The following is a 72,089-nucleotide window of genomic DNA, read 5'->3' on the forward strand; positions in this document are numbered from 1 at the left end:
ACACATGCACACGCCCCCATTCCCGTTCATACCTGCACACGCCCCCATTCCCATTCACACCTGCGCACGCCCCCATTACCGTTCATACCTGCGCCCGCCCCCATTCCCGTTAACACCTGCACACGCCCCCATTCCAGTTCATACCTGCAGACACCCTGATTCCAGTTCACACCTGCACATGCCCCTATTCCTGTTCACACCTGCACACACACCCATTCCCGTTCATACCTGCATATGCCCCTATTCCCGTTCACAGTTGCACACATCCCCATTCCCATTCACACCTGCATATGCCCCCACTCCTGATCATACCTGCACATGCCCCAAATCCCGTTCACATCTGCACCCGCCCCCAGTCCCGTTCACACCTGCACTCGGCCCCATTCCCACCTGCACATGCCCCCATTCCCGTTCTCACCTGCACACACCCCCATTCCCATTCACACCTGCAGATGCCCCCATTCCCGTTCACACCTGCACACGCCCACATTCCCTTTCACATCTGCACACGCCACCATTCCCGTTCAGACCTGCACACGCCCCTATTCCCGTTCATACCTGCACACGCCACCATTCCTGTTCACACTTGCACATTCCCCCATTCCTGTTCACATCTGCACATGACCCCATTCCTGTTCACACCTGACACAAGCACCTATTCCCGTTCACACCTGCACATGCCCCCATTCCCGTTCACACCTGCACACACCCCCATTCCCGTTCACACCTGCACACGCCCCTATTCCCGTTCACACCTGCACACAGCCCCATTCCCGTTTACACCTGCACATGCCCCCATTCCTGTTCACACCTGCACATGGCCCCATTCCTGTTCACAACTGCAGATGCCCACTTTCCCGTTCACTCCTGCTCACGACCCCATTCCTGTTCAAACCTGCACACACCTCCACTCCCATTCATACCTGCACATGCCCCGATTCCCGTTCACACCTGCACATGCCCCCATTGCGATTCACACCGGTACATGCCCCCATTCCCGTTCACACCTGCAGAAGCCCCCATTCCTGTTCACACCTGAACACACACCCATTCCCGTTCATAATTGCATACGCCCCTATTCCTGTTCACACTTGTACACGCCCCCATTCCCATTCACACCTGCATGCGCCCCAAGTCCTGATCATACCTGCACATGCCCCCATTCCCAACTGTACACGCCCCCATTCCCGTTCTCACCTGCACACACTCCCATTCCCATTCGCACCTGCAGATGCCCCCATTCCCGTTCACATCTGCAGACGCCCACATTCACGTTCACACCTGCACATGTCCCCATTCCCGTTCACACCTGCACACAGCCCCATTCCCGTTCACACCTGCAAACGCCCCCATTCCCATTCACACCTGCACATGCCCCCATTCCCGTTCATACCTGCACATGCCCCCATTCCAGTTCATACCTGCAGACACCCTGATTCCAGTTCACACCTGCACACGCCCCTATTCCCGTTCACACCTGCACACGCCCTATTCCCGTTCATACATGCACACGCCACCATTCCCGTTCACACTTGCACATTCCCCCATTCCTGTTCACATCTGCACATGACCCCATTCCCATTCACACCTGCACACGACCCCATTCCCGTTCACACCTGCAAACGCCCCCATTCCCGTTCATACCCGCACACGCCCCCATTCCAGTTCATACCTGCAGACACCCTGATTCCAGTTCATACCTGCACACGCCACTATTCCCGTTCACACCTGCACACGCCCCCATTCCCGTTCAGACCTGCACACGGCACTATTCCCGTTCACAGCTGCACATGTCCACATTCCCGTTCATACCTGCACATGCCCCCATTCCAGTTCATACCTGCAGACCCCCTGATTCCAGTTCACACCTGCACACGCCCCTATTCCCGTTCACACCTGCACATGCCCCTATTCCCGTTCATACCTGCACACGCCACCATTCCCGTTCACACTTGCACATTCCCCCATTCCTGTTCACATCTGCACATGACCCCATTCCTGTTCACACCTGACACCAGCCCCTATTCCCGTTCACACCTGCACATGGCCCCATTCCCGTTCACACCTGCACACGCCCCCATTCCCGTTCACACCTGCACCCGCCCCCATTCCGGTTCACACCTGCACACGCCCCCATTCTCGTTCGCACCTGCAGATGCCCCCATTCCAGTTCACACCTGCACACGACCCCATTGAAATTCACACCTGCGGACGCCCATATTCCCATTCACACATGTAGGTGCCCATATTCGCATTCACACCTGCAGATGCCCCCTTTCCTGTTCACAGCTGCACACGACCCCATTCCAGTTCATACCTGCAGACACCCTGATTCCAGTTCACACCTGCACACGCTCCTATTCCCGTTCACTCCTGCACACGCCCCCATTCCCGTTCAGACCTGCACACGGCCCTATTCCCGTTCACAGCTGCACACGCCCCTATTCCCGTTCATACATGCACACGCCACCATTCCCGTTCACACTTGCACATTCCCCCATTCCTGTTAACATCTGTACATGTCCCCATTCCCGTTCACACCTGACACACGCCCCTATTCCCGTTCACACCTGCACATGCCCCCATTCCCGTTCACACCTGCACATGCCCCCATTCCCGTTCACACCTGCACACGCCCCTATTCCAGTTCACACCTGCACACGCACCCATTCCCATTCGCACCTGCAGATGCCCCCATTCCCGTTCACACCTGCACACGCCCCCATTCCAATTCACACCTGCGGACGCCCATATTCCCATTCACACCTACGGGTGCTCTTATTCCCGTTCACACCTGCAGACGCCCCCATTCCTGTTCACAGCTGCACACGACCCCATTCCCATTCACATTTGCACACGCCCCAATCCCCTTCACACTTGCACTCGCCCACATTTCTGTTCACACCTGCACACGCCCCCATTCCCATTCACACCTGCACATGCCTTTATTCCCATTCATACCTGCACACGCGCCCATTCCCGTTTACATTTGCACATGCCCCCATTCCCGTTCACACCTGCACACGCCCCCATTCCCATTCACACCTGCACACCCCCGATTCCCGTTCACACCTGCACACGCCCCAATTCCTGTTCACACCTGCACATGCCCCCATTCCCGTTCACACCTGCACACGCCCCCATTCCCGTTCAAACCTGCACACGCCGCTATTCCAATTCACACTTGCAGACGCCCCCACTCCCGTTCACACCTGCACACGCCACATTCCCATTCACACCTGTAGACGCCCCTGCTCTCGTTCATTCCTGCACATGCCCCGATTCCCGTTCACACTGGCACACATCCCTATTCCCGTTCACACCTGCACACGCCCCCATTCCCGTTCACTCCTGCAGACGCTTCCATTACCGTTCACACCTGTAGACGCCCCAACTCCCGTTCACACCTGCAGACGCCCCCATTCCCGTTCATATATGCACACGCTCCCATTTCCGTTCACACCTGCACACTCCCCCATTCCCGTTCATACCTGCTCCAGCCCCTATTCCCATTCACACCTGCAGACGCCCCCATTCCCGTTCATACATGCACACACCCCCATTCCCGTTCATACCTGCACACGCCCCCATTCCCATTCACACCTGCGCCGCTCCCATTACCGTTCATACCTGCGCGCGCCCCCATTCCCGTTAACACCTGCACACGCCCCCATTCCAGTTCATACCTGCAGACACCCTGATTCCAGTTCACACCTGCACATACCCCTATTCCTGTTCACACCTGCACCCACACCCATTTCCGTTCATACCTGCATATGCCCCTATTCCCGTTCACAGTTGCACACGTCCCCATTCCCATTCACACCTGCATACGCCCCCACTCCTGATCATACCTGCACATGCCCCAAATCCCGTTCAAATCTGCACCCGCCCCCAGTCCAGTTCACACCTGCAGTCGGCCCCATTCCCAACTGCACATGCCCCCATTCCCGTTCTCACCTGCACACACCCACATTCCCATTCACACCTGTAGATGCCCCCATTCCCGTTCACACCTGCACACGCTCCCATTCCCGTTCAGACCTGCACACGCCCCTATTCCCGTTCACACCTGCACACGCCCCTATTCCCGTTCATACCTGCACACGCCACCATTCCCGTTCACACTTGCACATTCCCCCATTCCTGTTCACATCTGCACATGACCCCATTCCTGTTCACACCTGACACAAGCCCCTATTCCCGTTCATACCTGCACATGCCCCCATTCCCGTTCACACCTGCACACGCCCCCATTCCCGTTCACACCTGCACACGCCCCTATTCCCGTTCACACCTGCACACGCCCCCATTCTCGTTCGCACCTGCAGATGCCCCCATTCCCGTTCGCACCTGCACACGACCCCATTCCAATTCACACCTGCGGACGCCCATATTCGCATTCACACCTGCAGACGCCCCCTTTCCTGTTCACAGCTGCACACGACCCCATTCCCATTCACATTTGCACACGCCCCAATCCCGTTCACACTTGCACACGCCCCCATTCCCGTTCACACCTACACACGCCCCCATTTCCTTTCACACCTGCACGCTCCCCCATTCCCGTTCATACCTGCTCCCGCCCCTATTCCCATTCACACCTGCACACTCCCCCATTCCCGTTCATACCTGCTCCTGCCGCTATTCCCATTCACACCTGCACACGCCACCATTCCAGTTCATACCTGCAGGTGCACACATTCTGTTCACACCTGCAGACGCCCCCATTCCCATTCACACCTGCAGATGCCCCCATTGCCGTTCACACCTGCACGTGCCCCCGTTCACCTTCACAACTGCACATTGCCCCATTCCCATTCACACCTGCAGACGCCCCCATTGCCGTTCACACCTGCAGACGCCCCCATTCCCGTTCACACCTGCACACGCCTCAATTCCCAGCTGCACACGCCCCCATTCATGTTCTCACCTGCACACACTGCCATTTCCATTCACACCTGCAGATGCCCCCATTCCCGTTCACACCTGCAGATGCCCCCACTCCTGTTCATACCTGCACGTGCCCCGAATCCCTTTCACACTTGCACACGCCCCCAATCCTGTTCACACATGCACACGCCCCCATTCCCGTTCACACTGCGCATGCCCCCATTCCCGTTCATACCTGCACACGCCCCCATTCCCATTCACAACTGCGCACGCCCCCATTACCGTTCATACCTGCGCGCGCCCCCATTCCCGTTAACACCTGCACACGCCCCCATTCCAGTTCATACCTGCAGACACCCTGATTCCAGTTCACACCTGCACACGCCCCTATTCCTGTTCACACCTGCACACACACCCATTCCCGTTCATACCTGCATATGCCCCTATTCCCGTTCACAGTTGCACACGTCCCCATTCCCATTCACACCTGCATACGCCCCCACTCCTGATCATACCTGCACACGCCCCAAATCCCGTTCACATCTGCACCCGCCCCCAGTCCCGTTCACACCTGCACTCGGCCCCATTCCCACCTGCACACGCCCCCATTCCCGTTCTCACCTGCACACACCCCCATTCCCATTCACACCTGCAGATGCCCCCATTCCCGTTCACACCTGCAGATGCCCCCATTCCTGTTCACACCTGCACACAGCCCCATTCCCGTTCACACCTGCACATGCCCCCATTCCTGTTCACACCTGCACATGGCCCCATTCCCGTTCACACCTGCAGACGCCCACTTTCCCGTTCACTCCTGCTCACGACCCCATTCCTGTTCAAACCTGCACACACCTCCACTCCCATTCATACCTGCACATGCCCCGATTGCCGTTCACACCTGCACATGCCCCCATTGCGATTCACACCAGCACATGCCCCCATTCCCGTTCACAACTTGCAGAAGCCCCCATTCCTGTTCACACCTGAACACACACCCATTCCCGTTCATAATTGCATACGCCCCTATTCCTGTTCACACTTGCACACGCCCCCATTCCCATTCACACCTGCATACGCTCCAAGTCCTGATCATACCTGCACATGCCCGCATTCCCAACTGCACACGCCCCCATTCCCGTTCTCACCTGCACACACTCCCATTCCCATTCGCACCTGCAGATGCCTCCATTCCCGTTCACATCTGCAGACGCCCACATTCACGTTCACACCTGCACATGTCCCCATTCCCGTTCACACCTGCACACAGCCCCATTCCCGTTCACACCTGCAAACGCCCCCATTCCCGTTCATACCTGCATATGCCCCTATTCCCGTCCACAGTGGCACACATCCCCATTCACACCTGCATACGCCCCCACTCCTGATCATACCTGCACATGCCCCAAATCCCGTTCACATCTGCACCCGCCCCCAGTCCCGTTCACACCTGCACTCGGCCCCATTCCCACCTGCACACGCCCCCATTCCCGTTCACTCCTGCAGACGCCTCCATTACCGTTCACACCTGTAGACGCCCCAACTCCCGTTCACACCTGCAGACGCCCCCATTCCCGTTCATACATGCACACGCTCCCATTTCCGTTCACACCTGCACACTCCCCCATTCCCGTTCATACCTGCTCCAGCCCCTATTCCCATTCACACCTGCAGACGCCCCCATTCCCGTTCATACATGCACACGCCCTCATTTCCGTTCACACCTGCACACGCCCCCATTCCCGTTCACACCTGCGCACGCCCCCATTCCCGTTCATACCTGCACACGCCCCCATTCCCATTCACACCTGCGCACGCCCCCATTACCTTTCATACCTGCGCGCGCCCCCATTCCCGTTAACACCTGCACACGCCCTCATTCCAGTTCATACCTGCAGACACCCTGATTCCAGTTCACACCTGCACATACCCCTGTTCCTGTTCACACCTGCACACACACCCATTCCCGTTCATACCTGCATATGCCCCTATTCCCGTCCAGAGTGGCACACGTCCCCATTCACACCTGCATACGCCCCCACTCCTGATCATACCTGCACATGCCCCAAATCCCGTTCACATCTGCACCCGCCCCCAGTCCCGTTCACACCTGCACTCGGCCCCATTCCCACCTGCACACGCCCCCATTCCCGTTCTCACCTGCACACACCCCCATTCCCATTCACACCTGTAGATGCCCCGATTCCCGTTCACACCTGCACACGCTCCCATTCCAGTTCACACCTGCACACGCCCACATTCCCTTTCACATCTGCACACGCCACCATTCCCGTTCAGACCTGCACACGCCCCTATTCCCGTTCACACCTGCACACGCCCCTATTCCCGTTCATACCTGCACACGCCACCATTCCCGTTCACACTTGCACATTCCCCCATTCCTGTTCACATCTGCACATGACCCCATTCCTGTTCACACCTGACACAAGCCCCTATTCCCGTTCACACCTGCACATGCCCCCATTCCCGTTCACACCTGCACACGCCCCCATTCCCGTTCACACCTGCACACGCCCCTATTCCAGTTCACACCTGCACACGCCCCCATTCCCGTTCGCTCCTGCAGATGCCCCCATTCCCGTTCACACCTGCACACTCCCCCATTCCCGTTCATACCTGCTCCCGCCCCTATTCCCATTCACACCTGCACTCGCCACCATTCCAGTTCATACCTGCAGGTGCACACATTCTGTTCACACCTGCAGACGCCCCCATTGCCGTTCACACCTGCAGACGCCCCCATTCCCGTTCACACCTGCACACGCCTCAATTCCCAGCTGCACATGCCCCCATTCCTGTTCTCACCTGCACACACCGCCATTTCCATTCACACCTGCAGATGCCCCCATTCCCGGTCACACCTGCAGATGCCCCCACTCCTGTTCATACCTGCACATGCTCCGAATCCCTTTCACACTTGCACACGCCCCCAATCCTGTGCACACATGCACACGCCCCCATTCCCGTTCACACTGCGCACGCCCCCATTCCCGTTCATACCTGCACACGCCCCCATTCCCATTCAAACCTGCGCACGCCCCCATTACCGTTCATACCTGCGCGCGGCCCCATTCCCGTTAACACCTGCACACGCCCCCATTCCCGTTCTCACCTGCACACACCCCCATTCCCATTCACACCTGCAGATGCCCCCATTCCCGTTCACACCTGCAGATGCCCCCATTCCTGTTCACACCTGCACACAGCCCCATTCCCGTTCACACCTGCACATGCCCCCATTCCTGTTCACACCTGCACATGGCCCCATTCCCGTTCACACCTGCAGACGCCCACTTTCCCGTTCACTCCTGCTCACGACCCCATTCCTGTTCAAACCTGCACACACCTCCACTCCCATTCATACCTGCACATGCCCCGATTCCCGTTCACACCTGCACATGCCCCCATTGCGATTCACACCAGCACATGCCCCCATTCCCGTTCACAACTTGCAGAAGCCCCCATTCCTGTTCACACCTGAACACACACCCATTCCCGTTCATAATTGCATACGCCCCTATTCCTGTTCACACTTGCACACGCCCCCATTCCCATTCACACCTGCATACGCCCCAAGTCCTGATCATATCTGCACATGCCCGCATTCCCAACTGCACACGCCCCCATTCCCGTTCTCACCTGCACACACTCCCATTCCCATTCACACCTGCAGATGCCCCCATTCCCGTTCACATCTGCAGACGCCCACATTCACATTCACACCTGCACATGTTCCCATTCCCGTTCACACCTGCACACAGCCCCATTCCCGTTCACACCTGCAAACGCCCCCATTCCCGTTCACACCTGCACATGCCCCCATTCCCGTTCATACCTGCATACGCCCCCATTCCAGTTCATACCTGCCGACACCCTGATTCCAGTTCACACCTGCACACGCCCCTATTCCCGTTCACACCTGCACACGCCCCCATTCCCGTTCAGACCTGCACACGGCCCCATTCCCGTTCACAGCTGCACATGCCCCCATTCCCGTTCATACCTGCACATGCCCCCATTCCAGTTCATACCTGCAGACCCCCTGATTCCAGTTCACACCTGCACACGCCCCCATTCCCGTTCACACCTGCACATGCCCCTATTCCCGTTCATACCTGCACACGCCACCATTCCCGTTCACACTTGCACATTCCCCCATTCCTGTTCACATCTGCACATGACCCCATTCCCGTTCACACCTGCACACGCCCGTATTCCCGTTCACACCTGCACACACCCCTATTCCCGTTCATACCTGCACACGCCACCATTCCCGTTCACACTTGCACATTCCCCCATTCCTGTTCACATCTGCACATGACCCCATTCCTGTTCACACCTGACACAAGCCCCTATTCCCGTTCACACCTGCACACGCCCCTATTCCCGTTCACACCTGCACACGCCCCCATTCCCGTTCGCACCTGCAGATGCCCCCATTCCCGTTCACACCTGCACACGACCCCATTCCAATTCACACCTGCGGACGCCCATATTCCCATTCACACCTGCAGGTGCCCATATTCGCATTCACACCTGCAGACGCCCCCTTTCCTGTTCACAGCTGCACACGACCCCATTCCCATTCACATTTGCACACGCCCCAATCCCGTTCACACTTTCACACGCCCCCATTCCCATTCACACCTACACACGCCCCTTTTTCCATTCACACCTGCACACTCCCCCATTCCCGTTCATACCTGCTCCCGCCCCTATTCCCATTCACACCTGCACACTCCCCCACTCCCGTTCATACCTGCTCCCGCCGCTATTCCCATTCACACCTACACACGCCACCATTCCAGTTCATACCTGCAGGTGCACACATTCCCGTTCACACCTGCAGACGCCCCAATTCCCGTTCACACCTGCAGATGCCCCCATTCCCATTCACACCTGCACACACGCCCATTCCCTTTCACACCTGCAGACGCCCCCATTCCCGTTCACACCTGCAGACGCCCCCATTCCCGCTCACACCTGCACACACACCCATTCCTGTTCATACTTGCATACGCCCCTATTCCCGCTCACACCTGCATATCCCCCAATTCCCTCCTGCAAACGCCCCCATTCCTGTTCTCACCTGCACACACCCCCATTTCCATTCACACCTGCAGATGCCCCCATTCCCGTTCACACCTGCAGACGCCCTCACTCCTGTTCATACCTGCACGTGCCCCGAATCCCTTTCACACTTGCACACGCCCCCATTCCCGTTCACACTGCGCACGACCCGATTCCCGTTTATACCTGCGCACGCCCCCATTCCCATTCATACCTGCGCACGCCCCCATTCCCATTCATACCTGCACACACCTCCACTCCCATTCATACCTGCACACGTCCCGATTCCCGTTCACACCTGCACACGCCCCCATTCCCGTTCACACCTGTAGATGCCCCCAATCCCATTCACACCTGCAGACGCCTCCATTCCAGTTCACACCTGCTCACGCCCACGCCCACGTTCCCTTTCACACCTGCACACGCCCCCATTCCTGTTCAGACCTGCAAACACCCCTATTCCCGTTCACACCTGCACACGCCCCGTTTCCCGTTCACACCTGCACATGCCCCCATTCCAGTTCACAGCTCCACACGCCCCCATTCCCATTCACACCTGCGCACGCCCCCAATACCGTTCATACCTGCGCGCGCCCCCATTCCCGTTAACACCTGCACACGCCCCCATTCCCGTTCACACCTGCACACGCCCCCATTCCCGTTCACACCTGTAGATGCCCCCATTCCCATTCACACCTGCAGACGCCTCCATTCCAGTTCACACCTGCTCACGCCCACGCCCACGTTCCCTTTCACACCTGCACACGCCCCCATTCCTGTTCAGACCTGCAAACACCCCTATTCCCGTTCACACCTGCACACGCCCCCTTTCCCGTTCACACCTGCACATGCCCCCATTCCAGTTCACAGCTCCACACGCCCCCATTCCCATTCACACCTGCGCACGCCCCCATTACCGTTCATACCTGCGCGCGCCCCCATTCCCGTTAACACCTGCACACGCCCCCATTCCCTTCACACCTGCACACGCCACCATTCCCGTTCACACTGCGCACGTCCCGATTCTCGTTTATACCTGCGCACGCCCCCTTTCCCATTCACTCCTTCACATGCCATTATTCCCTTTCACTCCTGCACACGCCCCCATTCCCATTCTCACCTGCACACAACCCCACTCCCATTCATACCTGCACATGCCCCGATTCCCGTTCACACCTGCACACGCCCACATTCCCTTTCACACCTGTAGACGCCCCCATTACCGTTCACACCTGCACACGCCCACATTCCCTTTCACACCTGCACACGCCCCCACTCACGTTCATACCTGCACATGCCACGATTTCACTTCACACCTGCACACGCCCCTATTCCCGTTCATAACTGCACACGCCACCATTCCCGTTCATACCTGCAGACGTCCCCATTCCTGTTCGCACCTGCACATGCCCCCATTCCCGTTCACACCTGACACACGCCCCTATTCCCGTTCCTACCTGCACATGCCCCCATTCCGGTTCACACCTGCACATGCCCCCATTCCCGTTCGCACCTGCAGATGCCCCCATTCCTGTTCACACCTGCACACGCCCTCATTCCCATTCACACATGCAGGTGCCCACATTGGCGTTCACACCTGCAGGCGCACCCATTCCTGTTCACAGCTGCACACGCCCCAATTCCATTCACACTTGCACACGCCCCCATTCCAGTTCATAACTGCACACGCCCCCATTCCAGTTAATACCTGCAGACACCCTGATTCCAGTTCACAACTGCACACGCCCCTATTCCCGTTCACACCTGCACAAGCCCCTATTCCCGTTCATACCTGCACACGCCACCATTCCCGTTCACACTTGCACATTCTCCCATTCCTGTTCACATCTGCACATGACCCCATTCCTGTTCACACCTGAAACACGCCCCTATTCCCGTTCACACCTGCACATGCCCCCATTCCCGTTCACACCTGCACACACCCCCATTCCCGTTCACACCTGCACACGCCCCCATTCCCATTCACACCTGCACACCCCCCATTCCCGTTCACACCTGCACACGCCCCAATTCCCATTCACACCTGCACATGCCCCCATTCCCGTTCACACCTGCACACGCCCCCATTTCCATTCAAGCCTGTGCACGCCCCTATTCCCATTCACACTTGCAGACGCCCCCACTCCTGTTCACACCTGCACACGCCACATTCCCATTCACACCTGCAGACGACCCCGCTTCCGTTCATTCCTGCACATGCCCCGATTCCCTTTCACACCGGCTCACACCCCCATTCCCGTTCACACCTGCTCACGCCCCCATTCCCGTTCACACCTGTAGACGCCCCAACTCCCGTTCACACCTGCACACTCCCCCATTCCTGTTCATATCTGCTCCCGCCCCTATTCCCATTCACACCTGCAGACGCCCACACTCCCGTTCATACCTGCACATGCCCCGATACCCGTTCACACCTGCACACGCCCCCATTCCCGTTCACACCTGCACACGCCCCCATTCCCGTTCACAACTGCACACGACCCCATTCCAGTTCATACCTGCAGGTGCACACATTTCCGTTCACACCTGCAGACGCCCCCTTTCCCGTTCACAGCTGCAAACGACCCCAATCCCGTTCACACTTGCACACGCCCCAATCCCGTTCACACTTGCACACTCCCCCACTCCTGTTCATACCTGCACATGCCCCAATTCCTGTTCACACCTGCACACACCCCCACTCCCGTTCACGCCTTCACACGCCACCATTCCCGTTCACACCTGCAGACGCCCCCATTCCCGTTCAGAACTGCAGACGCCCCCATTCACGTTCACAACTGCACATTGCCCCATTCCCATTCACACCTGCAGACACCTCCATTCCCGTTCATACCTCCACACGCCCCCATTCCAAATCACACCAGCACACCACCCATTCCCGTTCACACCTGCACACGCCTCAATTCCCGTTCAAACCTGCACATGCCCCTATTCCCATTCACACTTGCAGACGCCCCCACTCCCGTTCACACCTGCACACGCCACATTCCCATTCACACCTGCAGATGCCCCTGCTCTCGTTCATTCCTGCACATGCCCCGATTCCCGTTCACACCGGCACACATCCCCATTCCCGTTCACACCTGCAGACGCCCCCATTCCCGTTCACATCTGTAGACGCCCCAACTCCCGTTCACACCTGCAGACGCCCCCATTCACGTTCATACATGCAGACGCCCACATTTCCGTTCACACCTGCACACTCCCCCATTCCCGTTCATACCTGCTCCTGCCCCTATTCCCATTCACACCTGCACACGCCCCCATTCCCATTCACACATGCAGGTGCCCACATTGGCGTTCACACCTGCAAACGCACCCGTTCCTGTTCACAGCTGCACACGACCCCATTCCCATTCACATTTGCACACGCCCCAATTCCATTCACACTTGCACACGCCCCGATTCCCGTTCATACCTGCACATGCCCCCATTCCCGTTTACAGCTGCAGACGCCCCCATTCCAGTTCATACCTGCAGACACCCTGATTCCAGTTCACACCTGCACACGCCCCTATTCCCATTCACACCTGCACACGCCCCTATTTCCGTTCATACCTGCGCACGCCACCATTCCCGTTCACACTTGCACATTCCCCCATTCCTGTTCACATCTGCACATGACCCCATTCCTGTTCACACCTGACACACGCCCCTATTCCCATTCACACTTGCACATGCCCCCATTCCCGTTCACACCTGCACACGCCCCGATTCCCCATCACACCTGCACACGCCCCCATTCCCGTTCGCACCTGCAGATGCCCCCATTCCCGTTCACACCTGCACACGCCCCCATTCACGTTCACACTGCGCACAACCCCATTCCCGTTTATACCTGCTCACGCCCCCAATCCTGTTCACACATGCACACGCCCCCATTCACGTTCACACTGCGCACAACCCCATTCCCGTTTATACCTGCGCACGCCCCCATTCCCGTTCATACCTGCACATGCCCCCATTCCCGTTCACACCTGCAAACGCCGCCACTCCCTTTCACTCCTGCGCACGACACCATTCCCGTTCATAACTGCGCACGCCCCATTTCCCGTTCACACCTGCACACGCCCCCATTCCCGTTCATACTTGCGCGCGCCCCCATTCCCGTTAACACCTGCACCCGCCCCCATTCCCGTTCACACCTGCAAACGCCCCCACTCCCTTTCACACCTGCACACGCCCCCATTCCCGTTCACACTTGCAGACGCCCCCATTCCAGTTCACACCTGCACACGCCAACATTACATTTCACACCTGCACACGCCCCCATTCCAGTTCACACCTGCAAACACCCGTATTCCAGTTCACACCTGCACACGCCCCCTTTCCCGTTCACACCTGCACACGCCCCCATTCCCTTTCACTCCTGCACACGCCCCCATTCCCGTTCTCACCTGCTCACAACCCCACTCCCATTCATACCTGCACACGCACCGATTCCCATTCACACCTGCACACGCCCCCATTCCCGTTCACACCTGTAGACGCCGCCATTCCCATTCACACCTGCAAATGCTCCCATTCCCGTTCACATCTGCACACGCCCACATTCATTTTCACACCTGCAGACGCCCCCATTCCCGTTCAGACCTGCACACGGCCCAATTCCCTTCACACCTGCACACGCCCCCATTCCCGTTCCCACCTGCACACGCCCCCATTCCCGTTCGCACCTGCAGATGCCCCCATTCCTGTTCACACCTGCACACGCCCCCATTCCCATTCACACCTGCAGGTGCCCACATTGGCGTTCACACCTGCACACGCCCCCATTCCCGTTCCCACCTGCACACGCCCCCATTCCCGTTCGCACCTGCAGATGCCCCCATTCCTGTTCACACCTGCACACGCCCCCATTCCCATTCACACCTGCAGGTGCCCACATTGGCGTTCACACCTGCAGACGCACCCGTTCCTGTTCACAGCTGCACACGACCCCATTCCCATTCACATTTGCACACACCCCAATTCCATTCACACCTGCACACGCCCCCATTCCCGTTCAAACCTGCACACGCCCCTATTCCCTTTCACACTTGCAGACGCCCCCACTCCCGTTCGCACCTGCACACGCCACATTCCCATTCACACGTGCAGACGCACCCGCTCCCGTTCATTCCTACACATGCCCCGATTCCCGTTCACACCGGCACACATCCCCATTCCCGTTCACACCTGTAGACGCCCCAACTCCCGTTCACGCCTGCACTCTCCCCCATTCCCGTTCATATCTGCTCCCGCCCCTATTCCCATTTACACCTGCAGACGCCCACACTCCCGTTCATACCGGCACATGCCCCAATTCCAGTTCATACCTGCAGGTGCACACATTTCCGTTCACAGCTGCAGACGCCCCCATTCCCGTTCACAGCTGCAAACGCCCCCACTCCGTTTCACTCCTGCACACTCCCCCATTCCCGTTCTCACCTGCACACACCCCCACTACCATTCATACCTGCACACGCCCCGATTCCCATTCACAACTGCACACGCCCCCATTCCCGTTCAGACCTGCAAACACCCCTATTCCCGTTCACACCTGCACACGCCCCCTTTCCAGTTCACACCTGCACTTGCCCCCATTCCCATTCACACCTGCGCACGCCCCCATTACCGTTCATACCTGCGCACGCCCCCATTCCCGTTAACACCTGCACACGCCCCCATTCCCGTTCACACCTGCAAACGCCCCCACTCCCTTTCACACCTGCACACGCCACCATTCCCGTTCTCACCTGCACACAACCCCACTCCCATTCATACCTGCACACGCCCCCATTCCCGTTCACACCTGCACACGCCCCCATTCCCGTTCAGACCTGCACACGGCCCTATTCCCGTTCACAGATGCACATACCCCCATTCCCGTTCACACCTGCTCACAGACCCATTCCCATTCACACCTGCAGACGCCCCCACTCCCGTTCATACCTGCACATGCCCCGATTCGCGTTCACACCTGCACACGCCCCTATTCCCGTTCATAGCTGCACACGCCCCCATTCCAGTTCATAACTACAGACACCCTGATTCCAGTTCACACCTGCACACGCCCCCATTACTGTTCATACCTGCACATAACCCCATTCCCGTTCACATCTGCACACGCCCCCATTCCAGTTCATAACTACAGACACCCTGATTCCAGTTCACACCTGCACACGCCCCCATTACTGTTCATACCTACACACGCCCCCATTCCCTTTCACACCTGCACATGCCCCAATTCCCATGCGCACCTGCAGATGCCCCCATTCCTGTTCACAACTGCACACGCCCCCATTCCCATTCACACCTGCACAGGCCCACATTCCCTTTCACACCTGCACACTCCCCCATTCCCGTTCAGACCTGCACACGCCCCCACTCCCTTTCACACCTGCACACGCCCCCTTTCCCGTTCAGACCTGCAAACACCCCTATTCCCGTTCACACCTGCACACGTCCCCTTTCCCGTTCACAACTGCACACACCCCATTCTCATTCGCACCTGCGCACGCCCCCATTACCGTTCATACCTGCGCACGCCCCCATTCCCGTTAACACCTGCACCCGCCCCCATTCCCGTTAACACCTGCAAACGCCCCCACTCCCTTTCACTCCTGCACACGCCCCCACTCCCGTTCTCACCTGCACACAACCCCACTCCCATTCATACCTGCACACGCCCCGATTCCCGTTCACACCTGGACACGCCCCCATTCCCGTTCACACCTGTAGACGCCGCCATTCCCATTCACACCTGGACACGCTCCCATTCCCGTTCACACCTGCACAGGCCCACATTCCATTTCACACCTGCACACTCCCCCATTCCCGTTCAGACCTGCACACGGCCCTATTCCCGTTCACAGCTGCACATGCCCACATTCCCGTTCACACCTGCTCACAGACCCATTCCCATTCACACCTGCAGACGCCTCCACTCCCGTTCATACCTGCAGATGCCCCGAATCGCGTTCACACCTGCACACGCCCCCATTCCCGTTCATACCTGCACACGCCCCCATTCCAGTTCATAACTGCAGACACCCTGATTCCAGTTCACACCTGCACACGCCCCCATTCCTGTTCACACCTGCACACACCCCCATTCCCATTCACACCTGCGGACGCCCCCATTCCCATTCACATTTGCACACGTCCCAATTCTATTCACACTTGCACACGCCCCCATTCCCGTTCACACCTGCACATGCCCCCATTCCCGTTTACAGCTGCAGACGCCCCCATTCCCGTTCTTACCTGCACACGCCCCCATTCCAGTTCATACCTGCAGACACCCTGATTCCAGTTTACACCTGCTCACGCCCCTATTCCTGTTCACACCTGCACACGCCCCTATTCCCGTTCATACCTCTACACGCCACCATTCCCTTTCACACTTGCACATTCCCCCATTCCTGTTCACATCTGCACATGAACCCATTCTCGTTCACACCTGACACACGCCCCATTCCCATTCACACCTGCACATGCCCCCATTCCCGTTCACACCTGCACACGCCCCCATTACAGTTCACACCTGCACACGCCCCTATTCCAGTTCACACCTGCACACGCCCCCATTCAAGTTTATACCTGCAGATGCACATTTCCGTTCTCACCTGCATACGCCCCCATTCCCATTCACAGCTGCAATCGACCCCATTCCCATTCACACTTGCACACGCCCCCATTCCCGTTCACACCTGCACACGCCCCCATTACCGTTCATACCTGCACATAACCCCATTCCCGTTCACACCTGCAAACGCCGCCACGCCCTTTCACTACTGCGCACGTCACCATTTCCGTTCAGACCTGCACACGCCCCCATTCCCGTTCACACCTGCACAGGCCCCCATTCCCATTCACACCTGCGCACGCCCCCATTACCGTTCATACCTGCGCGTGCCCCCATTCCCCGTTAACACCTGCACCCGCCCCCATTCCCGTTCACACCTGCAAATGCCCCCACTCCGTTTCACTCCTGCACACGCACCCATTCCCATTCTCACCTGCACACACCCCCACTACCATTCATACCTGCACACGCCCCGATTCCTGTTCACATCTGCACATGCCCCCATTCCCGTTCACACCTGTAGACGCCCCCATTCCCGTTCACACCTGCAGACGCCCCCATTCCAGTTCACACCTGCACACGCCCACATTCCATTTCACACCTGCACACGCCCCCATTCCCGTTCAGACATGCAAACACCCCTATTCCCGTTCACACCTGCACACGCCCCCTTTCCCGTTCACACCTGCACATGCCCCCATTCCCGTTCACACCTGCACACGCCCCCACTCCCATTCACACCTGCGCACGCCCCCATTACCGTTCATACCTGCGCGCGCTCCCATTCCCGTTAACACCTGCACACACCCCCATTCCCGTTAACACCTGCACACACCCCCATTCCCGTTCACACCTGAAAACGCCCCCACTCCCTTTCACTCCTGCACACGCCCCCATTCCAGTTCTCACCTGCACACAACCCAACTCCCATTCATACCTGCACACGCCCCGATTCCCGTTCAAACCTGAACACGCCCCCATTCCTGTTCACACCTGTAGACGCCCCCATTCCCGTTCACACCTGCACACGCTCCCATTCCCGTTCACACCTGCACACGCCCACATTCCCTTTCGCACCTGCACACGCCCCCATTCCCATTCAGACCTGCACACGGCCCTATTCCCGTTCACAGCGGAACATACCCCCATTCCCGTTCACACCTGCTCACAGACCCATTCCCATTCACACCTGCAGACGCCCCCACTACCGTTCATACCTGCACATGTCCCGATTCGCGTTCACACCTGCACACGCCCCCATTCCCGTTCATACCTGCACACGCCCCCATTCCAGTTCATAACTACAGACACCTTGATTCCAGTTCACACCTGCACAAGCCCCCATTCCCGTTCAGACCTGCACACGCCCCTATTCCCGTTCACACCTGCACGCGCCCCTATTCCCGTTCACACCTGCACACGCTCCGATTCCCATTCACACCTGACGACATCCCCATTCCTGTTCACACCTGCACATGCACCCATTCCCATTCACACCTGCACACGCCCCCATTCCCGTTCCCACCTGCACAGACCCCTATTCCCGTGCGCACCTGCAGATGCCCCCATTCCTGTTCACAACTGCACACGCCCCCATTCCCATTCACACCTGTGGACGCCCCCATTCCCATTCACATTTGCACACGCCCCAATTTCATTCACACTTGCACACGCCCCCATTCCCGTTCACACCTGCTCATGCCCCCATTCCAGTTCATACCTGCAGAAACCCTGATTCCAGTTCACACCTGCACACGCCCCTATTCCCGTTCACACCTGCACAAGCCCCTATTTCCGTTCATACCTGCGCACGCCACCATTCCTGTTCACACTTGCACATTCCCCCATTCCTGTTCACATCTGCACATGACCCCATTCCCGTTCACACCTGCACATGCCCCCATTCCCGTTCACACCTGCACACGCCCCCATTCCCGTTCACGCCTGCACACGCCAGTATTCCAGTTCACACCTGCACAAGCCCCCATTCCAGTTCATACCTGCAGGTGCACACATTTCCGTTCACACCTGCAGACGCCCCCATTCCCGTTCACAGCTGCAATCGACCCCATTCCCATTCACACTTGCACACGCCCCAATCCCGTTCACACCTGCACACGCCCCCAATCTCGATGGCAACTGCAAACGCCCCCATTCCCGTTCACACCTGCACACGCCCCCATTACCGTTCATACCTGCACATAACCCTATTCCCGTGCACACCTGCAAACGCCACCACTCCTTTTCACTCCTGCGCATGAGCCCATTCCCGTTCATACCTGTGCACGCCCCCATTCCCGCTCATACCTGCACACGCCCCCTTTCCTGTTCACACCTGCACACGCCCCCATTCCCATTCACACCTGCGCACGCCCCCATTACCGTTCATACCTGCGCGCGCCCCCAGTCCCTTTAACACCTGCACCCGCCCCCATTCCCGTTCACACCTGCAAACGCCCCCACTTCGTTTCACTCCTGCACACGCCCCCATTCCCGTTCTCACCTGCACACACCCCCACTACCATTCATACCTGCACACGCCCCGATTCCCATTCACACCTGCACATGCCCCCATTCCCGTTCACACCTGCAGACGCCCCCATTCCAGTTCACACCTGCACACGCCCACATTCCATTTCACACCTGCACATGCCCACATTCCCGTTCACACCTGCACATGCCCCCATTCCCGTTCACACCTGCACACGCCCCCTTTCCCGTTCACACCTGCAAATGCCCCCATTCCCGTTCACACCTGCACACGCCCCCATTCCCATTCACACCTGCGCACGCCCCCATTACCGTTCATAGCTGTGCGTGCCCCCATTCCCGTTAACACCTGCACATGGCCCCATTCCTGTTCACACCTGCAAACGCCCCCACTCCCTTTCACTCCTGCACACGCCCCCATTCCCGTTCTCACCTGCACACAACCCCACTCCCATTCATACCTGCACACGCCCTGATTCCCGTTCACACCTGCCCACGCCCCCATTCCTGTTCACACCTGTAGATGCCCCCATTCCCGTTAACAACTGCACACGCTCCCATTCCCGTTCACACCTGTAGTCACCCGCATTCCCGTTCAAACCTGAACACGCCCACATTCCCTTTCACACCTGCACACGCCCCCATTCCCGTTCAGACCTGCAAACACCCCTATTCCCGTTCACACCTGCACACGCCCCCTTTCCCTTTCACACCTGCACATGACCCCATTCCCGTTCACACCTGCACACGCCCCCATTCCCATTCACACCTGCGCACGCCCCCATTACCGTTCATACCTGCGCGCACCCCCATTCCCGTTAACACCTGCACACGCCCCCATTCCCGTTCACACCTGCAAACGCCCCCATTCCGTTTCACTCCTGCACACGCCCCCATTCCCGTTCTCACCTGCACACAACCCAACTCCCATTCATACCTGCACACGCCCCGATTCCCGTTCACACCTGCACACGTCCCCATTCCCGTTCACACCTGTAGACGCCCCCATTCCCGTTCACACCTGCACACGCTCCCATTCCCGTTCACACCTGCAGACGCCCCCATTCCCTTTCACACCTGCACATGCCCCCATTCCCGTTCAGACCTGCACACGGCCCTATTCCCGTTCACAGCTGCACATACCCCCATTCCCGTTCACACCTGCTCACAGACACATTCCCATTCACACCTGCACACGCCCCCATTCCCGTTCATACCTGCACACGCCCCCATTCCAGTTCATAACTACAGACACCCTGATTCCAGTTCATACCTGCACACGCCCCCATTCCCGTTCACACCTGCACATGCCCCCATTCCCGTTCACACCTGCCCACATCCCATTCCCGTTCACACCAGTAGACACCCCCATTCCCGTTCACACCTGCACATGCCCCCATTCCCGTTCACACCTGCCCACACCCCATTCCCGTTCACACCAGTAGACACCCCCATTCCAGTTCACACCTGCACACGCCCACATTACCTTTCACAACTGCACAAGGCCCCATTCCCGTTCAGACCTGCACATGCCCCTATTCCCGTTCACACCTGCACATGCCCACATTACCTTTCACACCTGCACAAGCCCCCATTCCTGTTCAGACTTGCACACGCCCCCCTTCCCGTTCACACCTGCAGACGCCCCAACTCCCATTCAATCCTGCACACGCCCCCATTCCCGTTCTCACCTGCACACACCCCCACTCCCATTCATAGCTGCCCACGCCCCAATTCCCGTTCACACCTGCAGATGCCCCCATTCCCGTTCATACATGCACACGCACCCATTTCCGTTCACACCTGCACACTCCCCCATTCCCGTTCATACCTGCTCCCGCCCCTATTCCCATTCACACCTGCAGACGCCCACACTCCTGTTCATACCTGCACATGCCCCGATTCCCGTTCACACCTGCACACGCCCCCATTCCAGTTCATACCTGCATGTGCACACATTCCCGTTCACACCTGGAGACGCCCCCAATCTCGTTCGCACCTGCAAATGCCCCCATTCCCGTTCACAGCTGCAAACGACCCCATTCCCATTCACACTTGCACACGCCCCAATCCCGTTCACGCTTGCACACTCCCCCACTCCCGTTCATACCTGCACATGCCCTAATTCCTGTTCAGACCTGCACACACCCACACTCCCGTTCACACCTGCACACACCACCATTCCAGTTCACACCTGCGCAAGCCCCCATTCCCGTTCACACCTGCAGATGCCCCCATTCCAGTTCAGACCTGCAGACGCCCCCATTCACGTTCACAACTGCACATTGCCCCATTCCCATTCACACCTGCAGACGCCCCCATTCCCGTTCATACCTGCAGGTGCATACATTTCCGTTCACACCTGCACACGCCCCCATTCACATTCACACCTGCGCACGCCCCCATTACTGTTCATACCTGCGCGCGCCCCCATTCCCGTTAACAGCAGCACCCGCCCCCATTCCCGTTCACACCTGCAAATGCCCCCACTCTGTTTCACTCCTGCACACGCCCCTATTCCCGTTCTCACCTGCACACACCCCCACTACCATTCATACCTGCACACGCCCTGATTCCCGTTCACACCTGCACACGCCCCCATTCCAGTTCACACCTGCAGACGCCCCCATTCCCGTTCACACCTGCAGACGGCCCCATTCCAGTTCACACCTGCACACGCCCACATTCCCTTTCACGCCTGCACACGCCCCCATTCCCGTTCAGACCTGCAAACACCCCTATTCCCGTACACACCTGCACACGCCCCCTTTCCCGTTCACACCTGCACATGCCCACATTCCCATTCACACCTGCTCACGCCCCCATTACCGTTCATACCTGAACATGCCCACATTCCCGTTCACACCTGCACACGCCCCCATTCCCGTTCACACCTGCACACGCCCCCATTCCCGTTCACACCTGCACACTCCCCTATTCCAGTTCACACCTGCACACGCCCCCATTCCAGTTCATACCTGCAGGTGCACACTTTTCCGTTCACACCTGCAGATGCCCCCATTCCCGTTCACAGCTGCAATCGACCCCATTCCCATTCACACTTGCACACGCCCCAATCCCGTTCACACCTGCACACGCCCCCAATCTCGATGGCAACTGCAAACGCCCACATTCCCGTTCACACCTGCACACGCCCCAGTTACCGTTCAAACCTGCACATAACCCCATTCCCGATCACACCTGCAACTGCCGCCACTCCCTTTCACTCCTGCGCATGACCCCATTCCCGTTCATACCTGCGCACGCCCCCATTCCCGCTCATACCTGCACACGCCCCTTTCCCGTTCACACCTGCACACGCCCCTATTCCCGTTCACACCTGCACATGCCCCCATTTTGGTTAACACCTGCACATGCCCCCATTCCCATTCACACCTGCGCACGACTCCATTACTGTTCATACCTGCGCGCGCCCCCATTCCCGTTAACACCTGCACCCGCCCCCATTCCCGTTCTCACCTGCACACACCCCTACTACCATTCATACCTGCACACGCCCCGATTCCCTTTCACACCTGCACACGCCCCCATTCCTGTTCACACCTGCAGACGCCCCCATTCCTGTTCACACCTGCAAACACCCCTATTCCCGTTCACACCTGCACACGCCCCCTTTCCCGTTCACACCTGCACATGCCCCCATTCCCGTTCACACCTGCACACGCCCCCATTCCCATTCACACCTGCGCACGCCCCCATTACCGTTCATACCTGCGCGCACCCCCATTCCCGTTAACACCTGCACACGCCCCCATTCCCGTTCACACCTGCAAACGCCCCCATTCCGTATCACTCCTGCACACGCCCCCATTCCCGTTCTCACCTGCACACAACCCAACTCCCATTCATACCTGCACACGCCCCCATTCCCGTTCTCACCTGCACACAACCCAACTCCCATTCATACCTGCACACGCCCCGATTCCCGTTCACACCTGCACACGTCCCCATTCCCGTTCACACCTGTAGACGCCCCCATTCCCGTTCACACCTGCACACGCTCCCATTCCCGTTCACACCTGCAGACGCCCCCATTCCCTTTCACACCTGCACACGCCCCCATTCCCGTTCAGACCTGCACACGGCCCTATTCCCGTTCACAGCTGCACATACCCCCATTCCCGTTCACACCTGCTCACAGACACATTCCCATTCACACCTGCACACGCCCCCATTCCCGTTCATACCTGCACACGCCCCCATTCCAGTTCATAACTACAGACACCCTGATTCCAGTTCATACCTGCACACGCCCCCATTCCCGTTCACACCTGCACATGCCCCCATTCCCGTTCACACCTGCCCACACCCCATTCCCGTTCACACCAGTAGACACCCCCATTCCCGTTCACACCTGCACACGCCCCCATTCCAGTTCACACCTGCACACGCCCACATTACCTTTCACAACTGCACAAGGCCCCATTCCCGTTCAGACCTGCACATGCCCCTATTCCCGTTCACACCTGCACATGCCCACATTACCTTTCACACCTGCACAAGCCCCCATTCCTGTTCAGACTTGCACACGCCCCCCTTCCCGTTCACACCTGCAGACGCCCCAACTCCCATTCAATCCTGCACACGCCCCCATTCCCGTTCTCACCTGCACACACCCCCACTCCCATTCATAGCTGCCCATGCCCCAATTCCCGTTCACACCTGCACACGCCCCCATTCCCGTTCACACCTGCACACGCCCCCATTCCCGTTCACACCTGTAGAGCCCCCCATTCCCGTTCACACCTGCAAATGCCCCCATTCCCGTACACACCTGCACACGCCACATTCCCATTCACACCTGCAGACGCCTGGCTCCTGTTGATTCCTGCACATTCCGCGATTCCCGTTCACATCGGCTCACATCCCCATTTCCGTTCACACCTGCACACGCCCCCATTCCCGTTCACACCTGCACACGCCCCCATTCCCATTCACACCTGTAGACGCCCCAACTCCCGTTCACACCTGCAGATGCCCCCATTCCCGTTCATACATGCACACGCACCCATTTCCGTTCACACCTGCACACTCCCCCATTCCCGTTCATACCTGCTCCCGCCCCTATTCCCATTCACACCTGCAGACGCCCACACTCCTGTTCATACCTGCACATGCCCCGATTCCCGTTCACACCTGCACACGCCCCCATTCCAGTTCATACCTGCATGTGCACACATTCCCGTTCACACCTGGAGACGCCCCCAATCTCGTTCGCACCTGCAAATGCCCCCATTCCCGTTCACAGCTGCAAACGACCCCATTCCCATTCACACTTGCACACGCCCCAATCCCGTTCACGCTTGCACACTCCCCCACTCCCGTTCATACCTGCACATGCCCTAATTCCTGTTCAGACCTGCACACACCCACACTCCCGTTCACACCTGCACACACCACCATTCCAGTTCACACCTGCGCAAGCCCCCATTCCCGTTCACACCTGCAGATGCCCCCATTCCAGTTCAGACCTGCAGACGCCCCCATTCACGTTCACAACTGCACATTGCCCCATTCCCATTCACACCTGCAGACGCCCCCATTCCCGTTCACACCTACAGACGCCCCCATTGCCGTTCACACCTGCACACGCCCCCATTCCCGTTCACACCTGTTCAAAGACCCATTCCCATTCACACCTGCAGACGCCCCCATTCCCGTTCATACCTGCAAATGCCCCCATTCCTGTTCATATCTGCACACGCCCCCATTCCAGTTCTTAACTGCAGCCACACTGATTCCAGTTCACACCTGCACACGCCCGTTTAACCCATTCACACCTGCACACGCTACGATTCCCGTTCATACCTCCACACAAAACCATTCCCGTTCACACCTGCCCACACCCCATTCCCGTTCACACCAGTAGACACGCGCATTCCCGTTAAAACGTGCACACGCCCCCATTCCAGTTCACACCTGCACACGCCCACATTACCTTTCACACCTGCACAAGCCCCCATTCCCGTTCACACCTGCACACGGCCCTATTCCCGTTCACACCTGCACACGCTCCGATTCCCGTTCATACCTCCACACAAAACCATTCCCGTTCCCACCTGCAGAGGTCCCCATTCCTGTTCACACCTGCACATGCCCCCATTCCTGTTCACACCTGCACATGCCCCCATTCCCGTTCACACCTGACACACGCCCCTATTCCCGTTCACACGTGCACATGCACCCATTCCCGTTCGCACCTGCAGAAGCCCCCATTCCTGTTCACAACTGCACACGCCCCCATTCCCATGCACACCTGCGGACGCCCCCATTCCCATTCACATTTGCACACGCCCCAATTCCATTCACACTTGCACACGCCTCCATGCCCGTTCACACCTGCACATGCCCCCATTCCTGTTTACAGCTGCACGCGCCCGCATTCCCGTTCATACCTGCACACGCCCCCATTCCAGTTCATACCTGCAGACACCCTGATTCCAGTTCAGACCTGCACATGCCCCTATTCCCGTTCACACCTGCACACGCCCCTATTCCCGTTCATACCTGCACACGCCACCATTCCTGTTCACACTTGCACATTCCCCCATTCCTGTTCATATCTGCACATGACCCCATTCCCGTTCACACCTGAGACACGCCCCTATTCCCGTTCACACCTGCACATGCCCCCATTCCCATTCACACCTGCACACGCCCCCATTCCCGTTCACACCTGCACACGCCCCCATTCCTGTTCATACCTGCAGGTGCATACATTTCCGTTCACACCTGCACACGCCCCCATTCCCATTCACACCTGCGCATGCCCCCATTACTGTTCATACCTGCGCGCGCCCCCATTCCCGTTAACAGCAGCACCCGCCCCCATTCCCGTTCACACCTGCAAATGCCCCCACTCTGTTTCACTCCTGCACACGCCCCTATTCCCGTTCTCACCTGCACACACCCCCACTACCATTCATACCTGCACACGCCCTGATTCCCGTTCACACCTGCACACGCCCCCATTCCAGTTCACACCTGTAGACGCCCCCATTCCCGTTCACACCTGCAGACGGCCCCATTCCAGTTCACACCTGCACACGCCCACATTCCCTTTCACGCCTGTACACGCCCCCATTCCCGTTCAGACCTGCAAACACCCCTATTCCCGTACACACCTGCACACGCCCCCTTTCCCATTCACACCTGCACATGCCCCCATTCCCATTCACACCTGCTCACGCCCCCATTACCGTTCATACCTGCACATGCCCACATTCCCGTTCACACCTGCACACGTCCCCATTCCCGTTCACACCTGCACACGCCCCCATTCCCGTTCACACCTGCACACTCCCCTATTCCAGTTCACACCTGCACACGCCCCCATTCCAGTTCATACCTGCAGGTGCACACTTTTCCGTTCACACCTGCAGATGCCCCCATTCCCGTTCACAGCTGCAATAGACCCCATTCCCATTCACACTTGCACACGCCCCAATCCCGTTCACACCTGCACACGCCCCCAATCTCGATGGCAACTGCAAACGCCCACATTCCCGTTCACACCTGCACACGCCCCAGTTACCGTTCAAACCTGCACATAACCCCATTCCCGATCACACCTGCAACTGCCGCCACTCCCTTTCACACCTGCGCATGACCCCATTCCCGTTCATACCTGCGCACGCCCCCATTCCCGCTCATACCTGCACACGCCCCTTTCCCGTTCACACCTGCACACGCCCCTATTCCCGTTCACACCTGCACATGCCCCCATTCCCGTTCACACCTGCACATGCCCCCATTCCCATTCACACCTGCGCACGACTCCATTACCGTTCATACCTGCGCGCGCCCCCATTCCCGTTAACACGTGCACCCGCCCCCATTCCCGTTCACACCTGCAAACGCCCCCCAGTCCGTTTCACTCCTGCACACACCCCCATTCCCGTTCTCACCTGCACACACCCCTACTACCATTCATACCTGCACACGCCCCGATTCCCTTTCACACCTGCACACGCCCCCATTCCTGTTCACACCTGTAGACGCCCCCATTCCCGTTCACACCTGCAGACGGCCCCATTCCAGTTCACACCTGCACACGCCCACATTCCCTTTCACACCTGCACACGCCACCATTCCCGTTCAGACCTGCAAACACCCCTATTCCCGTTCACACCTGCACACGTCCCCACTACCATTCATACCTGCACACGCCCCGATCCACGTTCACACCTGCACACGCCCCCATTCCCATTCACACCTGTAGACGCCCCCATTCCCGTTCACACCTGCAGACGGCCCCATTCCAGTTCACACCTGCACACGCCCACATTCCATTTCACACCTGCACACGCCCCCATTCCCGTTCAGACCTGCAAACACCCCTATTCCCGTTCACACCTGCACACGCCCCCTTTCCCGTTCACACCTGTACATGCCCACATTCCCGTTCACATCTGCACACGCCTCCATTCCCATTCACACCTGCGCACGCCCCCATTACCGTTCATACCTGCGCGCACCACCATTCCCGTTAACACCTGCACACGCCCCCATTCCCGTTCACACCTGCGCACGCCGCTATTCCCGTTCATACCTGCACACGCCACCATTCCCGTTCACACTTGCACATTCCCCCATTCCTGTTCACAACTGCACATGACCCCATTCCCGTTCACACCTGAGACACGCCCCTATTCCCATTCACACCTACACATGCCCCCATTCCCGTTCACACCTGCACACGCCCCCATTCCCGTTCACACCTGCAGACGGCCCCATTCCAGTTCACACCTGCACACGCCCACATTCCCTTTCACGCCTGTACACGCCCCCATTCCCGTTCAGACCTGCAAACACCCCTATTCCCGTACACACCTGCACACGCCCCCTTTCCCATTCACACCTGCACACGCCCCCTTTCCCATTCACACCTGCACATGCCCACATTCCCATTCACACCTGCTCACGCCCCCATTACCGTTCATACCTGCACATGCCCACATTCCCGTTCACACCTGCACACGCCCCCATTCCCGTTCACACCTGCACACGCCCCCATTCCCGTTCACACCTGCACACTCCCCTATTCCAGTTCACACCTGCACACGCCCCCATTCCAGTTCATACCTGCAGGTGCACACTTTTCCGTTCACACCTGCAGATGCCCCCATTCCCGTTCACAGCTGCAATAGACCCCATTCCCATTCACACTTGCACACGCCCCAATCCCGTTCACACCTGCACACGCCCCCAATCTCGATGGCAACTGCAAACGCCCACATTCCCGTTCACACCTGCACACGCCCCAGTTACCGTTCAAACCTGCACATAACCCCATTCCCGATCACACCTGCAACTGCCGCCACTCCCTTTCACTCCTGCGCATGACCCCATTCCCGTTCATACCTGCACACGCCCCCTTTCCCGTTCACACCTGCACATGCCCACATTCCCGTTCACACCTGCACACGCCTCCATTCCCATTCACACCTGCGCACGCCCCCATTACCGTTCATACCTGCGCGCACCACCATTCCCGTTAACACCTGCACACGCCCCCATTCCCGTTCACACCTGCACACGCCGCTATTCCCGTTCATACCTGCACACGCCACCATTCCCGTTCACACTTGCACATTCCCCCATTCCTGTTCACGACTACACATGACCCCATTCCCGTTCACACCTGCACACGCCCCCATTCCAGTTCATACCTGCAGACACCCTGATTCCAGTTCACACCTGCACACGCCCCTATTCCCGTTCACACCTACACATGCCCCTATTCCCGTTCATACCTGCACACGCCAGCTTTCCCATTCACACTTGCACATTCCCCCATTCCTGTTCATATCTGCACATGACCCCATTCCCATTCACACCTGCACACGCCCTGATTCCCGTTCACACCTGCACACGCCCCCATTGCTGTTCATACCTGCAGGTGCATACATTTCCGTTCACACCTGCACACGCCCCCATTCCCATTCACACCTGCGCAGGCCCCCATGACCGTTCATACCTGCGCGCGCCTACATTCCCGTTAACAGCAGCACCCGCCCCCATTCCCGTTCACACCTGCAAATGCCCCCACTCCGTTTCACTCTTGCACACGCCCCCATTCCCGTTCCCACCTGCACATGCCCCCATTCCCGTTCGCACCTGCAGAAGCCCCCATTCCTGTTCACAACTGCACACGCCCCCATTCCCATGCACACCTGCGGACGCCCCCATTCCCATTCACATTTGCACACGCCCCAATTCCATTCACACTTGCACACGCCCCCATTCCCGTTCACACCTGCACACGCCCCCATTCCCATTCACACCTGCGCACGCCCCCATTACTGTTCATACCTGCGCGCGCCCCCATTCCCGTTAACAGCAGCACCCGCCCCCATTCCCGTTCACACCTGCAAATGCCCCCACTCTGTTTCACTCCTGCACACGCCCCTATTCCCGTTCTCACCTGCACACACCCCCACTACCATTCATACCTGCACACGCCCTGATTCCCGTTCACACCTGCACACGCCCCCATTCCAGTTCACACCTGTAGACGCCCCCATTCCCGTTCACACCTGCAGACGGCCCCATTCCAGTTCACACCTGCACACGCCCACATTCCCCTTCACGCCTGCACACGCCCCCATTCCCGTTCAGACCTGCAAACACCCCTGTTCCCGTACACACCTGCACACGCCCCCTTTCCCGTTCACACCTGCACATGCCCACATTCCCATTCACACCTGCTCACGCCCCCATTACCGTTCATACCTGCGCATGCCCACATTCCCGTTCACACCTGCACACGCCCCCATTCCCGTTCACACCTGCACACGCCCCCATTCCCGTTCACACCTGCACACTCCCCTATTCCAGTTCACACCTGCACACGCCCCCATTCCAGTTCATACCTGCAGGTGCACACTTTTCCGTTCACACCTGCAGATGCCCCCATTCCCGTTCACAGCTGCAATCGACCCCATTCCCATTCACACTTGCACACGCCCCAATCCCGTTCACACCTGCACACGCCCCCAATCTCGATGGCAACTGCAAACGCCCACATTCCCGTTCACACCTGCACACGCCCCAGTTACCGTTCAAACCTGCACATAACCCCATTCCCGATCACACCTGCAACTGCCGCCACTCCCTTTCACTCCTGCGCATGACCCCATTCCCGTTCATACCTGCGCACGCCCCCATTCCCGCTCATACCTGCACACGCCCCTTTCCCGTTCACACCTGCACACGCCCCTATTCCCGTTCACACCTGCACATGCCCCCATTCCCGTTCACACCTGCACATGCCCCCATTCCCATTCACACCTGCGCACGACTCCATTACCGTTCATACCTGCGCGCGCCCCCATTCCCGTTAACACCTGCACCCGCCCCCATTCCCGTTCACACCTGCAAACGCCCCCAGTCCGTTTCACTCCTGCACACGCCCCCATTCCCGTTCTCACCTGCACACACCCCTACTACCATTCATACCTGCACACGCCCCGATTCCCTTTCACACCTGCACATGCCCCCATTCCTGTTCACACCTGCAGACGCCCCCATTCCCGTTCACACCTGCAGACGGCCCCATTCCAGTTCACACCTGCACACGCCCACATTCCCTTTCACACCTGCACACGCCCCCATTCCCGTTCACACCTGCACATGCCCACATTCCCGTTCACACCTGCACACGCCTCCATTCCCATTCACACCTGCGCATGCCCCCATTACCGTTCATACCTGCGCGCACCACCATTCCCGTTAACACCTGCACACGCCCCCATTCCCGTTCACACCTGCACACGCCGCTATTCCCGTTCATACCTGCACACGCCACCATTCCCGTTCACACTTGCACATTCCCCCATTCCTGTTCACAACTGCACATGACCCCATTCCCGTTCACACCTGAGACACGCCCCTATTCCCGTTCACACCTACACATGCCCCCATTCCCGTTCACACCTGCACACGCCCCCATTCCCGTTCACACCTGCACACGCTCCTATTCCAGTTCACACCTGCACACGCCCCCATTCCAGTTCATACCTGCAGGTGCACACATTTCCGTTCACACCTGCAGATGCCCCCATTCCCGTTCACAGCTGCAATCGACCCCATTCCCATTCACACTTGCACACGCCCCAATCCCGTTCACACCTGCACACGCCCCCAATCTCGATTGCAACTGCAAACACCCACATTCCCGTTCACACCTGCACACGCCCCAGTTACCGTTCAAACCTGCACATAACCCCATTCCCGTTCACACCTGCAAATGCCGCCACTCCCTTTCACTCCTGCGCACGACCCCATTCCCGTTCATGCCTGCGCACGCCCCCATTCCCGCTCATGCCTGCACACGCCCCTTTCCTGTTCACAACTGCACACGCCCCCATTCCCGTTCACACCTGCACACGCCCCCATTCCCATTCACACCTGCGCACGCCCCCATTACCGTTCATACCTGCGCGTGCCCCCATTCCCGTTAACACCTGCACCCGCCCCCATTCCCGTTCACACCTGCAAACGCCCCCAGTCCGTTTCACTCCTGCACACGCCCCCATTCCCGTTCTCACCTGCAGACGGCCCCATTCCAGTTCACACCTGCACACGCCCCCATTCCCATTCACACCTGTAGACGCCCCCATTCCCGTTCACACCTGCAGACGGCCCCATTCCAGTTCACACCTGCAGACGCGCCCATTCCCTTTCACACCTGCACACGCCCCCATTCCCGTTCAGACCTGCAAACACCCCTATTCCCGTTCACACCTGCACACGCCCCCACTACCATTCATACCTGCACACGCCCCGATCCACGTACACACCTGCACACGCCCCCATTCCCATTCACACCTGTAGACGCCCCCATTCCCGTTCACACCTGCAGACGGCCCCATTCCAGTTCACACCTGCACACGCCCACATTCCATTTCACACCTGCACACGCCCCCATTCCCGTTCAGACCTGCAAACACCCCTATTCCCGTTCACACCTGCACACGCCCCCTTTCCCGTTCACACCTGCACATGCCCACATTCCCGTTCACACCTGCACACGCCTCCATTCCCATTCACACCTGCGCACGCCCCCATTACCGTTCATACCTGCGCGCACCACCATTCCCGTTAACACCTGCACACTCCCCCATTCCCGTTCACACCTGCACACGCCGCTATTCCCGTTCATACCTGCACACGCCACCATTCCCGTTCACACTTGCACATTCCCCCATTCCTGTTCACGACTGCACATGACCCCATTCCCGTTCACACCTGAGACACGCCCCTATTCCCGTTCACACCTACACATGGCCCCATTCCCGTTCACACCTGCACACGCCCCCATTCCCGTTCACACCTGCACACGCTCCTATTCCAGTTCACACCTGCACACGCCCCCATTCCAGTTCATACCTGCAGGTGCACACATTTCCGTTCACACCTGCAGATGCCCCCATTCCCGTTCACAGCTGCAATCGACCCCATTCCCATTCACACTTGCACACGCCCCAATCCCGTTCACACCTGCACACGCCTCCAATCTCGATTGCAACTGCAAACGCCCACATTCCCGTTCACACCTGCACACGGCCCAGTAACCGTTCAAACCTGCACATAACCCCATTCCCGTTCACACCTGCAAATGCCGCCACTCCCTTTCACTCCTGCGCACGACCCCATTCCCGTTCATGCCTGCGCACGCCCCCATTCCCGCTCATACCTGCACACACCCCCACTACCATTCGTACCTGCACACGCCCCGATTCCCGTTCACACCTGCACACGCCCCCATTCCCGTTCACACCTGTAGACGCCCCCATTCCCATTCACACCTGCGCACGCCCCCATTACCGTTCATACCTGCGCGCTCCCATTCCCGTTAACACCTGCACACGCCCCCATTCCCGTTCACACCTGGAAATGCCCCCACTCCCTTTCACTCCTGCACACGCCGCCATTCCCGTTCTCACCTGCACACAACCCCATTCCCAATCATATCTGCACATGCCCCGATTCCCGTTCACACCCGCACACGCCCCCAATCCCGTTCACACCTGCACACGCTCCCATTCCAGTTCACACCTGCACACGCCCACATTCCCTTTCACACCTGCACACGCCCACATTCCCGTTCAGACCTGCACACGGCCCTATTCCCGTTCACAGCTGCACATGCCCCCATTCCTGTTCACACCTGCTCTCAATCCCATTCCCATTCACACCTGCAGACGCCCCCACTCCCGTTCATACCTGCACATGCCCCGATTGGCGTTCACACCTGCACACGCCCCCATTCCCGTTCACACCTGCACACGCCACCATTCCCGTTCACACCTGCCCACACCCCATTCCCGTTCACACCAGTAGACACCCGCATTCCCGTTAAAACCTGCACACGCCCGCATTCCAGTTCACACCTACACACGCCCACATTACCTTTCACACCTGCACAAGCCCCCATTCCCGTTCAGACCTGCACACGCCCCTATTCCCGTTCACACCTGCACACGCTCCGATTCCCGTTCATACCTCCACACAAAACCATTCCCGTTGATACCTGCAGAGGTCCCCATTCCTGTTCACACCTGCACATGCCCCCATTCCCGTTCACACCTGACACACGCCCCTATTCCCGTTCACACGTGCACATGCCCCCATTCCCGTTCAAACCTGCAGAAGCCCCCATTCCTGTTCACAACTGCACACGCCCCCATTCCCATGCACACCTGCGGTCGCCCCCATTCCCATTCACATTTGCACACGCCCCAATTCCATTCACACTTGCACACGCCCCCATGCCCGTTCACACCTGCAAATGACCCCATTCCTGTTTACAGCTGCACACGCCCCCATTCCCGTTCATACCTGCACACGCCCCCATTCCAGTTCATACCTGCAGACACCCTGATTCCAGTTCACACCTGCACATGCCCCTATTCCCGTTCACACCTACACATGCCCCTATTCCCGTTCATACCTGCACACGCCAGCATTCCCATTCACACTTGCACATTCCCCCATTCCTGTTCATATCTGCACATGACCCCATTCCCATTCACACCTGCACACGCCCCTATTCCCGTTCACACCTGCACACACCCCCACTACAATTCATACCTGCACACGCCCTGATTCCCGTTCACACCTGCACACGCCCCCATTGCTGTTCATACCTGCAGGTGCATACATTTCCGTTCACACCTGCACACGCCCCCATTCCCATTCACACCTGCGCAGGCCCCCATGACCGTTCATACCTGCGCGCGCCCCCATTCCCGTTAACAGCAGCACCCGCCCCCATTCCCGTTCCCACCTGCAGAAGCCCCCATTCCTGTTCACAACTGCACACGCCCCCATTCCCATGCACACCTGCGGACGCCCCCATTCCCATTCACATTTGCACATGCCCCAATTCCATTCACACTTGCACACGCCTCCATGCCCGTTCACACCTGCACATGCCCCCATTCCTGTTTCCAGCTGCACACGCCCCCATTCCCGTTCATACCTGCACACGCCCCCATTCCAGTTCATACCTGCACACGCCCCCATTCCAGTTCATACCTGCAGACACCCTGATTCCAGTTCACACCTGCACATGCCCCTATTCCCGTTCTCACCTGCACACACCCCCACTACCATTCATACCTGCACACGCCCTGATTCCTGTTCACACCTGCACACGCCCCCATTCCCGTTCACACCTGTAGACGCCCCCATTCCCGTTCACACCTGCAGACGGCCCCATTCCAGTTCACACCTGCACACACCCACATTCCCTTTCACACCTGCACACGCCCCCATTCCCGTTCAGACCTGCAAACACCCCTATTCCCGTTCACACCTGCACACGCCCCCTTTCCCGTTCACACCTGCACATGCCCACTTTCCTGTTCACACCTGCTCACGCCCCCATTACCGTTCATACCTGCGCTCCCCCATTCCCGTTCACACCTTCACAGGCCCACATTCCCGTTCACACCTGCACATGCCCCCATTCCCGTTCACACCTGCACACGCCCCCATTCCCATTCACACCTGCGCACGCCTCCATTACCGTTCATACCTGCGCGCGCCCCCATTCCCGTTAACACCTGCACCCGCCCCCATTCCCGTTCACACCTGCAAACGCCCCCAGTCCGTTTCACTCCTGCACACGCCCCCATTCCCATTCTCACCTGCACACACCCCTACTACCATTCATACCTGCACACGCCCCGATTCACTTTCACACCTGCACACGCCCCCATTCCCGTTCACACCTGTAGACGCCCCCATTCCCGTTCACACCTGCAGGCGGCCCCATTCCAATTCACACCTGCACACGCCCACATTCCCTTTCACACCTGCACACGCCCCCATTCCCGTTCAGACCTGCAAACACCCCTATTCCCGTTCACGCCTGCACACGCCCCCACTACCATTCATACTTGCACACGTCCCGATTCCCGTTCACACCTGCACACGCCCCCATTCCCGTTCACACCTGTAGACGCCCCCATTCCCGTTCACACCTGCAGACGGCCCCATTCCAGTTCACACCTGCACACGCCCACATTCCCTTTCACACCTGCACACGCCCCCATTCCCGTTCAGACCTGCAAACACCCCTATTCCCGTTCACACCTGCACACACCCCCTTTCCCGTTCACACCTGCACATGCCCACATTCCCGTTCACACCTGCACACGCCTCCATTCCCATTCACACCTGCGCACGCCCCCATTACCGTTCATACCTGCGCGCACCACCATTCCCGTTAACACCTGCACACGCCCCCATTCCCGTTCACACCTGCACACGCCGCTATTCCCGTTCATACCTGCACACGCCACCATTCCCATTCACACTTGCGCATTCCCCCATTCCTGTTCACAACTGCACATGACCCCATTCCCGTTCACACCTGAGACACGCCCCTATTCCCGTTCATACCTACACATGCCCCCATTCCCGTTCACACCTGCACACGCCCCCATTCCCGTTCACACCTGCACACGCTCCTATTCCAGTTCACACCTGCACACGCCCCCATTCCAGTTCATACCTGCAGGTGCACACATTTTCGTTCACACATGCAGGTGCCCCCATTCCCATTCACAGCTGCAATCGACCCCATTCCCATTCACACTTGCACACGCCCCAATCCCGTTCACACCTGCACACGCCCCCAATCTCGATGGCAACTGCAAACGCCCACGTTCCCGTTCACACCTGCACACGCCCCAGTTACCGTTCAAACCTGCACATAACCCCATTCCCGTTCACACCTGCAAATGCCGCCACTCCCTTTCACTCCTGCGCACGACCCCATTCCCGTTCATGCCTGCGCACACCCCCATTCCCGCTCATACCTGCACACGCCCCTTTCCCGTTCACAACTGCACACGCCCCCATTCCCGTTCACACCTGCACACGCCCCCATTCCCATTCACACCTGCGCACGCCCCCATTACCGTTCATACCTGCGCGTGCCCCCATTCCCGTTAACACCTGCACACGCCCCCATTCCCGTTCACACCTGCACACAACCCCACTCCCAATCATACCTGCACACGCCCCGATTCCCGTTCACACCTGCACACGCCCCCATTCCCGTTCACACCTGCACACGCTCCCATTCCCGTTCACACCTGCACACGCCCACATTCCCTTTCACACCGGCACACGCCCCCATTCCCGTTCAGACCTGCACACGGCCCTATTCCCGTTCACAGCTGCACATGCCCCCATTCCCATTCACACCTGCAGACGCCCCCACTCCCGTTCATACCTGCACATGCCCCGATTGGCGTTCACACCTGCACACGCCCCCATTCCCGTTCACACCTGCCCACACCCCATTCCCGTTCACACCAGTAGACACCCGCATTCCCGTTAAAACCTGCACACGCCCCCATTCCAGTTCACACCTGCACACGCCCACATTACCTTTCACACCTGCACAAGCCCCCATTCCTGTTCAGACCTGCACACGCCCCTATTCCCGTTCACACCTGCACACGCTCCGATTCCCGTTCATACCTTCACACAAAACCATTCCCGTTGACACCTGCAGACGTCCCCATTCCCGTTCCCACCTGCACATGCCCCCATTCCCGTTCGCACCTGCAGATGCCCCCATTCCTGTTCACAACTGCACATGCCCCCATTCCCATGCACACCTGCGGACGCCCCCATTCCCATTCACATTTGCACACGCCCCAATTCCATTCACACTTGCACATGCCCCCATGCCCGTTCACACCTGCACACGCACCCATTCCCGTTTACAGCTGCACATACCCCCATTCCCGTTCATACCTGCACACGCCCCCATTCCAGTTCATGCCTGCAGTCACCCTGATTCCAGTTCACACCTGCACATGCCCCTATTCCCGTTCACACCTGCACACGCCCCTATTCCCGTTCATACCTGCACACGCCACCATTCCCATTCACACTTGCACATTCCCCCATTCCTGTTCATATCTGCACATGACCCCATTCCTGTTCACACCTGAGACACGCCCCTATTCCCGTTCACACCTGCACATGCCCCCATTCCCGTTCACACCTGCACACACCCCCACTACCATTCATACCTGCACACACCCTGATTCCCGTTCACACCTGCACACGCCCCCATTGCTGTTCATACCTGCAGGTGCATACATTTCCGTTCACACCTGCACACGCCCCCATTCCCATTCACACCTGCGCAGGCCCCCATTACCGTTCATACCTGCGCGCGCCCCCATTCCCGTAAACAGCAGCACCCGCCCCCATTCCCGTTCACACCTGCAAATGCCCCCACTCCGTTTCACTCCTCCACACGCCCCCATTCCCGTTCTCACCTGCACACACCCCCACTACCATTCATACCTGCACACGCCCTGATTCCCGTGCACACCTGCACACGCCCCCATTCCCGTTCACACCTGTAGACGCCCCCATTCCCGTTCACAGCTGCAGACGGCTCCATTCCAGTTCACACCTGCACACGCCCACATTCCGTTTCACACCTGCACATGCCCCCATTCCCGTTCAGACCTGCGCAGGCCCCCATTACCGTTCATACCTGCGCACGCCCCCATTCCCGTTAACAGCAGCACCCACCCCCATTCCCGTTCACACCTGCAAATGCCCCCACTCCGTTTCACTCCTCCACACGCCCCCATTCCCGTTCTCACCTGCACACACCCCCACTACCATTCATACCTGCGCACGCTATGATTCCCGTTCACACCTGCACACGCCCCTATTCCCGTTCACACCTGTAGACGCCCCCATTCCCGTTCACACCTGCAGACGGCCCCATTCCAGTTCACACCTGCACACGCCCCCATTCCAGTTCACACCTGCACACGCCCACATTACCTTTCACACCTGCACAAGCCCCCATTCCCGTTCACACCTGCACACGCCCCTATTCCCGTTCACACCTGCACACGCCCCTATTCCCGTTCACACCTGCACACGCTCCGATTCCCGTTCATACCTCCACACAAAACCATTCCCGTTCACACCTGCAGACGTCCCCATTCCTGTTCACACCTGCACATGCCCCCATTCCCGTTCACACCTGCGGACGCCCCCATTCCCATTCACATTTGCAAATGCCCCAATTCCATTCACACTTGCACACGCCCCCATTCCCGTTCACACCTGCACATGCCCCCATTCCTGTTTACAGCTGCACACGCCCCCATTCCCGTTCATACCTGCACACGCCCCCATTCCAGTTCATACCTGCAGACACCCTGATTCCAGTTCACACCTGCACACGCCCCTATTCCCGTTCACACCTGCACACGCCCCTATTCCCGTTCATACCTGCACACGCCACCATTCCCGTTCACACTTGCACATTCCCCCATTCCTGTTCATATCTGCACATGACCCCATTCCCGTTCACACCTGAGACACGCCCCTATTCCCGTTCACACCTGCACATGCCCCCATTCCCGTTCACACCTGCACACGCCCCCAATTCCGTTCACACCTGCACACACCCCTATTCCAGTTCTCACCTGCACACACCCCCACTACCATTCATACATGCACACGCCCTGATTCCCGTTCACACCTGCACACGCCCTCATTCCCGTTCACACCTGCACACGCCCCCATTCCCATTCACACCTGCCCACACCCCATTCCCGTTCACACCAGTAGACACCCGCATTCCCGTTAAAACCTGCACATGCCCCCATTCCAGTTCACACCTGCACACGCCCACATTACCTTTCACACCTGCACAAGCCCCCATTCCCTTTCAGACCTGCACACGCCCCTATTCCCGTTCACACCTGCACACGCTCCGATTCCCGTTCATACCTCCACACGCCCCCATTCCCGTTCACACCTGCAGACGTCCCCATTCCTGTTCACACCTGCACATGCCCCCATTCCCGTTCACACCTGACACACGCCCCTATTCCCGTTCACACGTGCACACGCCCCCATTCCTGTTCATACCTGCAGGTGCATACATTTCCGTTCAGACCTGCACACGCCCCCATTCCCATTCACACCTGCGCAGGCCCCCATTACCGTTCATACCTGCGCGCGCCCCCATTCCCGTTAACAGCAACACCCGCCCCCATTCCCGTTCACACCTGCAAATGCCCCCACTCCTTTTCACTCCTGCACACGCCCCCATTCCCGTTCTCACCTGCACACACCCCCACTACCATTCATACCTGCACACGCCCTGATTCCCGTTCACACCTGCACACGCCCCCATTCCCGTTCACACCTGTAGACGCCCCCATTCCCGTTCACACCTGCAGACGGCCCCATTCCAGTTCACACCTGCACACGCCCACATTCCCTTTCACACCTGCACATGCCCCCATTCCCGTTCAGACCTGCAAACACCCCTATTCCCGTTCACACCTGCACACGCCCCCTTTCCCGTTCACACCTGCACATGCCCACATTCCCATTCACACCTGCTCACGCCCCCATTACCGTTCATACCTGCGCGCGCCCCCATTCCCGTTAACACCTGCACACGACCACATTCCCATTCACACATGGAAACGCCCCCATTCCCGTTCACACCTGCTCTCAATCCCATTCCCATTCACACCTGCAGACGCCCCCACTCCCGTTCATACCTGCACATGCCCCGATTCGCGTTCACAACTACATATGCCCCCATTCCCGTTCACACCTGCACACGCCCCCATTCCCGTTCACACCTGCACACGCCCCCATTCCCGTTCACACCTGCCCACACCCCATTCCCGTTCACACCAGTAGACACCCGCATTCCCGTTAAAACCTGCACACGCCCCCATTCCAGTTCACACCTGCACAAGACCCCATTCCCGTTCAGACCTGCACACGGCCCTATTCCCGTTCACACCTGCACACGCTCCGATTCCCGTTCATACCTCCACACAAAACCAGTCCCGTTCACACCTGCAGACGTCCCCATTCCTGTTCACACCTGCACACGCCCCCATTCCCGTTCACACCTGCACACGCCCCTATTCCCGTTCACACGTGCACATGCCCCCATTCCCGTTCATACCTGCACACGCCCCCATTCCAGTTCATACCTGCAGACACCCTGATTCCAGTTCACACCTGCACATGCCCCTATTCCCGTTCACACCTGCACACGCCCCCATTCCCGTTCACACCTGCACATGCCCCCATTCCTGTTTACAGCTGCACACGTCCCTATTCCTGTTCATACCTGCACACGCCCCCATTCCAGTTCATACCTGAAGACACCCTGATTCCAGTTCACACCTGCACATGCCCCTATTCCCGTTCACACCTGCACACGCCCCCATTCCCATTCACACCTGCGGACGCCCCCATTCCCATTCACATTTGCACACGCCCCATTTCTATTCACACTTGCACACGACCCCATTCCCGTTCACACCTGCACATGCCCCCATTCCTGTTTACAGCTGCACACGCCCCCATTCCTGTTCATACCTGCACACGCCCCCATTCCAGTTCATACCTGCAGACACCCTGATTCCAGTTCACACCTGCACATGCCCCTATTCCCGTTCACAGCTGCAATCGACCCCATTCCCATTCACACTTGCACACGCCCCAATCCCATTCACACCTGCACACGCCCCCAATCTCGATGGCAACTGCAAACGCCCACATTCCCGTTCACACCTGCACACGCCCCCATTACCGTTCATACCTGCACATAACCACATTCCCGTTCACACCTGCAAACGCCGCCACTCCCTTTCAATCCTGCCCACGACCCCATTCCCGTTCATACCTGCGCATGCCCCCATTCCCGCTCATACCTGCACACGCCCCCTTCCCGTTCACACCTGCACACGACCCCATTCCCGTTCACACCTGCACACGCACCCATTCCCATTCACACCTGCGCACGCCCCCATTACCATTCATACCTGCAAACGCCCCCACTACCATTCATCCCTGCACACGCACCGATTCCCGTTCACACCTGCAGACGCCCCCACTCCTGTTCATACCTGCACATGCTCCGATTCCCGTTCGTACCTGCACACGCCCCCATTCCACTTCATACCTGCAGACACCCTGATTCCAGTTCACACCTGCACACGCCCCTATTCCCGTTCACACCTGCACACGCTCCGATTCCCGTTCATACCTGCACAGGCCACCATTTCTGTTCACAGCTGCAGATGCCCCCATTCCTGTTCACACCTGCAGACGCCCCCATTCCCATTCACACCTGACACACGCCCCTATTCCCGTTCACACGTGCACATGCCCCCATTCCCGTTCACAACTGCACACACCCCCATTCCCGTTCACACCTGCACACGTCCCCATTCCCATTCACACCTGCGGATGCCCCCATTCCCAAACACACCTGCAGGTGCCCACATTCCCGTTCACACCTGCAGACGCCCCCATTCCTGTTCACAGCTGCACACGGCCCCATTCCCATTCACATTTGCACACGCCCCAATTCCATTCACACTTGCACAAGCCCCCATTCCCGTTCACACCTGCACACGCACCAATTCCCGTTCACATCTGCACACGCCATTATTCCCGTTCACACCTGCACACGCCCCCATTCCCGTTCACTCTTGCACATGCCCCCATTCCCGTTCACACCTGCACACGCCCCCATTCCCATTCACACCTGCACACGCCCCCATTCCCGTTCTCACCTGCACACGCCACCATTCCCGTTCATTCCTGCACATGCCCCGATTCAAGTTCGCACCGGCACACATTCCCATTCCCGTTCATACCTGCACACGCCCCGATTCCCGTTCACACCTGCAGACGCCCCCATTCCCGTTCACACCTATAGACGCCCCAACTCCCGTTCACACCTGCAGACACCCCCATTCCCGTTCATACATGCACACGCCCCCATTCCCGTTCACACCTGCACACTCCCCCATTTCTGTTCATACCTGCACCCATCCCTATTCCCATTCACACCTGCAGACGCCCCCATTCTCGTTCGCACCTGCAAACGCCCCCCTTCCTGTTCACAGCTGCAAACGACCACATTCCCATTCACACTTGCACACGCCTGAATCCCGTTCACACTTACACACTCCCCCATTCCGGTTCACACCTGCAAATGCCCACATTCCGGTACACACCTGCAGACGCCCCCATTCCCGTTCACACCTGCAGACGCCCCCATTCCTGTTCACAGCTGCAGACGCCCCCATTCCCGTTCACACCTGCAGACGCCCCCATTCCCGTTCATACCTGCACACACCGCCAGTCGCGTTCACACCTGCAGACGCCCCCATTCCCGTTAACACCTGCTCACGCCCCCATTCCAGTTCACACCTGCACACGCCCACGTTACATTTCACACCTGCACAAGCCCCCATTCCCGTTCAGACCTGCACACGCCCCTATTCCCGTTCACACCTGCACACGCCCCCTTTCCGTTCACACTTGCACATGCCCGAATCCCGTTCACACATGCACACTCCCCCACTCCCATTCATACCTGCACAAGCCCCCATTCCCGTTCAGACCTGCACACGCCCCTATTCCCGTTCACACCTGCACACGCCCCCTTTCCCGTTCACACTTGCACACGCCCCAATCCCGTTCACACATGCACACTCCCCCACTCCCATTCATACCTGCACATGCCCCAATTCCTGTTCACACCTGCGCACACCCCCACTCTCGTTCACACCTGCACACGCCACCATTCCCATTCACAACTGCAGACGCCCAGGCTCCCGTTCATTCCTGCACATACCCCGATTCCCGTTCACACCGGCTCACATCCCCATTCCCGTTCACACCTGCACACGCCCCCATTCCCGTTCACACCTGCACACGCCCCCATTCCCGTTCACAGCTGCAAACGACCCCATTCCCATTCACACTTGCACACGCCCCAATCCCGTTCACACATGCACACTCCCCCACTCCCATTCATACCTGCACATGCCCCAATTCCTGTTCACACCTGCGCACACCCCCACTCTCGTTCACACCTGCACACGCCCCCATTCCTGTTCACACCTGCACACGCCCCCATTCCCATTCACACCTGCGGACGCCCCCATTCCCATTCACACCTGCAGGTGCCCACATTCCCGTTCACACCTGCAGACGCACCCATTCCTGTTCAAAGCTGCACACGACCCCATTCCCGTTCACACCTGCACATGCCCCCATTCCCGTTTACAGCTGCACACGCCCCCATTCCCGTTCATACCTGCACACGCCCCCATTCCAGTTCATACCTGCAGACACCCTGATTCCAGTTCACACCTGCACACGCCCCTATTCCCGTTCACACCTGCACATGTCCCCATTCCCGTTCGCACCTGCAGATGCCCCCATTCCCGTTCACACCTGCACACGACCCCATCCAATTCACACCTGCGGATGCCCATATTCCCATTCACACCTGCAGGTGCCCATATTCCCGTTCACACCTGCAGACGCCCCCTTTCCTGTTCACAGCTGCACACGACCCCATTCCCATTCACATTTGCACACGCCCCAATCCCGGTCACACTTGCACACGCCCCCATTCCCGTTCACACTTACACACACCCCCATTCCCTTTCACACCTGCACATGCCATTATTCCCGTTCATACCTGCACACGCCCGCATTCCCGTTTACACTTGCACATGCCCCCAGTCCCATTCACACCTGCACACGCCCCCATTCCCATTCACACCTGCACACTCCCCATTCCCGTTCACACCTGCACACGCCCCATTCCCGTTCACACCTGCACATGCCCCTATTCCCATTCACACCTGCACATGCCCCCATTCCCGTTCGAACCTGCGCACACCCCTATTCCCACTCACACTTGCAGACGCCCCCACTCCCGTTCACACCTGCACACGCCACATTCCCATTCACACCTGCTCACGCCCACACTCCAGTTCACACCTGCACACTCCCCCATTCCCATTCACAGCTGCAGTCGACCCCATTCCCATTCACACTTGCACACGCCCCAATCCCGTTCACACCTGCACACGCCCCCAATCTCGTTCGCACCTGCAAACGCCCTCATTCCCATTCACAGCTGCAAACGACCCCATTCCCATTCACACTTGCGCACGTCCCAATCCCGTTCACCCTTGCACACTCCCCCACTCCCGTTCATACCCACATATGCCCCAATTCCTGTTCACACCTGCAGGCACCCCCACTCCCGTTCACACCTGCAGATGCCCCCATTCCCATTCACACCTGCAGATGCCCCCATTCCCGTTCACACCTGCAGACGCCCCCATTCCCATTCACACCTGCACGTGCCCCGAATCCCTATCACACCTGCACACGCCCCCAATCCTGTTCACACCTGCACACGCCGCCATTCCCGTTCACACCTGCGCACGACCCCATTCCCGTTTATACCTGCGCACGCCCCCATTCCCGTTCACACCTGCACACACCCCCATTCCGGTTCACACCTGCACACGCCCCCACTCCCTTTCACTCCTGCACACGCCCCCATTCCCGTTCTCACCTGCACACACCCCCACTCCCGTTCATACCTGCCCACGCCCCGATTCCCGTTCACACCTGCGCACGCCCCCATTCCCGTTCACACCTGTAGATGCCCCCATTCCCGTTCACACCTGCAGATGCCCCCATTCCAGTTCACACCTGCACACGCCCACATTCAGTTTCACACCTGCACACGCCCCCATTCCCGTTCACACCTGCACACACCCATATTCCCGTTCACACCTGCACACGTCCCCTTTCCAGTTCACACCTGCACACGCCCCCATTCCCGTTCACACCTGCACATGCCCCCATTCCCATTCACACCTGCGCGCGCCCCCATTACCGTTCATACCTGCGCACGCCCCCATTCCCGTTCACAGCTGCAAACGCCCCCATTCCCGTTCACTCCTGCACACGCCCCATTCCCGTTCTCACCTGCACACTCCCCCACTCCCATTCATACCTGCACACGCCCCGATTCCCGTTCACAACTCCACACGCCCCCATTCCCGTTCACACCTGTAGACGCCCCCATTCCCGTTCACACATGCACACGCCCACATTCCCTTTCACACCTGCACAAGTCCCCATTCCCTTTCAGCCCTGCACACGGCCCTATTCCCGTTCACAGCTGCACATGCCCCCATTCCGGTTCACACTTGCTCACAGACCCATTCCCATTCACACCTGCAGACGCCCCCACTCCTGTTCATACCTGCACATGCCCCGATTCCCGTTCGTACCTGCACACGCCCCCATTCCACTTCATACCTGCAGACACCCTGATTCCAGTTCACACCTGCACACGCCCCTATTCCCGTTCACACCTGCACACACTCCGATTCCCGTTCATACCTGCACAGGCCACCATTTCTGTTCACAGCTGCAGATGCCCCCATTCCTGTTCACACCTGCACATGCCCCCATTCCCATTCACACCTGACACACGCCCCTATTCCCGTTCACACGTGCACATGCCCCCATTCCCGTTCACAACTGCACACGCCCCCATTCCCGTTCACACCTGCACACGTCCCCATTCCCATTCACACCTGCGGATGCCCCCATTCCCAAACACACCTGCAGGTGCCCACATTCCCGTTCACACCTGCAGATGCCCCCATTCCTGTTCACAGCTGCACACGGCCCCATTCCCATTCACATTTGCACACGCCCCAATTCCATTCACACTTGCACAAGCCCCCATTCCCGTTCACACCTGCACACGCACCAATTCCCGTTCACATCTGCACACGCCATTATTCCCGTTCACACCTGCACACGCCCCCATTCCCGTTCACTCTTGCACATGCCCCCATTCCCGTTCACACCTGCACACGCCCCCATTCCCATTCACACCTGCACACGCCCCCATTCCCGTTCTCACCTGCACACGCCACCATTCCCGTTCATTCCTGCACATGCCCCGATTCAAGTTCGCACCGGCACACATTCCCATTCCCGTTCATACCTGCACACGCCCCGATTCCCGTTCACACCTGCAGACGCCCCCATTCCCGTTCACACCTATAGACGCCCCAACTCCCGTTCACACCTGCAGACACCCCCATTCCCGTTCATACATGCACACGCCCCCATTCCCGTTCACACCTGCACACTCCCCCATTTCTGTTCATACCTGCACCCATCCCTATTCCCATTCACACCTGCAGACGCCCCCATTCTCGTTCGCACCTGCAAACGCCCCCCTTCCTGTTCACAGCTGCAAACGACCACATTCCCATTCACACTTGCACACGCCTGAATCCCGTTCACACTTACACACTCCCCCATTCCGGTTCACACCTGCAAATGCCCACATTCCGGTACACACCTGCAGACGCCCCCATTCCCGTTCACACCTGCAGACGCCCCCATTCCTGTTCACAGCTGCAGACGCCCCCATTCCCGTTCACACCTGCAGACGCCCCCATTCCCGTTCATACCTGCACACACCGCCAGTCGCGTTCACACCTGCAGACGCCCCCATTCCCGTTCACACCTGCAGACACCCCCACTCCTGTTCATAACTGCATGTGCCCCGAATCCCTTTCACCCTGCACATGCCCCCAATCCCGTTCACACGTGCACACGCCCACATTCCCGTTCACACCTGCGCACGACCCCATTACCTTTTATATCTGCGCACGCCCCCATTCCAGTTCACAGCTGCACACGCCCCCATTCCCGTTCACACCTGCACACACCCCATTCCCGTTCACACCTGTAGACACCGCCAATCCCGTTCACACCTGCACATGCCCCCATTCCAGTACACACCTGCACACGCCCACTTTACCTTTCACACTTGCACAAGCCCCAATTGCCGTTCAGACCTGCACACGCCCCAATTCCCGTTCAGACCTGCACACGCCCCTATTCCGGATCACACCTGCACACGCCCCCATTCCCGTTCACACCTGCACACGCCCCCATTCCCATTCACACCTGCACATGCCCCCACTCCCTTTCACTCCTGCACACGCCCCCATTCCCGTTCTCACCTGCACACACCCCCACTCCCGTTCATACCTGCACACGCCCCGATTCCCGTTCACACCTGCACACGGCCCCATTCCCGTTCACACCTGTAGACGCCCCCATTCCCGTTCACATCTGCAGACGCCCCCATTCCAGTTCACACCTGCACACGCCCCCATTCCCTTTCACACCTGCACACGCCCCCATTCCTGTTCACACCTGCACACACCCCCATTCCCGTTCACACCTGCACACGCCACCTTTCCCGTTCACACCTGCACACGCCCCCATTTCCGTTCACACCTGCACACGCCCTCATTCCCATTCACACCTGCGCACGCCCCCATTACCGTTCATACCTGCGCGCGTCCCCATTCCCGTTAACACCTGCACACGCCCCCATTCCCGTTCACACCTGCAAACGCCCCCACTCCCTTTCACTCCTGCACACGCCCCATTCCCGTTCTCACCTGCACACTCCCCCACTCCCATTCATACCTGCACATGCCCTGATTCCCATTCACAACTCCACACGCCCCCATTTCCGTTCACATCTGTAGACGCCCCCATTCCCGTTCACACCTGCACACGCCCACATTCCCTTTCACACCTGCACATGCTCCGATTCCCGTACATAACTGCACACGCCACCATTCCCGTTCACAGCTGCAGATGTCCCCATTCCTGTTCACACCTGCACATGCCCCCATTCCGGTTCACACCTGACACACGCCCCTATTCCCGTTCACACGTGCACATGCCCCCATTCCCGTTCACAACTGCACACGCCCCCATTCCCGTTCACAACTGCACACGTCCCCATTCCCATTCACACCTGCGGACGCCCCCATTCCCAAACACATCTGCAGGTGCCCACATTCCCGTTCACACCTGCAGACGCCCCCATTCCTGTTCACAGCTGCACACGGCCCCATTCCCATTCACATTTGCACACGCCCCAATTCCATTCACACTTGCACAAGCCCCCATTCCCTTTCACACCTGCACACGCCCCCATTCCCGTTCACATCTGCACACGCCCCTATTCCCAAACACACCTGCACACGTCCCCATTCCCATTCACACCTGCGGACGCTCGCATTCCCAAACACACCTGCAGGTGCCCACATTCCCGTTCACACCTGCAGACGCCCCCATTCCAGTTCACACCTGCACACGCCCACATTCCCTTTCACACATGCACATGCCCCCATTCCCGTTCACACCTGCACACACCCCCATTCCCGTTCACACCTGCACACGCCACCTTTCCCGTTCACACCTGCACACGCCCCCATTCCCGTTCACACCTGCACACACCCTCATTCCCATTCACACCTGCACACGCCCCCATTACCGTTCATACCTGCACGCGCCCCCATTCCCGTTAACACCTGCACACACCCCCATTCCCGTTCACATCTGCACACGCCCCTATTCCCAAAGACACCTGCACACGTACCCTTCCCATTCACACCTGCACACGCCCCGATTCCCGTTCACACCTGCAGACGCCCCCATTCCCGTTCACACCTATAGACGCCCCAACTCCCGTTCACACCTGCAGACGCCCCCATTCCCGTTCATACATGCATACGCCCCCATTCCCGTTCACACCTGCACACTCCCCCATTCCTGTTCTTACCTGCACCCATCCCTATTCCCATTCACACCTGCAGAAGCCCACACTCCCGTTCATTCCTGCACATGCCCCGATTCCCGTTCACACCTGCACACGCCCCCATTCCAGTTCATACCTGCAGGTGCACACATTCCCATTCACACCTGCAGACGCCCCCATTCTCGTTCGCACCTGCAAACGCCCCCCTTCCCGTTCACAGCTGCAAATGACCACATTCCCATTCACACTTGCACACGCCCGGATCCCGTTCACACTTGCACACTCCCCCATTCCCGTTCACACCTGCAAATGCCCCCATTCCCGTACACACCTGCAGACGCCCCCATTCCCGTTCACACCTGCACGCGCCCCCATTCCCGTTCACACCTGCACATGCCCCCATTCCCGTTCACACCTGCACACGCCCCCATTCCCGTTCATACCTGCACGCACCGCCAGTCTCGTTCACACCTGCACAGGCCCCCATTCCCGTTCACACCTGCAGACACCCCCATTCCCGTTCACACCTATAGACGCCCCAACTCCCGTTCACACCTGCAGACGCCCCCATTCCCGTTCACACCTGCACACTCCCCCATTCCTGTTCTTACCTGCACCCATCCCTATTCCCATTCACACCTGCAGAAGCCCACACTCCCGTTCATACCTGCACATGCCCCGATTCCCGTTCACACCTGCACACGCCCCCATTCCAGTTCATACCTGCAGGTGCACACATTCCCGTTCACACCTGCAGACACCCCCATTCTCGTTCGCACCTGCAAACGCCCCCTTCCCGTTCACAGCTGCAAACGACCACATTCCCATTCACACTTGCACACGCCCGAATCCCGTTCACACTTGCACACTCCCCCATTCCCGTTCACACCTGCAAATGCCCCCATTCCCGTACACACCTGCAGACGCCCCCATTCCCATTCACAGCTGCAGATGCCCCCATTCCCGTTCACACCTGCAGAGGCCCCCATTCCTGTTCATACCTGCACACAATGCCAGTCGCGTTCACACCTGCGCAGGAGCCCATTCCCGTTCACACCTGCAGACGCCCCCATTCCCGTTAACACCTGCACACAGCCCCATTCCCGTACACACCTGCAGATGCCCCCATTCCTGTTCACAGCTGCAGACGCCCCCATTCCCGTTCATACCTGCACACACCGCCAGTCGCGTTCACACCTGCACAGGCCCCCATTCCCGTTCACACCTGCAGACGTCCAAATTCCCGTTCACATCTGCAGACGCCCCCACTCCTGTTCATAACTGCATGTGCCCCGAATCCCTTTCACCCTGCACATGCCCCCAATCCCGTTCACACGTGCACACGCCCACATTCCCGTTCACACCTGCCCACACCCCATTCCCGTTCACACCTGTAGACACCGCCATTCCCGTTCACACCTGCAGACGCCCCCATTCCAGTTCACACCTGCACACGCCCACATTCCCTTTCACACCTGCACACGCCCCCATTCCGTTCACACCTGCACACACCCCCATTCCCGTTCACACCTGCACACGCCACCTTTCCCGTTCACACCTGCACACGCCCCCATTCCCGTTCACACCTGCACACGCCCTCATTCCCATTCACACCTGCACACGCCCCCATTACCGTTCATAGCTGCACGCGCACCCATTCCCGTTAACACCTGCACACGCACCCATTCCCGTTCACACCTGCAAACGCCCCCACTCCCTTTCACTCCTGCACACGCCCCATTCCCGTTCTCACCTGCACACTCCCCCACTCCCATTCATACCTGCACATGCCCTGATTCCCGTTCACAACTCCACACGCCCCCATTTCCGTTCACACCTGTAGACGCCCCCATTCCCGTTCACACCTGCACACGCCCACATTCCCTTTCACACCTGCACAAGTCCCCATTCCCGTTCAGCCCTGCACACGGCCCTATTCCCGTTCACAGCTGCACATGGCCCCATTGCGGTTCACACTTGCTCACAGACCCATTCCCATTCACACCTGCAGACACCCCCACTCCCGTTCATACCTGCACATGCCCCGATTCCGTTCACACCTGCACACGCCCCGATTCCAGTTCATACCTGCAGACACACTGATTCCAGTTCACACCTGCACACACCCCTATTCCCGTTCACACCTGCACACGCTCCGATTCCCGTACATACCTGCACACGCCACCATTCCCGTTCACAGCTGCAGATGTCCCCATTCCTGTTCACACCTGCACATGCCCCCATTCCAGTTCACACCTGACACACGCCCCTATTCCCGTTCACACGTGCACATGCACCCATTCCCGTTCACACCTGCAGACGCCCCCATTCCCGTTCACACCTGCACACGCCCCTATTCCCGTTCACACCTGCACACGTCCCCATTCCCATTCACACCTGCGGACGCCCCCATTCCCAAACACACCTGCAGGTGCCCACATTCCCGTTCACACCTGCAGACGCCCCCATTCCTGTTCACAGCTGCACACCGCCCCATTCCCATTCACATTTGCACACGCCCCAATTCCATTCACACTTGCACAAGCCCCCATTCCTGTTCACACCTGCACACGCCCCCATTCCCGTTCACATCTGCACACGCCCCTATTCCCAAACACACCTGCACACGTCCCCATTCCCATTCACACCTGCGGACGCCCCCATTCCCAAACACACCTGCAGGTGCCCACATTCCCGTTCACACCTGCAGACGCCCCCATTCCTGTTCACAGCTGCACACGGCCCCATTCCGATTCACATTTGCACACGCCCCAATTCCATTCACACTTGCACAAGCCCCCATTCCCATTCACACCTGCACACGCCCCCATTCCCGTTCACACTTGCACATGCCCCCATTCCCGTTCACACCTGCACACGCCCCCATTCCCATTCACACCTGCACACGCCCCCATTCCCGTTCACACCTGCACGCGCCCCCATTCCCGTTCACACCTGCACATGCCCCCATTCCCGTTCACACCTGCACACGCCCCCATTCCCGTTCACACCTGCACACGCCCCTATTCCCATTCACACTTGCAGACGCCCCCACTCCCATTCACACCTGCACACGCCCCGATTCCCGTTCACACCTGCAGACGCCCCCATTCCCGTTCATACATGCACACGCCCCCATTCCCGTTCACACCTGCACACGCCCCCCTTCCCATTCACAGCTGCAAACGACCACATTCCCATTCACACTTGCACACGCCCGAATCCCGTTCACACTTGCGCACTCCCCCATTCCCGTTCACACTTGCAAATGCCCCAATTCCCGTACACACCTGCAGACGCCCCCATTCCCATTCACAGCTGCAGACGCCCCCATTCCCGTTCACACCTGCAGAGGCCCCCATTTCTGTTCATACCTGCACACAACGCCAGTCGCGTTCACACCTGCGCAGGCGCCCATTCCCGTTCACACCTGCAGACGCCCCCATTCCCGTTCACACCTGCACACACCCCCATTCCCGTACACACCTGCAGACGCCCCCATTCCCGTTCATACCTGCACACACAGCCAGTCGCGTTCACACCTGCACAGGCCCCCATTCCCGTTCACACCTACAGACGTCCAAATTCCCGTTCACACCTGCAGACGCCCCCACTCCTGTTCACACCTGCACACGCCCCCATTCCCGTTCACACCTGCACGCTCCCCCATTCCCATTCACACCTGCACATGCCCCCATTCCCGTTCACACCTGCACACGCCACCATTCCCGTTCACACCTGCACACGCCCCTATTCCCATTCACACCTGCAGACGCCCCCACTCCCGTTCATACCTGCACATGCCCCGATTCCCGTTCACACCAGCACACTCCCCCGTTTCTGTTCACACCTGCACACGCCCCCATTCCAGTTCATACCTGCAGGTGCACACATTCCCGTTCACAACTGCAGACGCCCCCATTCTTGTTCGCACCTGCAAACGCCCCCCTTCCCGTTCACAGCTGCAAACGACCACATTCCCATTCACACTTGCACATGCCCGAATCCCGTTCACACTTGCACTCTCCCCCATTCCCGTTCACACCTGCAAATGCCCCCATTCCCGTACACACCTGCAGACGCCCCCATTCCCATTCACAGCTGCAGATGCCCCCATTCCCGTTCACACCTGCAGAGGCCCCCATTCCTGTTCATATCTGCACACAACGCCAGTCGCGTTCACACCTGCGCAGGCGCCCATTCCCGTTCACACCTGCAGACACCCCCATTCCCGTTCACACCTGCACACACCCCCATTCCCGTACACACCTGCAGATGCCCCCATTCCTGTTCACAGCTGCAGACACCCCCATTCCCGTTCACACCTGCAGACGCCCCCATTCCCGTTCATACCTGCACACACCGCCAGTCGCGTTCACACCTGCACAGGCCCCCATTCCCGTTCACACCTGCAGACGCCCAAATTCCCGTTCACACCTGCAGACGCCCCCACTCCTGTTCATAACTGCATGTGCCCCGAATCCCTTTCACCCTGCACATGCCCCCAATCCCGTTCACACGTGCACACGCCCACATTCCCGTTCACACCTGCCCACACCCCATTCCCGTTCACACCTGTAGACACCGACATTCCCGTTCACACCTGCACGCACCCCCATTACAGTTCACACCTGCACACGCCCACATTACCTTTCACACTTGCACAAGCCCCCATTCCCGTTCAGACCTGCACACGCCCCTATTCCGGATCACACCTGCACACGCCCCCATTCCCATTCACACCTGCGCACGCCCCCATTACCGTTCATACCTGCGCGCGCCCCCATTCCCGTTAACACCTGCACACGCCCCCATTCCCGTTCATACCTGCACATGCCCCGATTCCCGTTCACACCGGCACACATTCCCATTCCCGTTCACACCTGCAGACGCCCCCATTCCCGTTCACACCTGCACACGCCCCCATTCCCGTTCACAACTGCACACTCCCCCATTCCTGTTCATACCTGCACCCATCCCTATTCCCATTCACACCTGCAGAAGCCCACACTCTCGTTCATACCTGCACATGCCCCCATTCCCGTTCAGACCTGCACACGCCCCTATTCCGGATCACACCTGCACACGCCCCCTTTCCCGTTCACACCTGCACACGCCCCCATTCCCATTCACACCTGCGCACGCCCCCATTACCGTTCATACCTGCGCGCGCCCCCATTCCCGTTAACACCTGCACACGCCCCCATTCCCGTTCATACCTGCACATGCCCCGATTCCCGTTCACACCGGCACACGCCCACATTCCCTTTCACACCTGCACAAGTCCCCATTCCCGTTCAGCCCTGCACACGGCCCTATTCCCGTTCACAGCTGCACATGGCCCCATTGCGGTTCACACTTGCTCACAGACCCATTCCCATTCACACCTGCAGACACCCCCACTCCCGTTCACACCTGCACATGCCCCGATTCCGTTCACACCTGCACACGCCCCGATTCCAGTTCATACCTGCAGACACCCTGATTCCAGTTCACACCTGCACACACCCCTATTCCCGTTCACACCTGCACACGCTCCGATTCCCGTACATACCTGCACACGCCACCATTCCCGTTCACAGCTGCAGATGTCCCCATTCCTGTTCACACCTGCACATGCCCCCATTCCGGTTCACACCTGACACACGCCCCTATTCCCGTTCACACGTGCACATGCCCCCATTCCCGTTCACACCTGCAGACGCCCCCATTCCCGTTCATACCTGCACACACCGACAGTCGCGTTCACACCTGCACAGGCCCCCATTCCCGTTCACACCTGCAGACGCCCAAATTCCCGTTCACACCTGCAGACGCCCCCACTCCTGTTCAGAACTGCATGTGCCCCGAATCCCTTTCACCCTGCACATGCTCCCAATCCCGTTCACACCTGCACACGCCCACATTACCTTTCACACTTGCACAAGCCCCCATTCCCGTTCAGACCTGCACACGCCCCTATTCCGGATCACACCTGCACACGCCCCCTTTCCCGTTCACACCTGCACACGCCCCCATTCCCATTCACACCTGCGCACGCCCCCATTCCCGTTCACACCTGCAAACGCCCCCACTCCCTTTCACTCATGCACATGCCCCCATTCCCGTTCTCACCTGCACACACCCCCACTCCCATTCATACCTGCACACGCCCCGATTCCCGTTCACACCTGCACATGCCCCAATTCCCGTTCACAGCTGTAGAGGCCCCCATTCCCTTTCATACCTGCACATGCCACATTCCGGATCACACCTGCACACGCCTCCTTTCCCGTTCACACCTGCACACACCCCCATTCCCGTTCACACCTGCACACGCCCCCATTTCCATTCACACCTGCACACGCCCCCATTCCTGTTCACACCTGCAAACGCCCCCACTCCCTTTCACTCCGGCACACGCCCCCATTCCCGTTCTCACCTGCACACACTCCCACTCCAATTCATACCTGCACACGCCCCGATTCCCGTTCACACCTGCACATGCCCCAATTCCCGTTCACACCTGTAGAGGCCCCAATTCCCGTTCACACCTGCACACGCCACCATTCCCGTTCACACCTGCACATGCTCCGATTCCCGTTCATACCTGCACACGCCACCATTCCCGTTCACAGCTGCAGATGTCTCCATTCCTGTTCACACCTGCCCATGCCCCCATTCCCGTTCACACGTGCACATGCCCCTATTCCCATTCACACCTGCACACGTCCCCATTCCCGTTCACACCTGCAGACGCCCCCATTCCTGATCACAGCTGCACACGACTCCATTCCCATTCACATTTGCACACGCCCCAATTCCATTCACACTTGCACACGCCCCCATTCCCGTTCACACCTGCACACGCCCCCATTCCCGTTCACATCTGCACACGCCATTATTCCCGTTCATCCCTGCACACGCCCCCATTCCCGTTCACACTTGCACATGCCCCCATTCCCGTTCATACCTGCACATGCCCCCCATTCCCATTCACACCTGCACACGCCCCCATTCCCGTTCACACCTGCACACGCCCCAATTCCCGTTCACACCTGCACATGCCCCCATTCCCGTTCACACCTGCACACGCCATTATTCCCGTTCATCCCTGCACACGCCCCCATTCCCGTTCACATCTGCACACGCCATTATTCCCGTTCATCCCTGCACACGCCCCCATTCCCGTTCACACTTGCACATGCCCCCATTCCCGTTCATACCTGCACATGCCCCCCATTCCCATTCACACCTGCACACGCCCCCATTCCCGTTCACACCTGCACACGCCCCTATTCCCATTCACACTTGCAGACGCCCCCACTCTCATTCACACCTGCACACGCCACCATTCTCGTTCACACCTGCACGCGCCCCCATTCCCGTTCACACCTGCACACGCCCCCATTCCCGTTCATTCCTGCACATGCCCCGATTCCCGTTCACACCGGCACACATCCCCATTCCCATTCATATCTGCACACGCCCCCATTCCCGTTCACACCTGCAGACCCCCATTCCCGTTCACACCTATAGATGCCCCAACTCCCATTCACACCTGCAGACGCCCCCAATCCCGTTCACACCTGCAGACGCCCCCACTCCTGTTCATACCTGCACGTGCCCTGAATCCCTTTCACACCTTCACACGCCCCCATTCCCGTTCACACCTGCGCACGACCCTATTCCCGTTTATACCTGCGCACACCCCCATTTCCGTTCACACCTGCACACGACCCCATCCCCGTTTATACCTGCGCACACCCCCATTCCCGTTCACACCTGCACACGCCCCCATTCCCGTTCACACCTGCACACGCTCCCATTCCCGTTCACACCTGCAGACGCCCACATTTCCGTTCACACCTGCACACGCCCCTATTCCCGTTCACACTTGCACACGCCCCCATTCCCGTTCACACCTGCACACGGCCCCATTCCCGTTCACACCTGCCCACGGCCCCAATTCCTGTTCACAACTTCACACACACCCACTCCCATGTACACCTACACAAACCCCCATGTCCATTTATACCTGCACACCACCACCCCCACCCCCTCACTCCAGCACGGCGCTTCCCATCCACCTGCTACATGCCAACTCACCCAATCCACGACCCCTGCAGCACCTCTCTCTTTCCCCTGCCACCCCCAACCTCCCCCACCCCTCTCTAGGCCTCCACACACGCCTCACATATTCATCCCTCTCCTCCTGGTCTAATACCCCTGTCCTGAGCACAATTCATCGCTGCCCAACAGTACCTCCTGCAGCTGCCACCTGCAGCTTGAAGATCCACCTCCTGGAAGCTGCTGCAGCTCGAAGTTCGACCTGGTTGATGCCCCACCCACTGTACGTGGTGTTCCAGGATCCCACCGCTGGAGGCTTCCATCTTCCGATCCTCGCGAGATGCCACGGTCCTTCTTGCAGGTAAGTCCGACATATCCACACCACATTGGTCCGGACATGATCCGACCAGCCTGATACCCTGCTGGTGGACAATCAGACAAAGGGGAACAGTCGAGCCTTTTTTTTGTGCTATGAACCAGATACGAAACGGTTTTACGCCAGCCTCTGGCAGGAATGGCGACCTGCCATGATGGGCAAGATTGCAAGTTCCTCCTGTCATTTTACACCGGCAGGAAACCAATTTTTCAGCTCCTGCCACTTTGTTTACCCAACCCCCCCCGCACCACCTCCACCGTCTGCCATTAAACATGCCACGGTGGGGGTGGGGGGGGTGTGGGGGGGGCGGTGGAAACCTTCGCCTTTGGGGGCAGTTAGGTTTTGCAGCTTTTACAACAATCAACCCAATTCTATGGACAGAATTTTACCTCCCCCGGGTGGGCACGCGCCCAACCCGAACGGGCATAAAATCACACGAGATGACATCGGGTGAGCATCATCTCCGTCTGCTCCTCAAGCGAGTGTGAAGTGCCCTCACCACTGTGCATCGACATTCTAGCCAATGATTGAATGCCCACTGTGGTGCTGGTATCTGTGGGTGTGATGCGGGTGCATCTGAAGCCCGGCAGTCCTCTGACATCAAGGTCGGCTCTTCAGGTGGCTCTTCAGGGTCCTACATTCGAGTGTGTGCTGGCGAATCTAGGGGAGAACAACAACATGTCATTAGTCTAAGTCATCACACTGTCACTGTGCTTGCCAGGCACCCTGGTGAGACAATGGAGATCTGTTTCATGGTGCCTTTGTCTTTCAATGGTCAAAGGGGACTCCAGGTTTGAGGCTCCCATTAATGATGAGTCTGCACAAGAATGTTTGCACAATCCGACACTCTCACCTCTGTGCATCGCACTCTTACCTTTGTCAGAGACCCCCGCCTCTCCATGACCGGCTAACTGAGGTGGATGATGGCTTTCCAGCTCCAAAGCATCCATTTCAAACCTTATCATGATTAGGAGGTTTGATGAGCCTCCGCCTGTCTTTGAACTCTCAGTGTTGTTATGGCTCCTGTTCTCCTGAAACGACAGAGGAGCATTGAGTAGTCCACTCTCTACCTGCAGTGCCATTGTAGGCTGGCCAATTTCACCTGAGGAACACTTTGCAGGGCAGATCCAAGTCATAGACCTCAAGCCGCAAGGCACTCAGGCCAAGCAGCCAGGCCTCATCCCCTTGGCCAACTCTGGTGTCATTGAGTGTTGGGACTCAGCCAGCCCTTAACACATCTCCACACTGATCCATGCCAACACGGTACTCACCCCTCCAGAGCGCAGCAGGTCATTGAGCCTTTTGTGGCACTGCACCTCTGTACGCCTCACAATGTCATGGCTGCTGACCTCGGCTGCCACCTCCTCCCAAGCTGTTTTGGTCTGGTATGGTGGCCTCCTCCTGCCATCCCTGGGAATGAGTTGCCCTGCCTGACACCCACCTCCTCCATGAGGACTGTGAGGCCCTCATCCGAGAAACGGGGGACAGTTGCCCGCCCGACCTGACCTCCTGCCTGACGAGTCCTGTGGCTGGTGAGGCCATTGCTCCAGTCTCCAGATGAAATAAAGACTCTCCCCTGGCAGCCTTCAGGGAGTTGCTTTTGCTTATTTTAAAGTGCCCGCCAGGTCGCCATTGGACACTCGCCTGACAGGCCGCTGCCCCTGCCCTTCCTGACCATTCTGAAGACCCGTTTCATGCTGGGCAGGCCTTAATTGGCCAGCCTGTGTGAAATCGCGGCCAGGGGGTGATCGCTATTAGGGACTTGTTTCCTGACCGCTCTGCCAATCGCGTGTGCCCAACGAGGGAAAAATTCAGGCCTATGTCTTGTTGTCAACCCAATTGATGTAGTATAAGCTTTGAGAAAGATGGCGGCCCTGAAGTACCTCAAAAGTTCCACCATCCTCCAGCTGTAACCCCGCAGAAAGAAAGCCATTCATTCCTTGGTAGGTAATTGGTGCTGGGTAGAGCCAATGATTGGATTCTCTACACTAGGAGCTCCAGCTCTACTGGCTTAGCTGGGGTCTAGCATTCGTGTGGAGAATGGAAGTCCCCGAGTAACTGAGGCCAGGAGACAGTCTACAGCTCCAAGGGATAGAATTTTAAATATCATCCTCTTCACACCGGAGGAAAATAGATTGGAGTACATGAGGTTACAATCCAAGGAATTCTGTACCAATGTATCTTGTCTGGAACAAAAAAAGCCATCATTTTCACATCAATCATTTATAGTATATACAGGTCCACTTCAGAAAGGTGTTTGTATGGTTCATTGCCATTCACTTTGAGTGCCTTGTTGTGATGATTTGAAGTATCTTCACAATGTGTTAGAATATTAACTGTTTGCTGCAACAGTCTTCAGGGGCAGAAATTTACATTTCGTGGGTGAGCACACACTCAACCCAATCGGGCGTAACATCGCGCGAGAAGATGTTGGGCAAGCAACCCAACGTCATCCCACACGTGAGCAATCTTCAGGTCAGCGGGCACGCGCGGGTGTTGGAGCCCCGCCCGCCATCAACTAAAAGGCCACTTAAGGCCATTAAAAAGGTAATTGTTCACAAATCTACATTGCCTGTGTGATTTCACACTCATCGCATGGGCAAAATGGGCAACCAGGCAGCCCATTTTTACAAAATCTCATCCAAGGTTGGGATAAAAAGGGTCAGCAGCATTGCCATTGTGAGTAGTGAGGAGCTTAGGAGATAGTTTGCTGCTGGCTGCTTACTTGAATTTGACAGCTTCATCTCAGTTCTGAGCTTCAGTCTTGGCATTTCTAGGCTTCATTTCAGGATTTATTAGTATCTCTAAGGCCCCCAGAGGATTTTGACCGTGTGGACCCCTCCAGTTATCAGGCAACCTTCTGTAATCCTGGTAATGGGGATTGTGGTCTCCGCTGGTGGTACCTCTTCTGAGGAGGAAGAGAGATGCAGAAAGGAGAGGAGGCCACATGTCCCAGTGCAGCTTCCAGGGAAGTGACCTGTGGGAGGAGCGGAGCAGGCACAAGGGACTCAAGGACAGCAGGAAGTCCAAGGCAGAAGGGGCCATAGAAGACACCACTATTCTGCTGCCAGATTCACAGGCAGTGATGCAGCCACCTCAATATGTCGGAGGTGCAATGCCGAAGGAGGCTGTCTCTCCAGGAAGACTGTGACCTCCATTTCTCATATGATTGGACCTGAGATCACATCCAACTCTGTGGGTGGAAACTCCATGCGAATGGGTCTGAAAGCAACAGTGGCCCTCAAATTCTATGCCTCAGGCTCTTTCCAGGGGTCAGTGGGTAATCTGTGTGGAGTCTTCCACAGTTGTGTCAAGCTGGTGACAGAAGCTCTGTTCAGCAGGTAATGACATTTATTCATTTCTGTACGGATGAGGCCAGATAGGCTGAGCGAGCCAGAGACTTTGCTGTGATTGCTGGGTTCCCCTGCACCCAGGGTGCCATCAACTGCACACATGTGGTCATCAAGGCACCAGCGGGTCAACCAGGTGCCTTCGTCAACAGGAAGGGATTCCACTCAATGAACTTCTAAATACTATGTGACCACAAGACACAGATTCTGCAAGATTGTGCAAGGCATCCTGGCAGCTCTCATGACGCTTATATCCTCAGACACTCATAGGTGCTGAGGCTCTACAGTGCTCCAGCCCGACTGGATGGGTGGCTGCTGGGTGACAAGGGCTATCCATGCAAAAGGTGGTTTATGACAGCTCATCGCCACCCAAGAACAGAGGCAGAGCAGCATTATATTAGGAGTCACAAGAGTGGTGATCGAGAGGAACATCGGTCTTTTGAAGATGCACTTCCGGTGCCTGGGCCATTTAGGGGGAGCATTGCAACAGCCCTCAGAGTGGGTGTCACTGATAGTGGTTGCATGCTGTGCTCTCCACAATCTGGCACTGGCAAGGGGGAACCCACTGGAGGAAGAGGATCTTGAGGCAGCTCCACAGACCACAGAGGATGAATCCAATAATGAGTCAGAAAAGCAGCACAGTGAGGAGAAATCTGAGAGTGTGGAAGCAGACCTCTGTATCCTTCAGGGAAGCAGGGACACCAGAGACGCTTTGATCCAAAGCTCCTTCAGCTGGGCTGCCTAAAGAACAGCTCCCACCGCATGCCAGGGCTGCTGCCAGATGTCTGCAATGAACCTTTCCTTTGAACCCAAAGTCCACTCACGGCCTATCCAATAAAGTTCAGAGCCGCTCACATCCAGCATTACATACTGGCATACCCTGCACCAAAAAAAAAGTTGAAGTATACTCAGGCCATTACGACAAAAGCAAAATTTATGTAGGTTTCACACTCAAAACAAATTAACATTAACCATCCCTGGTGTTTGTTTCCATACCAGTAAACATAAACAAAACATTACAGAACAAAAGATCACCCATCAGTCCCTCTTGTGCTCATGGTGCCTTAAACTTACATTTACGAATGCTGCGTCTTGGTGCCCACCCCACCCTTGCATCCCCCCCGCCCCAGCATCCACCACCCCCCCCCAACCCCCCACCCCCGGCATCTCCTCCCCCTCCTTCCCATGCTGGCAGCAACATTGGAGACAGCCTGCTAACTCTACTGTCTTGTTCACCTTGGTGACCTTGATGGTCATCCTCTGGCCAGTAGAGCCTGTGCTAGCCCATCTGGGAGGGAGGAGCCAGTGCCATGGCTGACATCTCCCCAGTTATTGCCGTATAATCAGATGCTACGGTCACTGGCAGAGGATCAGAGGGGCAGAGGAGTGCTGCCATCATCCAGAGCGCCCTGAGAGGAGCCTACAGAGATGGCAAGCAGCTGGTGCGCCAACGTGATGTCGCTCTGGACCTCTCTACTTGCCATTGATGGACGGGCACCTATCTGGGATACTGGGTACCTCATACATATCCCACACTGGCACTGAACTTCTGAGGTCAGTGCCTGTGTGAGGGCTTGCAGGTCCGAGCGCAACCCCGGGAACCTCTGATTCTGTCCCTGGAGCTGCTTCTCCATGATTTGCCACTCTCTCAATGGAGGAGGCAGTGAGCTCGGCCATGAGGATCAACGCAGTGCTGATGCACCGCATGGTCTCCTCCACCATGACACGCATACCCTCATGGATCTCCGTCAGATCCTCCCGCACATCCCCTGAAGAAGAGTCATACAGACTCGAAACGTTAACTCTCTCTTTCTCACCACAGTTGCTGTCAGACCAGCTGAGTTTTCCCAGCATTTTTTGTTTTTGTTTCAGATTTCCAGCATCCACACTATTTTGCCTTTATGTTACTCCCGCACACCCCGCTGGACATCCAGCATCTGCTGTCTAATGGGACGACTCCAGAGGCTCATCCTCTGCCTTTAATTCAGCACAGTTCTGGTCTCCAGCAGTCCTCCAAATGCCTGTGCCATCTCCTGCCATCACAGAACATCTGCCCCCATGCGTATTGCAAAGGATGTAGTCGTTCAGTCCACTGAATGAGTAATGTGTAAACTGGAATAAATGCAGGCCATCCAAGTGCCTGGCCAAGTCCATCTCATGGCAGTAAGTCCCCTGAGATGGAGCAAGGAGTGGAGGGTGGTTTGTTTATGGGGGGTTGCGGGGGGGAGGATACTGTGAAACTGAGAGCGTTCATGGCCATGGCCACGATGGCATTGGCTAATAGATGCCCAAACTGTAAGCAAGCCCTTAAAACCACTGTCACTCAAACATCAGCAACAGAAAAAGAACCCTTGGAGATTGTTGCTAACTTGTATTTTTATTTCAATGATCCAACAAAGAGGAGAATGTGAAGAAAATGGAGGCAGGGGTGCACACGACCTCTGAGTATGGCCTTTTAGATTGCAGACCCTCAGGGATGAAAGACAGTACATGAAGACAAAGAAAATGTTACCCTTCTCAATGCGCAGCACCAACTCTCCTTGTATACTACACCTTTACCTTTCCACAATGCAGATGAGTCAGGGGACTACATGAACCTCCATCATGCAAAACCAAGAATGAACATAATTTGTACCCACAACACTTGTTAACAAGATGTCTCACAGAAGCACTTTTTACATAGTGGGTGACGCATCAATGATGTCAGAGAAGAACTGAGAAGGGATACACACTGTGATGAGATGGATTCACACAACATGGACCAGGGGCACATGATGCGAGATCAGCAATCAGTGGGGGGAGGGAACATGGTATGACCCCTGATAGACCACAGCACAACTCAGCATACAGAGGAGACATACACAATAGGAGATGTGGAATGGGTGCTATTGCATTTACATAGGTGGAAGGCATATACATGTGAACACTGGTGCTACCATTGTTTTTCTTCTATTTCTTGACCTTCCTAATCCTGCCACTGTGACTTTGTGCTTCCCCGACATCCACAGCACAGGTGGAGGCAGCTTGCTGACTTCTATGCACTGTTGTCTGTGATAACCTCAGTGGCTGTCCTCTGGAGTTCTGAGAATTCGAAGATCCAAAATTAGCTCAGCGACAGGAAACAAAGGGTAATGATCGATGGATGATTTGACGAATGGAAAGCGGTTTCCAGTGGTGTTCCACAGGGCTCAGTGTTGGGTCCCTTGCTGTTTCTGATATATTTTAATGATCTGGACTTAAAAGTAGGAGGCTTGATTGGGAAATTTGCAGTTGACACAAAAATTGGTTATGCAGTTTATATTGAAGAGGATAGCTGTGCACTCCAGAATGATATCAATAGTTTAGTTGAGTGGGCAGAAAAGTGTCAGATGAAATTCTATCCCAAGAAGTGTGAGGTAATGCATTTTGGGAGGGCAAACAAAGCAACGGAATACACAATAAACAGGAGGATATTGAGAGTGGTAGAGAAAGTGAGAGACCTTGGAGTGCATGTCCACAGGTCCCTGAGGCGGCAGGACAGATGGATAAGGTGGTAAAGAAGGCAAATGGAATGCTTACCTTTATTAGACGAGGTATTTAATACAAAAGCAGGGATGAAATGTTGCAACGGTATAAAACACTGGTTAGGCCACAGCTGGAGCTCTGCATACAGTTCTGGTCACCACAATTGCTCTGGATAGAGTACAGAGGAGATTTACAAGAATGTTGCCTTGGCTTGAAAATTGCAGCTATGAAGAAAGATTGGGTAGGCTGGGGTCATTTTCCTTAGAACAGAGGAGGCTGAGGGGTGACTTGATTGAGGTGTACAAAATTCTGAGGAGTCTGGGTAGAGTAGACAGGAAAGACTTGTCTTCCCTAGCGGAGGGGTCAATTACGGGGGCACAGATTGAAAGTGATTGGCAGAAGGATTAGAGGGGACATTGGGACAAACTTCTTCATCCAGAGGGTGGTGGGTGTTTGGAATTCACTGCCTGGATTGGTGGTTGAGGCAGAAACCCTCAACTCATTTAAAATATACCTGGATCTGCATCGGAAGGGCTGTAACCTGCATAGCTATGGACCAGGTGCTGGAAGGTAGAATTAAAATGGGCAGCTAGTCTTTTTAAGCAGGCGCGGATACGATGGGTTGAATGGCTTCTTTCTGTGCCATAACTTTTCTATGGTTCTATGGTCCGGGCCGGCTTTGGGTATCCTGCTGTGCGGCAAGCGTACCCTTCTCGGCATGTGGAGATGGAGGTGATGGGGGTTCACAGGCAGAGAGGATTGGAATTGGCTGAACACTCCTGGAGTCACCTGGGTGGATGGCCCCAGTGTGTCCAGCTGCTGGCCCTCAATCCTATGGGTGCCCGAGGGCCTCTGGCTGACTCCTTGAGGAGAAGGGGCAACTGGAGTGAGATCGTGGTGCCCTGACCCCCTGTCACGTAGCCACTGATAGATTCCACTAATGCCTACAGCAATGGAGTGCAGCTCCAGGCACAGTTCAGGACCTAGGTCCTGGACCAAGGCCTCCATGGTAGCCGCCATCCCACCAGTGTTGACCTCGGTATGCTGGCATGGCGGCACTATTACCTCAGACTGAGTGCAGAGTGATTTCTCCTTTGTACGTTGCAATCTGTGGAATGTGCCTGACGACCCTGCCTGATATTCCGGTAACTGTCGCTGCAGCTTCAACATCTGCATTAAGACCAAGTCCACAGGCTCGTCATCTGACTTGGACACAGTAGAATCCTGGCCTCCAGCAGTCTTCCGAGTGCCGGTGACCTTGGATGTCTTGCCTCTGCCTGCTATGGAACAGAATCTGTGCTGTGCCCACCAGATTGTGACCCCGAGCCTGCTCTAGATCTAAGTACCACCGAAGTATGTGCCTCTGCACCGGAGGAGGTATGGATGAGCACTGTGATGGGCCTTTCATTGTTATGTCCTCAAGATCCTCATCTGAGGAGTCGAGGGGACTGGAGAGGAGGGGCTGGCTCTTGGTGTCCCTGTGTCATCTGGTGGAGGTGCCTATGAAAGAGATTAGAGATAATTAGTGCGTAGCAGCAAAATGCAAAACATCACATTGCACTCACAGTCTCGCTGTCTGAAGGATATACTGGTGCAGGGTCCTCACTTGGGCATGTGCCACCGGTCTCACCATTGCCACAGGAATGGCCCCGATCTTCTCCAATCAGGTGCACTGCCCGCTCATCATGCTGGGTGAGGGCTCTGATCTCTGGCATGCCCCCACCAGTCTGGGACCTCTCCCTTTTATTATGGGTGAGCTTGGCCTGCGTAAAGACAGATAGAGAGAGTGTGAGCAGGAAGGATGCCAAGGCAGATGATAGGATGGTTGCCTGTGTGTGTGCTGAGTCCTGTATGAGGACGCAAGCTGTACAGGATGTGAGACCAGATGGAGATGCCAGTGTGTGTATAGGAGACTGAGTGGTGATTTCCCTCATGATGGTACTGTGTGAGTTCCCTGTGGAGTGTCATTCTGCGAATGTCTGTGGGGCTTGAGAGCAAGTGAGGTGAGAGTGATGATAAGGTTGACTTACCCTGGCTGGGTGCATGGGATCATTCATCCGTTTGCAGCATTGGATCTCTGTTCTCTTCCAAGCTGAGTTGGCACTCACTACCACAGACACATCCTTCCAGGCCATGTTGGTGACGTTGGTGGACCTCCTCCAGACATCACAAGAGTAAAGATGGTCATGGCGGTCCTCCACGGCGTCCAGAAGATGACCCAGTGACAGGACACTAAACTTGGGGGCTGCATGCTTCTTTGGTTTGGGGCCCATCCCTTGCCTGGAACAGTCCTGGGCTGCAGACATTGAGAAAGCTGTATGCGGGTGCGGTTTAAATATGGCAACCAGAGCAAGGTTCCACTGAGGTCACGGCAGGGCAGACGAATCAGAAGACATCTGCCTGCGATACGACATGCATATTTAATAAGGTGAGTTGTGGTTGATCAGGCGCAAAAATGCACCATTGTGGCCGGCGGGGAGAGTGCTGCTTTTCCTGCCAGCAACCACACTTAATCTGAGGAAGGGAAAATCCTGCCCAGTGATTGAGACAACAGGGCACCTAGCAACACTTAAAGTTCTGTGCTCAAGTTACATTGATATATGGCTACACGGCTGGATGAACACATATATCTAACATGACATTTTGCAATAACTTATCCTAGACAGACAAGCATACAGAAGGCAGGCGACAATATTGTTCTAAGCTTATTTGGATTTTTACATCTTAATTATGCCCCTTATGCCTGTTTTCTGTCTTTTAAAATCTTTCAAACTATGACCTAAAACCAAGCTAACCTTTATTATAAAAATGCTTACCCCCTCTGAAGCAACAAACTGGTATTTCATTTCAAAAATTAAAGTTCATCTGATCTTTTGCTTTCCCTGTTGAGGATGCTACTGTATATTTTTTAAAAGTCTACTTTGATATTCAAATTATCTCAGCAATGAAATATTGACCTTCTATGCCACTGAAATATGTTGCTGCTTTAATAAATGCAGATCTCTGCTGGCATTAAAAACTGTTATTTATTCGGGAAGAACATTGAAGCCATGTGCAGCTTTTTCTCTCATCTCTGCCAGGAAGGTGGCAGATCCTCGCCTACTTCTCGAGCTTCCTCATATCCTGTGAATCACCGAATCCTCATGAATACTATCTCTAATTCCCACCGGGTGATGGTATCAGACTTGGTGTGCGGGAAGGACAAAGTAGATGGTCCAAGGGTTGAGATCTAAGGGGATTGAAGTAGAGGAATATGGGCCTGAACCATGCCATTGGATGTATTTATCCTAACATTCTCTTCCCCTCATCATCAGAGTATTCATAATAAACAGGGAAAATGTATTTCCACTTCTTTCTCCTCATCATCTTATTCCTTTGCTACCTGCATTCTGTGATGAGGGTATCCTGTACTGTCCTATCAATCTGCAACAGGTGAAGGTATGGATTAAGAAAGTGTGAGTGATACTCCGTTGGGGTTAAGATGGGCTATATGCCATGTTACCTGAATGCCCAGCGATTATCGAAGTGTGCTGCGACAAAGCTGCAGCCAGAACTGGCCCTTTGATCTCACCATGGCAAAAGCTGCATGGCTGCTATTCTTAGAGGAATTCATAATTTTGGGGAATCTCCCTCTGATCCTCTGTCTCTAGGAAACATTGTGGACAAATTTCTTCTATGGCAAGAAAAGTTATTAGGGAAGAAACTGGACACTGCAGCTTCCAGCTTTTAAATCTAACACAGTCACCTAACATTTGAAAATATTGTTTGAGACATGTGCAAAGACAGCATCTTGGTAAAGATGTTTGCATGTGTACCTCATGTCTGCTGGCATCATTCAGAGCAGACCTATTATGATGTCAGTCAGGGTGCAATGTTGATTTGACACCAGCGTTGCCATTTTAAAATACCACATTCCAACCTATGACCCCTCTTAACCATATGAATACAACATTAAACAGCATACCCCACCAACGCTCTTTAAAAGGACCATTAGCCATTTGAAGTTTGCTGCTGTATCAATTGTATGAGTTTTTGGACCTTTCTTGTAGTTACTAAAGTTTCAACAGTCTACAGGGAGTATTCTGGCTGGTGCTAAAGTACTTTTTTATTGATTGAAAAGCTGAAACAAGTTGCTTCCAGGTGGCCTAGTAGGCCTTGCTCTTGACATTGAGCATAACGGGGAGAAGGAAGAGAAGTCATGCAGAGAAGGACAAGTTGATAGATGAGGGAGGAGGAGGAGGGGGAAAAGTGCACTCAGCAGAAGGTCATATCCCCCTAGAGTCTTCAGGGAGCAATTCCTTTACCTCAACTTGTGCAACAACCAATAGTTAAATGTCTTTGCTTCACTAAAGAGATTGTGACTGTAATCTGCTAACTGCTGCAGGCATAACTGTAACTTCAAAGCACAGCAGGACTGCACTGTCTTTGGCTGTCAAGGTGATCATGGCTTTTATTCATCTGTTTCCATTCAGACTGCTGCTGGAGAGATAAACAACATCTCTCAGTTTGTAGTATACTGCTGCAGAATGGAGGTCATTAATACTTTCTGTATATGGGAAGACAGTTTCATCTCATTACCTCTTGCCAGAGACAAGTAGACAGAGTGAACATGAGGGATTGAACAGGTTGCAGGCTTCCCCATGGTGTAGGTGACATTGATTGTGTGCATGTTGCCTTACACACACCTCATGCGAACTCTGCAATTTTCATGAACCAAAAGGAATCCCACTCCCTCAATGTGTAGCTGGTGTATGGCCGCAGGCTGCACATGATGCAGGTGATTGTTTGTTATCCTGGTAGTGGTTACAATCCTTTCATTCTATGGCAGCTCTTTGGCCCACCTGAACTTGAATCACATTGACTAGTCAAAGGTTGGCTGCTGGGCAACAAGGGTTATCCACTCATAACATGCTCATGACTCTGGTCAGGAACCCATGCACACATGCACAGCAAGAATAAACTAAGAGCCATGCTGCCACAATGAACATTATAGTGTGTACTATCGACAATCTCAGGCAATACTTCCACTGCCTAGACACTCTGAAGCAGTGCTGCAGTATTCCACTGAGTGGGTATTAAGATTCGCAGTGGTATGCCGCATGCTGCACAAAACCTGGACAGCCCTTAGTCACCACCTAACAGGTGAGAAGCTGAGGAGCAGGACCAAGAAGAGAAGGAAAATGAGGAGCAGAAAGGTGTGAAAGTAAAGGAGGGGAAGTGTATACCAGGAAGTGGAGGAGCAGGAAGGAGAACAGAGGCTACAACTTAGACAGCCCCTTTGTGCCCAGGTTTGACCAATAACCACAAGCACATCTCCCCATTCAATGACAGTTACTTTCTAATTGTGTTTTTTCTAATCACAGTATGAGAATTTGAGCCAAAAACACAATACTTCTGTTTCACTTTTGTGGCACTTTTAAAAGCACTCTAATATCCCAACATAGGTAGTGAATTCAGTAATAGATTTAATTTAAAATTGGTCATTTTGTAAAACTGAGTGTCATTCCGAGTTCTTACTTTTCATCAATAAAACTTGTCTAAATTGCTAAGCCATCTTTACCATATCAGTTCTGTGCCCAAAGGCAGGTCTAACCCATAGTGTCATGACCTCCAACCTTAGGTAGGGCGAGGAGGCAGGTCCCGAATCCACCCCAGCTGGATCAAACCCTGTGCTATCAGCATCAATCAGGTCCATTAACACTTGTCCAGCCAACTGAGCCAGCCAGCCCCGCAAGGAGTTCGAGTTGCTGTGGCAACATTCACTCTTACACACATGCTTCAGTCCTGGAGCTATGGACAGGGATGGTAGGGGCTCCAATCTGGCGGACCAGAAATCTCTCCCACTCCTACCATTGGCGTATGTTGGAAGGATTTATAAGTTGATACTCAACCTTTATGGCCAAATTATGAACACACCTCCCTTGGCCATTAAGTCTATGGCCTGAATTCTAACCTCAGGATACACCAGAAGTCAGCATGGCTGGAAGCGATTGTAAAATCCGTCCCCAGCTGAGTTCACGCTGTGAACATGATCTTACATTGGATGGCCAATTAAGGCCCACCCAGTGTGAAACACAACTGCTGGGTGTGTTTTCCATGCACACGGGCGGGAATGTGTTGGGCACTGGGTCTATCAGGACCCGGCAGGGTGTTCAAAAATGGAAGAGGCAGCTCCCTGAAGGCTGCCAGGAGTTGTGGGGAGGCCGTGGGAGCTGTTTTGAATCAACTCAAGAAATGTCTGGTGTACAGTCATGGCCTCAGCACCTGGTAGTCATGGAAGGCAGGAGGGTAAGTTGGGTGGGCACTCTGCCCCCATTTCTCAAATGAGTGCCTGGGAGTGATGGTCAATGAGTGCCAGGCAGCATATCCTATTGCCCAGGGACGCAAGAAAAGGCCGCCCCACATGACCAAGGAGGTCTGGACAGAGGTTGCTGCCCAGGTCAGTGGGCACTACTTGGTGCACTGCACACAGCTTCAGTGCCGCAACAGATTCAATGATCTGCTGTGGTCAGCAAAGGTAAGTGCAGAAATGGCATGGACCTGTGCAGAGAACTTTAGTTGGGTACCTGTTGCTTGGAACGTTTAGGGGTCTAAGAGTGTGTATGCCAACTGGCACTAAAGCCTGCCCTGCCAAGGCTGGGCTGTCAGTATGACTGGTCTCAGTGCATTGCAGGATGAGATGTGCCACAGTGACACGGC

The sequence above is a fragment of the Carcharodon carcharias genome, chromosome 21 (assembly GCF_017639515.1).
Source record: "Carcharodon carcharias isolate sCarCar2 chromosome 21, sCarCar2.pri, whole genome shotgun sequence".
In the NCBI taxonomy this organism is placed as follows: Eukaryota; Metazoa; Chordata; class Chondrichthyes; order Lamniformes; family Lamnidae; genus Carcharodon; species Carcharodon carcharias.